Below are 72,089 nucleotides of genomic sequence, written 5' to 3'. Positions count from 1 at the left end.
CAAAATTTTAATTCATTGCCAGGCTCCTAATCATGGGAGAGAGGTTATTGCCCCTTCCGAAATATTTTTACTTAAATTGTTTTACATGCATATTTTTGTTGTTTTGTACCATAATCCATTAAACTAAAACTTTAACTTCGAAATATTTTTTACCAATTTTCACATAAAAAACCCGATTTAATCCACCTAGTGGTGAAAGGAACCTTTGTTATACGGTCTTACTTGCTATTTGAGATAGAAATCGACACGTCTTCGTCTATTGGTTAACGTTGCGTAATGCGTTAGTTTACATAAAATTTTTGAAAATTGAATAGGTTTACAAAATTTGCACAAAATAGTAACACTTTTAAATTTTGATAGATCCCTTTTTCATGAAATTGCTGAGTAAGGACAAGTAAGTTGTTATTAATCAGAGTAAGTGCAAATAAAAGTAAGTTGTGAGAGGAAATCTTATTCTTTAACATATACATTGCCTAGTAAAGGTCTAGTTTATAGGTTTTTGAACTATGCATAATTTCCTGTAATGCCATTCGATTTGATTCACATCAATAGAGGTTTCTTGAAAAATTTTCAGTAATTTTTATCAACCTTCGGTTACTCACGCTGTTGTATTTTGTACAACACATGTAGGTTTTCCTACGCCATATTGTTATAAAATTACAAATCGTTGTTTAACTAACGTATATTCTCCAATAAACTTATTATGAGCAAAATATCATAATTGTTTAATGCATTAATAATTTAAATTGTTGGGAAAATAGATCAGCATAAGCCGCCATCACAGAAACGAAGCAATCAGCATGTGAGGTGTACCAGAATTTGGCCCCAACTGGAATTTTCTCATATTTCTTCATATGGAAAAATGGTGTTTGTATGCAGCAAAACTATCTGCAAATGTAAAATGTTTAAAATGTATCCGCCTGCTGGTAGTCGAGTAATAAGGGTATTTTTTATAATCAAAGTTCCACAGTTCCTAAACAAGCAAACATAGAGGTATACTATTTTCAGCAAAGTTGTGTATTTTTACTATTTGTACAATTTTTTAGTACATGAAAAAGTCATACAACAATTACAAAAAGAGCAAAAATAGAAAAACTGATTTTACAAAATCATATACAATAAATAAGATTTTTCTATCTTTGCTGCAGAGATAGAAGGCTATTGTCTTTAGCAAAATTTCTTGAAATTATATGCTCTATAACTTTGCAGAACACATCAATGTGTTATATTGACATTGCAGAAAAATAATTGTTTTATTTCACTTTTAGGGGGATTAATCAAAATTTAAATTCCACCAGACAATATAGCTTTCAATTTCTGGAAACTCTTCCGCAGGTTCGATAAACCTAAAACCAAGTTTTCCTAGTCAAAACTCTAGTACGCACATTTTCTTTGGTTTTGGGGCTATTGTGCGCGCGAGTAACCGTGTTACAAAAGATGGCGCGAGTGTTCGAGGGTTAATATCTTTTGACCGGTAAAACCAATTCTTATAAAATTTTGCATATATATTCGTAGTGTCAAAACCTCTCGTTTGATATAAAAATAATTGAAATTAGGTAGATTATCTTGGTTAAAATCATTATAAATTATTGTTAATTTTGGTGTGGTGTATACGATTGCTCATAACTTTCAAATTAAACGTCCAATCAAAAAACCATTCAATAATGATCTATCAGGCTATATTATCTGCCAAATGAAACTAATAGCGCATAAATCGGTCAGGCCATCTCTGAGAAACAGGCGATCATTTGGACCTTGTCAAAACTGGTTTTTTAAGGCTAACTTTTAAACCACTTGTTTGTTTTCAATAAAACTTAGCATAATAGTTTAGCAATAGTAAGAGCTTTATTTGGTACTAAGATCGTTGAAATCGATGGTGTGGTTCCGGAGAAAATCGAGTCACGTAGTTTTCACATTTTTGCTTATAACTTTTAAACGAAAAGTCGGACCACGAAACAATTCAATAGTGGTATTCTCCACTATAATACCTTTCAAACAAAAGTAATAGCAGACAAATCGGTTCAGCCATCTCCGAGAAATAGGCGATAGAAAATAAGCAGCGCACACACACACATACACACACACACACACACACACAGACATTGCTCAATTCGTCGAACCCTATCGATTGGTATATGTGACTCGGCCCTCCGGGCCTTAGATCAACTTCGTGTTTTTCGACCAATTCCTAAACCTTTGTTATATAGTATAACAAAGGTAAAACAATTTTGTGGGCCATTTCGTGTCTGAGTTTAGGGAATCCTCATATCATTGTCGAAACACCGTTTAAAGCTAAAAATATCAACGTTTGGTGCACTTTATAAGCCGGTGCAAGCGCTTTTTAATACAATAAAAATGTGCTTGGGTTGGTCCAAAATGCTGCCAGCCATAACGTAACAGTTAATGATGACCGCTACAGTGCCACGATCACTGATTTTTTTTGTGCCACGGTTGTGTGCCATTAATGTGGATTAGCAATGGTTGCAACAAGATGGCGAAACATGCCACACCGTGCAATAACTGGTTTATTGAAGCGTTTGGCGAAGGAGAAAATTCGCGTAATGGCCCCGTGAGTTGGCCTCCAATCCCCCCTGCCACCACATTATCGGTATTACTTCAGGGAGGGGCTATTGTGCTTAACGCACTCTCTTAGATAACTGGCTAACTGGACTATGGTAGTTAGGCTGTTTATTCGCCGTTGATCGGCTCTCCAGTGGTTTTGTAGCTTAGGTACAATCTGGGTAGCAGCTGCATTGACCGCTTCCAAAACCTAGCTAGCTTTTGGTTCCTAACGCCGATAACCACACCAGCCCGCCATACCTAAGTATGGACTAGACCACATTGGCTAATAACCTTCGCTTGTTACCATATACCGCAAAGCTATTAGACATCATACGAGATAATGACGAAATAGCTGTGGAAGCCCTCTTGCAGGCATAGTCGATGTGGCTCCCGTACTTGAGGTTACCGTCGACCATGACTCCCAGGAGTTTTAGGGACCGCGTTGACCAAATAGTGCAGTCCCCGACGCTGATCTATGCTTGCTACACCGACTTGCGATTGTTCACCACGATAACCTCCGTTTTGTGATGCGCTAGCTGCAGCTTCCTGGAGCACATCCAATCTTCAACAATGCTTATAGAGCGGGGAACCGTCAACACAACCTCTCTGATAGTTTCACCGTAGACTTCCAAGGTGATGTCGTCCGCAAAGCCGACAATCACCACCCCTACCGGGAACTTTAGCTTTAACGCCTCGTCATACATGACGTTCCACAACACCAGGCCCAGTATGGAACCTTGCGGAACCCCTGCGGTGATAGGAACGCCCTTCTGACCTTCCTCCGTGTTGTAGCATAGCACACGATTCTGGAAATAATTTTCCAGAATCCTGTACAGCGACACCGGCACGTGGACGTTCCGAAGCGAGTTGGCTATGGAGTCCCAACTAGCGTGACAACTGCGCACTAGCGGATACCCGTCCTCTTACGCTGCCACCTCGGCTGTCTTAGTGACAGACAAGATGGCATCCACCGTTGATTTGCCTTTTCAGAAGCCGAATTGGCTCCTTCACAGACTGTTTGTACCCTCCGTGATACTGTACGAGTCTGTTAAGGATAACCCTCTCCAGCACCCTGCCGGCAGTAGCGAGCAGACAAATCGGCCTATATGACGAGGGGACACCCGGAGGTTTTCCCGGCTTCGGTAATAGGACCAGGTTCTGTCGGTTCCATCTATCCGGGAGGTGGCCATCTTCCAGGCATCTATTCATTACTGCCCCGAATAATTCGGGAGTCTCCAAAATAGCCGCTTTATTGGCCAAATTCGGGATTCCGTCTGGTCGCGGAGCCTTGCTCACCTTTAGGGATTTAACGATCTCACTGAGTTCCTCGTTCGTAACCGTCGCTTCCTCCCCGACCTCTAAACCGCCGTTGCCCACGTTGCTTTGGATGTTCGGCATGGAGGTCAACCATCTACACGCTATGGTCTGAGATACTGGAACGTTTACTAGCTTTTATCCCACTCTTAAGTGCTGCGCGTGCAGCAACCAGTGCTACTCGACGTTCAGCTCTGCTTTCGTCCGAACGAGCTATTTCCATAATTCTCGTCCAAAGCACGCTCCGTTGAGTTCTGCAATTTCATCTGTCTACCAGTAAGCCGGTGACCTCCCACACCGAGGTCGGCCTTTCCTAGGCATAGAAGCGTCACACGCTCGCGACAATACCTCAATCAAATGATCAGCGTTCGGATCGAGCATACCGCGATCACCGCACTCTCTTCGGATCGCTTCCACAAATACTTCGGGATCGAGGTATGATGTCTTCCATCCATGGGTGGTTGGAGTGTCGGCTCTACTAGTCGTCTGCCGCCTCGTTATCTGACCGACACCATAGCGGACCGCCTGATGGTCACTGTGAGTGTAACCATCTACCCTCCAGTCTCCTATCAGACCAGGACTGCCGAAAGTCACGTCGATGATAGACTCCGTACCGTTCCTACTGAAGGTACTTGTGTTGCCGACGTTGGCCAGATCTACGTTAAGCTTTGCCAGAGCTTCAAGCAGAATCCGACCCCTATGGTTCGTGCGACGACTTGCCCACTCTACCGCCCAAGCGTTAAAGTCGCCCGCCACAACCACCGGCCTTAAACCAGTCAGCACAACTGATACTCGGTCTACCATCCGCGTAAACTGCTCGATAGACCAACTCGGCGGAGCATAACAACTGCAGTAGAACACTCCACCCACTTTGGCAACCGCAAATCCCTCGTCTGCAGTTGACACAACCTCCTGAACCGGGAACCTGCCTGTCGTCCATATAGCCGCCGTCGCAGACCTATCCGAGACCCGGTTGCCGTTTCCGGCAGGGACGCGATATGGATCCGAGACTATGGCAATGTCCATTGCTGACTCAGAAACTGCTTGGTGTAACAGCTGCTGAGCCGTGCTGCAGTGGTTCAGGTTGAGTTGTGTCACTTGCACTATGAACGTGGCTTAGTCGCCGGCACACCGGCCGGGCAGCTTGGACCTCCCGTTACGTGCTTTGCGTCCCGTTTACCGGTACAGATCAGGCACTTGGGAGGCTCCGCGCAGTCCTTTGCTTTATGGCCAGCACTGCCACATCTCCTGCACAACTGGCTCCTATCTGGCCCCTTGCAGTTCCAGGCTTTATGTCCGTGCTCGAAGCACCGGAAGCAAGCTTCCGACTGCTTGGACACGCTCAGTGGGCATACCGACCCCCCCACTTTTAGCCTAGCAGCTTTCAGGGCTTTGTTTCCGTCAGTCAGCGGAAGTCGTGTGGTGGCTACCTGGGTCCCGGCCGGACCCTTGCGTAGGCGAACCGCCTAGGTTGCCACCACCACTCCACTTTGCTCTTTGAGAGCTTGTACGACCTCACGCACTTCGGTGATCTCGTCCAGGTTCTTAAGCTGGAGAGTCGCTTCTGGTGTGAGAGCACGTACCTGCACTCCGTCCCCGAGCACTCCTTCCGTTATGGACTTGTATGCGGAACTCTTCTTTGTGGCGTCCTTCTTTAACTCGAGGATCATATCGCCCGTGCGTGAGCGGCGGATGCTCCGTACGTCCGCGCCCAGATCCTTGAGTAGGACGTCTCCTCTCATGGCCTTCAGAACCTTCGAGTATTTCGACCCGTCGGTTTTCAGAATAAGAGCGTCGCCCTTCTTTGCTCGCTTTTTTGCCGGTTTAGGTGGAGCAGTTTTTTGACTGGAGCCTCCTCCGCCTTTTCTCTTGGCCCTAACCTCGGTCCACGGGCCACCTGTCTTGGAGCTTCCCGCTGGTTCATCGGTTAGCTCTGAAAACCCGCTAGCCTGAGGGCTTTTACCGATCAGGCGTTTTTTCGGTCCACCAGGGGTGCTATCCGCCGGGGACTGTCTCGGGCGCTTGGCGGATGCCTTACCGCTGCTGGTAGCGCTTTCCGTGGCCTCCTGGGCCGCGTTACGACACTCCGTCAACGGGCAAGCGTCCGTTTGGACTGCCTTCGACGCCTTCACGGTCACCTTCTTAGCCTCTCCTGCACGCGCCACGAGGTCGTTGTGCGTTTTGGTCGCTGCATTCAAGGTTCTTCGAAGCATGAGCAAGCTCTGCTTCAGGTCCTTGGAGAAATTGCCGCGACCTGACGTAAACTCGATTATTACATCGAGCTGCTGTGACGCTGCTACCACTTTAGGTACAGCGTCTCTATTCTTCTCCATCGCCCTGATTAGCGCTGGGCCGTTCATCGCTGTGTCCGGCGTGGTAGGCACACCGTTGCTTTTGCCACCCACACTAGCGCTCCTAGTTGCATCCTTCTCCACCCTTGGTGAAGAATGCTGGGTGCCTCCTCCAGCGAGCGTGTTTGCTGCTTTTATTAGCGACAGGTTGGTCATCACTGCGTCCGGCGTAGATGCAGTTGGAGCGACAGGTGTCCCGCTTCCTTCTCCGCTTAAGCTGGCGCTTCCACTTGTATCCATCGGCGGAGCTCTCTGGATTTCGCCTCTCGCGAACGGATTATCTAATCCGTCCACGCTCACTGAAGTAAAATTTATCATGTTTTTATCCATATAAAGTCCCTCGAGTTGAGGGAAAAGAAGAGTCGCGCCCTGGTACTCCACAAGCTCCGTTTGCTGCTGAGTATTTATAGAACCCCCCCCCCCCCCCCCCCCCACCATTCATCCCTCGGCACGGGTCGCATGACACCTTGGATTAGGGGTTTATCCATTCATGTTTTTACATTTAGCCATGGATAACAGCTGTTAAAACCATCCTCCTTTCCAGGGGCTTTGGACCCTCTGCTCTGGTTCTCAGTATTTTCAGGTTCATGAACATGCTTTTACTGAGATCCGTCATTTGCAGGCGGAGTTGGAAGACCACATTCGTGACGTTATTGGACTTCCTCCGAGCTAGTAGCTATGTTCTATGTTTCTGTAAGAAACACCTTTTAGCTGATGGTATGATGGAATTATGGTATGACGGTATTGGATACAAAGATTAGAACCGGAATTATCTAACTTGTCCTAAAGACGGAGAAATATTACCGTTCTATTCTACTAAATAGTTCAATAACCTTTTTAGTGCAGATTTTCAATAATTAAAAAATTGAATGACCATTACCGGTATAGCATGATAATCTAGATTAGCATTGATTTTATCCTATAGATTATTCCAGCTTACCTCTGATCCACTCGAAATGTATTATTATTTTAAACGTTGTAAAGCATACGATTGGAAGCACTACAAAACCTTTTTCAACGTATGATTCATGCAACACAATCAGCATGATGCCAAAGTTAAACCCCAAATATAGAAAACATTTCGATTCGTAATGCTTCGTTTTTGCATTACAGTGAATCGTGTTGAAATCATTGCAAGTCTGGCATGGGAGGCGGTCAGGATCAACGAATAAATCACAATTATTAATGGCAATAAGAAGCAGAATACCAACCGTAACAGGATGATTGGTAATGCCACTGTAAAACATTTCAATGTGCTGCATATTTTACGAACCTTCACATATAGTAGCATTTCACAACTTCACTGCCTTTCACGGTAGGGCTTGCAAGTGCTGCGGCCAAAAACAGCAAACAATGAAATGAAAACAAAATCAAAATACACATTAATTAGATTGTTTTCCATTTGCACAGGCAACAAACGGGAGGCAGAACGTTGGCACTCCACCCTACGGGTAAACAATTTTTCCATTTGAGCAGTTCTAACTTTTCATTAGAAGCAGGCCCTCCAAACCTAAGCTCTGCTGCTGCACGTTGAGTTGAGACGCAAACTGTGAGAGACACTGCAGGCGGGTGGTGGATGGCAGCCAGCAGTGTTACAAAGCTGTTCCAATAATGGCAAAATAATCGTATCGAGCCACGTGGCAGGGCCACTATTTGTGTAATGGATATTCACCACTCCGCGACGTTCGGAATGATGACGAGGGGTGGTGTAAGTTGATTTTAATCCAAAAAGTAACGTACTAATCTGAATACGGTTAGGAGAATTATTCATGTAGCAAAGGATGTGATTGCAAAGTGCTGAATGATTGAATAATTTCAGAAAGGTTTTAATTAAAACTCATCGCGATTATATGAGCATCTCTTGTACAGTCCAACATTCCTCCAGATAGATCGTCGCCGAACATACGTCGAATTTATGAACGGCATCAAATGGAAACGCCAAGAATACATATTTTAATTAAAAAAATAATAATTGAATTTAAATCACACCATCCGAGCAAACAGATTTCAATTTCGCCATCCGACGAAGGTTCCTCGAACCAATTGTCATCCTGTGACACGTGGGGCTCGGGTTTTCTTCGAATGCTGCGAGTCGTATTTTAAATGAAACGAACCGCCAAAAACAAAAAAATTGAAAAAAAAAGATTGTCCACGGCTGGCTTACCCGCAGCTTGTTTTTTTTTGCATTGGCTTCGATGGAAATCACAAACCACTGCCAATTGGCCAGACCGCTTTGAGCTCCGAGCAACGACACGGATGTCATTTCCTCCCGTATTTTTTTTCTTCTATTTTTCTTGACCTCATTCCTTTATTTTTTCTTACTCCTTCTTGCTTGTCGAATTAAACTTTTATTCGTACTGCTACGGTAGACACGCTCCGTGGGTATACTTGTACACCAAAAACAAAACCATGCAAGAATAATAGATTTTGTCTATACTATCAGAATTAGGATAATAGTTTTTTTTATCGCAGATAGATTGGTAGATGAATTTAATAAAATATATAAAATTTGTCTTTAAACACATATTTTGGTTAGAGGACGAATAAAAACCTCTTTAATTAGTATTACTCTTCAATTGTGGAACAAAAAATACCATTTACGTGAAATTTTTGACGTTAAAAGCCTATAAATTGACGAACTAAAAAAATATTGGGTGGTAAATGACCGAATAATACCATACAGTGGTTCACAACCTCTTATTCACCAACTCCTATCCCTAACTCCTTGTGGTACCAGCCGGGATACAAGCGACCTTGCCGGAGATCGGGTAATGAACGCCGGTGGAAGCCAATGTCGTAAGCTGACAGGGAAGGAGGGCTCTTTTCCAGCTTCCTTGATCCTCCGGCGAAACAGGGGGTTGGTGTTGCAGGCCTTGCAAGCAGCCACCACGAAAAACTATTGAGCAATGAACGAAGAACAAGGAAATTCGGACTGGAACAATCAGAATAGATGAAAAAGTACTGTGGATTGAAAGCTCGGGACGTGGAACTGCCAATCTCTCAACTTCCAAGAGAGCTCTTGAGTGCTCTCTGACGATTTAAAGAGCCGCAAGTTTGACGTCGTAGCGCTGAAGGAGGTGTGCAGGAAAAGCTCAACGATACGTACGTTCAGAGATGGACATACCATCTACCAGAACTGCGGCAACACACACGAGCTGGGTACAGTTTTCATAGTAATAGGCGAGATGCGAAAATGGGTGATTGGGTGGTGACCAACCAATCCTCGAATGTACAGGTTGAGAATCAAGGGCTGATTCTTCAATATAAGCATCATCAACATGCACAGCCCTCGCCTCAGAAGTATCGATGACAACAAGGATGAATTCTACGCGCAGTTAGAGAGTGAATATGACCGCTGACCATTGGCGTAGCTAGAGGGGGTGCCTGTGAGACCAGGTCCCCTCCAATAGTTTGCAGGCCCCCTCCAGAAATTTTCCCCATTGGAAGCATTCGTTTCCACTCAAATTAGGCCTCTCGTCGCCAATTTCCCAGTCGTCTCAGAAGTCGCAAGTCACTTTCGATCTGGTCAAGGCATCTTGCACATTGAGCACATTGTTCCTGGTGCCAGTGCAGTTCTTGAAGACTGTCGTCCGACATCCTTACGATGTGTCCGGCCCACCGTAGTGTACTGACTTTCGCCAAATGCACGATAGGAATCTCTCCAAACAGTGCCTGTAGCTGGTGATTCACCTGCCCACCACCCAGCGCTTTCGGTTTGTACTTCCCCAAATATCATCCGTAGCGCCTTCCGCTCGAACACGGCAAGGGCGCGTATGTCCTCCGTGAGCAGTGACCCGGCTTCAAGTTCATAAAGAACCAGTATTCTTCGTACGGCGGCGTATGCTTCGATATCGTAGCGTTCTGCGAAGGTCAAACTAGATCCGATTTCGCGCTTAAATATGCCGCAGGATCTTCCGTAAACAGTTACCGTCGTGAGAGGCATGCGTTTGTTTCCTTTGTGCCTCCTTCTTTCATGTATTTATTTGGTGTTCGACATATTTATTTTTGGCTCAATCCTTCTAGACTCCATTTTCCTTCTTAAGAGCGATGGCAAATAACATGCAAGATAGGCCGTCCCCTTGTCTCAACCTTCACCGCGGGACTTCAAAGGGAGTCGAATGCCTCCGAGATACGCACGAAACACATCACTCGATTTAATGTAGCTCCGATCAATCGCGTCAGTTTATCCGGAAAACCGTGTCCGTACATTATCTGCCATAGCTGGCCTCGATCGACTGTATCTTATGCTGCTTCGAAATCAATAAAGATTGTGATGCATGGGCACGTTGTACTCCCGACATTTCTGTGAGATCTGTCGGATGGTAAACATCTAGTCTGTAGTTGCATAGGGCCCCATGAAGCCCGCCTGGTAATTCCCTACAAAATCCTATGCTATCGGTGACAGCCGGCGTAACAGGATTATAATGAAATTTTTTTGGAAGGCTCCCCCTAGGCCTCCTCCAGGGAAATTTCCTAGCTACGACAATACCGCTGACCAAAAACTGATATCAAGATAGTCATCGGGGTTATCAATGCTCAGGTTGGCCAGGAGGAGGAATACAAACCAGTGATTGGAGGCTTCAGCGCACACCAGCTGACCAATAAAATGGGCTTATGACTTATGGACTATGCCGGGGGGGGGGGGGGCTCCGTAGCCGCAAGGTTACTGAGTCTGCTTTGACAAGCGAGTGCTCGTGGGTTCGAATCTTAGTAGAATCAGGCCATTCGATGTCAAGTGTATTTAGCATGAGCTTATTCTCAGACCCTTTATTTACCCTTCCTTCTTTCTGAATTCTATATATTTACCCACTGAAGCCTCTTGACAATGCAAAGGTCCCTCCTATAGCCGCTAGGGACGGCTATAATATGGGATAGTGCTGTCAACGAGGAACAAGTGAGTAAAATAGATCAAGCTTCGAAGGAAGGGTAAACCCCAATACACACAAGCACGCATAAAATTTAATAATCATATCGCTCACTCAATAGCGATTATAGCCAAAAGAAATGCAGTGCAGGTCATACAGCAAACACCCGAGTGATACCACAATAGATCAACTATACTGGTCGCAGTGACGAGTCCTTACATGGAAAAAATGGACTATGCCGCCTCCAAGAACATAACCATACGTAGTCTCCCTGCACAGACTTCTACACAAGTACATCTGGAGGTCACCAAATCTAACAGAATTACAGATCGGCCACGTTTTGGTGGACTGACGGCACGTCTCAGACATTATCGACGTCCGTTCCTATCGAAGCGCTAACGTTGACTCGGACCACTACCTAACGATGGTTAGGATGCGCCCAAAACTAGCCGTTGTGAACAACATTCGGTACTGACGCCAGTCTCGGATTTCTGGGAACTTATTAAGCTGGCTCGAAGGTCGAAGGTCGGTCTACAACGGATCAAATATTTGCACTGCGACAGATCCTCCAAAGAGCCGTAAATACAGAACTCCCGTGTGCCATTTGTTCGTTGACTTTGAAGCTACATATGATACCATCGACCGGAAAGAGCTATGGAAAATCATGGACAAAAACGGTTTCCCCAGGAGGCTGATAAAACTGATTCAAACCACGAAGGATGGTACACAGTGCCGTGTGCGGATTTCGGGTGGATTGTCGAGTTCATTCGAATCGTACAGAGGGCTTCGTCAAGATGATGGTCTCTCCTGCCAGCTGTTCAACATAGCGCTACAAGGTGTTATGAACCGAGCGGATATCAACACGCGGGGCACGATATTCAAAAAATCTAGTCAATTCATCTGCTTTGCCGATGACATGGATATTATCGGCAGAACATCTGTGGCGGTGGCTGAACAGTACACCAGACTAAAGCGCGAAGCTGAATAGATTGGGTTAAAGGTAAATACGTCTAAAACAAAGTACATGCTGGCCGTAGTATATTGATCGACGGCGATGAGTTTGAGGTAGTCGACGAATTTGTCTACCTTGGCTCACTGGTAACGGCATACAATGATACCAGCCGTGAGATTCGGAGGCGTATTTTCAGCGGAAGTCGTGGTTACTATGGGCTTCACAAGCAATTGCGGTCGAGCAGGCTAAGCCCCCGTACAAAGTGCACCCTGTACAAGACGCTTATTAGACCGGTTGTTCTCTACGGGCATGAAACATGGACAATGCTCGAGGAGGACCTGCGAGTGCTCGGAGTTTTCGAATGACGAGTGCTAAGAACGATCTTCGGCTGCGTACAAGAGAACGGAGTATGGAGGCGGAGGATGAACCATGAACTCGCGCAGCTCTATGACGAACCCAGTATCCAAAAGGTGGCTAAAGCTGGACGGATACAATGGGCAGGGCATGTTGCAAGAATACCTTACAACTACCCTGCAAAGTTGGTGTTCGCCTCAAATCCGTTAGGAACAAGACGACCAGAAGCGCAGCGAGCAAAATGGTTAGACCAGGCGGCGCGAGATCTGGCGGAGAGTACTCGGTGTCCGAGGAATTGGAGAGCGGTAGCCCTCAACCGTGTTACATGGAGAAACTTTGTTCAACAGCTTTGTCTGGGGACGGCAGGCCACCTAAGTCAGTGAATTGATCGCGAAAATAGACTTAAAAATGCACTTGAAATTGTACTGGAAATGGCAGTTGAAATTAGCCATGAAAATAGATACGAAATTAGATTTAAGTTGGACCCGCAATTGAAATTGAATTTAGACATGTTCGTAATTTTACTTTAATTTGTTGTTGTTGTTTTATATTGGTTTGATTTGCACTAGAAATTTTCCTTAAAACGGGATTTTAATTTGGAATTAAACTTGAAAGTGGATTAGAATATGGACTTGAAACAGGTAAAAAATTAAAGTTTATATCGACATGAATTAAGACTACTTCCATTGGACTTGAAGTGGCCTTAACAGTGGAGATGATATTGCTCTTGAAATTTACTTGAAATCAGACCCGAAATTGAATATGAAATTCAAACTGAAGTTGGATTTTATATTGGATTTGTATTAAGATTGATTTGAGCTTGAAGTTTTACTTCAAACAAAAATTTGAACTCGAAACCGGATTTGATTTAGTCTTGAAATTGGACTGGAAATTGAACTGGATGTGAGATTAGACTTACTTCATTAAATTAAATTAGACATGAATTCGGGCTTAAAATCAGATTTTAATTTTACGTGAACTGGACTGGAGTTTGAAATGGACTTACAATTAGAGTAAGAATTGACTTCCAAATCACGTTGGGCACGAAAATGGATTCTAATTTGAATTCAAAATCGGAACGTAAAATATGTTTAAAATTGATTTGAAAATAAAATTGAGACTTTAATTGAAACCGGACTTTAAATTGGACATAAATTTGGATATGCAATTAATTTACTTATCTCAAAAATCGCAGATGAAAATCTGTGGTAAAATATAAACCAAATTAAAATCACCAGATTCGCGGGTTTTAGAGTTTTAGAGAAGGTGGGGCAAGTGCTCCAGTGACTATATGTAAACTGAGTTGATGGGAGGCCAAGGGTAAAACTAATTAGAGTCGGTAGACCTAGAAAAATGAATAACCCTAGGCAGATGGCATTTTATTTTAGAGGAGGAGGGGTGGGGTGCCACTCCGCGATCGCAAATAGTCGTAATTCCGAATGTCTTTATGCCAAAATGGTCCCTAATGATTATACCAATATTTTTGTATTTTTTTGAAACGATGGTTCTACAATTGATGAAGGGACGGTAGGGGAAAGAAATGAAAATTTTTGGTGAAGGAGGGGGAAGAGCGGAAAGGAAGGGGGGGGTATTGGTAGCTATGCTTGACAAGTAGTCATTTTGACTCCTACCTTTTGTCCAATGCTGGAAGGTGCATGAGTCGAACCAAGCTGTAATCTGAGATTATAACCGGATTCGAACCCACAACACCCTCCAGGGCATGTGGTTCGCTGGTACTTGTACCTTTGAACCATAGAGGCGCTGGTCCAGAGATTAGTCTAATATTTTTGTGTTGAAGGTCGTTATGCCAAACAGCTTTATGTAAAATTAATTTACGCTTAATGGGCGGTGTCCGCTTTTATTGTATTGTGATGTAGCGATGATTGGCGCACGTTTCATAGGAAAAGAAATTTTATAAGCTACGCCTATCGTCCATTATACCTAACGTTCATTATGTCTAATATCCGCATACCTACCGTCAAGCATCTATTATAATGTCGTTAAACATTTATATTTTACAGCACAGAATAAATTTGAGGATAATTTTGTGCTAAATGTTTGGCTTGTTTTGCGAAAAGAAAATGTTTCATTAATGTAGTAATAAATAGAGCGCATTTGGGGTTATAACATACATTTTAAAGGTATCCTCGAAGCAAAAAAAAAACACAGACAGAAAAGTTAAACTCGGAGTTTAGCGGTAGTGGTAATGTTTATATTCGACGGCCCATTAAAATGACATGCAAAGGTAATATATTTATTTTCGTTGCCAGAAGAAGGAAGGCTGTCGGTCCTTTTAGCATAACTGATCCCCGTAAGCCATGGTGCAGAAAGGTGCACCATGCATCGCTGCAAGGAACAACAACACAGTGCGGTGCGCTTGTTTAACGCGGAGTGTCGAAAATCCAGAATGCAGAATGTACAGCCATATGGAGAGATATACCTATCTACTACCTACGTGGAAAGGATGACGGTGATGTTCGGATCCAATGCATGCAAATGCAGGCGATTTGTTCGAGAAGCTCGTATGATGTTCGTGTTCGCGCATATTTCGCTGATGGGGTGCTAATATGATTGAATACTACGGGTCGAAATACGAGCACCAGTCTTATGTCTTATTGTGTCAGTTCGATGACAAGATTTCTTCGGAATAGATGTGTATAACAATAGTTATAACGCACGGTGAGTTGATGGACCGGAAAATGCGTTAAAATTAAGTGACCAAAATAAATACAGCCTATTTTGACATTGTTATGACTGTGAAAAAAATTTACGTTAATAATTCGTTTAGTACGGTTTTGACCACTGTCCAATTTGTCAGTGAAAACAGACGCTTGAAATGGATCCCTTCGCGAAGAAGCTAAGTGTTGAAAGACAGCTCGACATACGAAACGTTCACACAATATTGGTTCAAAAACAAATAAACGTCGGGCTCGTCATCGTTGGCACCGCATCGCCGGCCGTGCCCGCTTGCGTAGTCTTCGGCCGCCCTCCGGGGCTCGACGAATTAGTAACACGCGAAACGACTTCACTCTGCCCTGGGCCTGGGCCTGTGTCTGAGCCATGATGCCGCTGCGCCGCCGAGAAGGCGTGCCTCCTAATTATCAAATTAAACACGATGTCGTTTCGATGATTTAATAATCGTGTTTGCAGCCGTCGTCGTTAGTGTCAAAGGCGTTCTCATCAACGCTGACAGATAAATTGTACGTTTGCCTACGATATACCTCCGTGTTGATGCTTTCCAAACTACGGTTTCATGATGATCAAAGAGTATGGAATCCGTGTCTAACCTATCGATGAGATTAGGCTAGGTGGACTCGAATGACAATGCGGTTAGACGTGATCTTACCCAAAGAACTGCAGCATGATTAGAAAGCTGCACCCGGTGAATTTCCGGTCTCAGTTTCTGGTTTCGATGTACAATCTTCATTACTAGTCATCGTAATCTTGAGTTCGGATTAATATGCATTCTTCGTGTCAGTAAGGTCCAACGCTTTGTTTGGCATAATTCGCATCATTTAATCATTTCCAGTTAGGTAATCAGCATTTAAGCTCTTAACATATCGAAGAGTCGTTTCCTACTCACCAACACCACTCTGGCTTTAAGGAACTTGCTTCGAAATGAAACGTTTGGTAATGCGCTTCAACTAAATGCTGTCAATACGACTGAAAGAGCGTTATCTAAAACACCCTTCGAGCGCTTTCCCAAACACATCAATCAAATCATTGTGATACATATTGAAATTGCACAACACTTCTCCCCTTTTGTTGGTATTGCCACAGCCAGCACGTGCACGACCGACCGACCGACGGCGGCGGCCGGCGTATCTGAAATCCCCTGCTTCCGAAGGACTATACTTCTGTTTGTTTATCTGTTTGCTTCTTTGACACGCACTCATCCTCCGGACGGAAGGACGGACGGACGGACGGACGGGCTACCAACAACCGGCTGCGGGACTAGTAAACGCAACAGCTTCCATCCTAGCAGACGAATGGACGTCTAGATGGCTTTTTGGCTGATCTGACAAGAAACAGTCAACGAATGGGGCCCCGTGACGAGCAAGCAAGCAAGCAAGCGTGCAGGACGCCATATCTGGAACGAAACCGTCTGTCGTGAGATCGATCTAATTCTAGTGAGCTTTTGACTGATAAACAATGCTAAATGCACGGCGATAGGGCAATACACTAGGTTCCACGTGTTTCTCTCGGAGCAGATATCATTAAAGTTCAGCAGGCTATAATTTCGTTCTGTGTATGCTCATTTTCGGTAACTTTTCAGATTTTGGGCTTTTGTTTTATGGGTTAGTCCACGCAAAGTGTCCGAGCTAAGTGTACCAAAATAGAGAGCGATAGAGAAGAAGGATACAAATAGGCCAGAGAGCTAAATTCCGGAAAGACATCTTTTTGGATAGTTAAGTTTTGGAACGGTCATTGCCATAGTCAACCAGCAGAACGTTTTGCAGAGATTCAAGTTCAGTTTTGCCTTATATTTCAGATTTTGGGTATGAAAATCATAGAAAATCCGGATTTTTTTTTTTACAAATTCAGGAAAAAAGAAGAGCTTATCAGTATATTAGGAGATTCGCTAGAAAGACTGGATAGCCCTGAAACTGAGGCATTTCTGTTTAACGATTAAACCTACATCAATTGGATGTCTGTGCTTGGAAAGTACACCAGGAAATGTAACAAAACCTCCTCAACCCAGCACCGATTTCAATTCTAATGTTAAGTCTAATTTCAAATACAATTTGAAGTGTAATTAAAACCCAATTTATATCTAATTTTAATCCTTACTTCAAGTTCTGTATCTAGTCTAATTTCATGTCCATTACCAAACATACGACCGCTGCCCAAAACATGATATCAAGATCGTCATCGGGGATTTCAATGCTCAGGTCGGCCAGGAGGAGGAATACAAACCGGTGATTGAAAGGTTCAGTGCACACCAGCGGACCAATGAAATGGGCCTAAGACTTATCGACTTTGCCGCCTCCAAGAATATGGCCGTACCTAGTACCTTTTTCCAGCACAAAATCCATCACAAGTACACCTGGAAGTCACCAAATCAGGCAGAATCACAGATCGACCACGGTTTGATCGACAGTCGGCACTTCTCAGACATTATCGACGTCAGATCCTATCGAAGCGCTAACGTTGACTCGGACCACTACCTAGTGATGGTTAAAATGCGCCCAAGATTCTCCGTTGTGAACAACATTCCGTATCGACGCCAGCCTCGGTTAGATCTCGCGCGGCTGAAGCAGCCAGACGTCGCCGCAAACTACGCGCATTCACTCGAAGCTGCGCTGCCGGAAGAGGACGAATTGGACGAAGCCCCTCTCGAGGACTGTTGGAACACTATCAAAACAGCCATCAGCAGTGTAGCGGAGAGCTCCATCGGGCATGTGGCCCGGAATCAGCGGAACGATTGGTTTGACGATGAATGTAGGAGGGTGATGGACGAGGAGAACGCTGCGCGGGCGGCCAAGATGCGCAGTGCCACACGTCAGAACGTGGAAAGGCACAAACAGAAGAAGGTGCAGCGAAACCAAATCTTTCGGGAGAAAAAGCACAACCTGGAAGAGCAGGAATATGCAGAGTTGGAGCGGCTGCATCGTTCTCAGGAAACGCGGAAGTTCTACCAGAAACTGAACGGATCCCGCAAAGGCTTTGTGCCGTGAGCCGAAATGTGTCGGGATAAGACTGGCAGTATTCTGACGGACGATCGTGAGGTGGCAAACGGGGAAGAGGTGCCAGCCCCAACGATAGGCGAAGTTAAGGAGGCCATCATGCAGCTAAAGAACAACAAGTCAGCTGGAAAAGATGGCATCAGAGCGGAGCTTATTAAAATGGGACCAGAAAAGCTAGCCGTTTGTCTGCACCGACCAATTGTTAGAATTTGGGATACGGAACAGCTACCGGAGGAGTGGAAAGATGGGGTTATCTGCCCGATCTACAAAAAGGGCGACAAGTTGGACTGTGAGAACTATCGAGCGATCACCGTTCTCAATGCCACTTATAAAGTGCTGTCCCAAATCATTTTCCGCCGTCTATCACCAATTGCGAATAGATTTGTGGGAACTTATCGAGCCGGCTTTGTCGAAGGTCGGTCTACAACAAATCAAATATTTACACTGCGGCAAATCCTCCAAAAGGGCCGTGAATACAGAGTTCCCACATACCATTTGTTCGTTGACTTGAAAGCCGCATATGATACCATCGACCGGAAAGAGCTATGGAAAATCATGGACGAGAACAGCTTTCCCAGGAAGCTCATCAAACTGATTAAATCTACGATGGATGGTACACAGTGCTGTGTTCGGATTTCGGGAGGATTGTCAAGTTCATTCGAATCACACAGAGGGCCTTCGTCAAGATGATGTTCTTTCATGCCTGCTGTCCAACATAGCGCTACAAGGTGTTATGAACCGAGCGGATATCAACACGCGGGGCACGATATTCAACAAATCTAGTCAATTCGTCTGCTTTGCCGATGACATGGATATTACCGGCAGAACTTCTGTGGTGATGGCTGAACAGTACACCAGACTAAAGCGCGAAGCAGAAAAGATTGGGTTAAAGGTAAATACGTCTAAAACAAAGTACATGTTGACCAGCGGAACCGAGGCCGAACGACACCGCTTGGGCAGTAGTATATTGATCGACGGCGATGAGTTTGAGGTAGTCGATGAATTTGTCTACCTTGGCTCACTGGTAACGGCGGACAATGATACCAGCCGTGAGATTCGGAGGCGCATTATCAACGGAAGTCGTGCTTACTATGGCCTCCACAAGCAATTGCGGTCGAGCAGACTAAGTCCCCGTACAAAGTGCACCCTGTACAAGACGCTTATTAGACCGGTCGTTCTCTACGGGCATGAAACATGGACAATGCTCGAGGAGGACCTGCAAGTGCTCGGAGTTTTCGAACGACGAGTGCTAAGAACGATCTTCGGCGGCGTACAGGAGAACGGAGTATGGAGGCGAAGGATGAACCATGAACTCGCACAGCTCTAAGGCGAATCCAGTATCCAGAAGGTGGCTAAAGCTGGACGGATACGATGGGCAGGGCATGTCGCAAGAATGCCGGACAACTACCCTGCAAAGTTGGTGTTCACCTCAAATCCGGTAGGAACAAGACGACCAGGAGCGCAGCGAGCAAGATGGTTAGACCAGGTGGAGCGAGATCTGGCGGAGAGTACCCGGTGTCCACGGAATTGGAGAGCGGTAGCCCTCAACCGAGTTACATGGAGAAACTTTGTTCAACAGGCTTTGTCTTAGGACGGCAAGCCACCTAAGTTAAGTTAAGTTACCAAACATAATTTCAAGTCTAGTTTTAACTTTCTTTGCCTTTAAGTCCAACTTCACGTATAATTTCAAGTCCGATTTCTAATCCAATTTCAAGTCTAGTTTCAAGTCCAATTGTAAATCACACTGTTTTCATTTTAAGTCCAATTTAGAGTTGAGTGATGGTGGAAATCTTTAAATAAAACCTGGAAAATTATGTTCTGTCACATGACAAACTCTTGAATTATTTTTTTTGTCAATTTCTAACCATTAAATTGTTCTAGTTGTCTTTGTTCAAGAGTTATGAATAAAAAACTCGATTTTCCTGAATATTTATCAAATTTAGAAAAAGAGAAGAAGATAAAAACTTACATAAAAACCCGATTTAATCCACCTAGTGGTGGAAAGGAACCTTTGTTATACCATCTTGTATGTCATTTGATATGGGCATTTCCAGCTCAAATATTATTTTTGATTTGTATTTGAATTTGTAATTTTCATAAAACTGACAGAGTCAAATTCTATACGCTTCTATACTATATATATTTGAACTAAATTCTTATATAAACTTTTTCTTAGACCCAGCCATTCTCAAGTTATTCAGATGTAAAATCTAAAAATTATCTATTAGAGTCAACACATGCAAAGTGTACCGATAACCGTGTAATCGACCTTCACGGATTTGAACCAAATTTTGTCAGATTGTTCATTTTAGGTCAGAAAGCAAAAATTCTAAATTTGGTACCGATTGATACCCCCTACGATTAGTGGTAGTACCTCTTTTTTAAAAGAAAAGACCCGTTTTGCCAAACCTTTTTATTTTTTACTTACAGATAACCATGAAAATCTCGACCAAGATGTCAAAAGGTCCAATGTTCAAATGAGAGATTCTCTTTGCGTTTCCTCTCTTATGCTTATTACGGCGGCATAAATGCATTTCAAGCCAAGTTTTCTAAAGAATAAGCTTTCCAATACTACCAGCAACCGTTTCATGCAAAATAGACGCATTCAAGTGCATTTATGCGGTCATAATAAGCGTAAGAGAGGAGACGCAAAGAGAATCTCTCATTTGCACATTTGACCTTTTGAAATGTTGCTCGTCAAATATTAGATTTAGAAAGAAACTATTTTCACATTCAAATTCCAATTCCAATCGAAACTAGTCGAGTAAAAAATGGCTTTTTTAGCGTTTTGCGCTAGAAATGATCATATAGAAATCGACACGTTTTCGGAACTTAATTTCACTGTTTGTTAACGCTGTGCTAGTAATCATCCAAATGCATCCTAGCGATAAACAATCTTCAGAGTGTTTTTTAAACTACCGCCATCCGGGGTGAGATTGTGCCACGGGGGTGAGATTGTGCCAAAAACCAAAAATGTTTATTTGTGAAAATTTATTATATCTATAGAAACTGGTGAGCTAAATTCAAAATGATGATGAACATAATATATTTATTCACAACTTAGAATGGAACACAGATAATATTAGCAAACTACACGGAAATAACGCTTGTAAAAAATGTCCCGCATAAACCAACCCAAACTAGAAATCGCATTAACTTGCTATCTTGAAGGTATATAAACTAATCATTTACAATGTATTGAAAGGTTATTATGCGTAGGATAAGTTTTGATTACGAAAATAATATTTTTCGAAACTTTGTACTTTTCGAGCTTCACGGGGGTGAGATTGTGCCAAGCCATAGTAAACGATCCAATTTGTGGATTTCACATACACAACAAAAACACGTCAGTATACACCAGTACACTCACATCCTTTACTATTGAGCACAATATTTTGACAGATTAGATTGCATCATCCATTTTGGAGCAAACAGCATCAGAGGTCTGGTCAATAATTTAAACTAATTTTTACTTCTTCTCAGGAAATTTCAGATGCTTTGAATAAACACTCTAATATAAGACGAATATATTATACCGTGTATAAACTGCCAGTTTTAAGGAGGGGGAGGGGGTGGAATATACCACATGTTCTGCGGCCGCGAGTTCTCGAACGAAGTAATGGTTACTTTTGTTAAATGATCAAATGAGTATGCCCACTTAGGATACACCCCTTCATATATCTCCCCCTTGTTAACCCTAGAACGCTACTGGCTATACAAAGGCTGTCCATTGACTACGAACTCATTTTTAGTTATTTCAGACCTCTCCGGAGTATTTTCGTTCATACTTTTTATATGATGCGTTGTTTTTGACCGACCTCCTGCCCCTAATATAGTTTATAGACGGCCCCATGTGAACTACTTTATACTGATATTTATGTGTATTGTTTATAAACATGCTAATGTTCACTGTTTAGGTTTTTAGCCTAACTTTATGTTTTTGGCACAATGTCACCCTCTAGAAGGGGTGAGATTGTGCCAAAGTTCATGCACTTCCAGTAAAATTAGCTTTCATTGTAACTAAACCAACTCTACGGTAGTTGTTAATTGAACAATTTAGTATATATTGACAGGTTTGAAATCAACTTAGTTCCTTAATTGTGTGTATACTGAGCTAAAGAACAAAAACATATGCTTTTTTGGCACAATCTCGCCCCGGATGACGGTACTAAATAACTTTATAGAACATATGAAAGCAATGAAAACAGCGTGTACAGAATTTTTGAGCAGAACTGATTTTAAAGTGGCTGTTAGCTTCGGGGTACAATGCTAGCCTAACAAGCCAGTCGTCGTATGTTCGAATCTCGACTGATCGGTGCCACTACAGAGTTAATAGGATCTTTGCCCTAGCCCCGTAATTTTCCTGTACTGTAATAACCGGCTGCGAAGTCTGTCGATAAAGAAGGGTCAAGTTCTCAAGGACGTTTACACCCATGGCTTTGCTTTGCCTGATTTTAAAGTGGTTTCTTTAAACAACTCATTAAATTTCGCAACCAGTAAGGGATAGATAGTTACTATATGCAGCAAAATTGCTTATTTTAGTGTAATATTTTTTTGAAACGATGGTTCTACAATTGATGAAGGGACGGTAGGGGAAAGAAATGAAAATTTTTTTGGTGAAGGAGGGGAAAGAGCGGAAAGGAAGGGGGGGGGGGGGGTATTGGTAGCTATGCTTGACAAGTAGTCATTTTGACTCCTACCTTTTGTCCAATGCTGGAAGGTGCATGAGTCGAACCAAGCTGTAATCTGAGATTATAACCGGATTCGAACCCACAACACCCTCCAGGGCATGTGGTTCGCTGGTACTTGTACCTTTGAACCATAGAGGCGCTGGACAAAAGGAGACCGCAAAATCCACTTCTCAAGGATAGCTACGCATGTTGGTTGTGTTATCGACACATATTGTGCCGCTTCCTGCATCAATTGCAGATTACCACCGAGCGAGAAGTTTTAATCTAACTACTATTTACTTTGTGGGTTCGAATCCGGTTATAATCTCAGATTACAGCTTGGTTCGACTCATGCACCTTCCAGCATTGGACAAAAGGTAGGAGTCAAAATGACTACTTGTCAAGCATAGCTACCAATACACCCCCCCCCCCCTTCCTTTCCGCTCTTTCCCCTCCTTCACCAAAAAAATTTTCATTTCTTTCCCCTACCGTCCCTTCATCAATTGTAGAACCATCGTTTCAAAAAAATATTAAAATATATGTATGACCTCATTCCAAGGTCAAGACTAAAATCTTGAGATTAGTCTATTACATAGGAACGGGGCCTTCCCTCGAAAACCCGCGCCGAGAAACGCGGCTAACATACGCTGACGGACGAACAGCGTCACGTGCAGTACCTTGCAAGTCGTAAGGGCCGGCACAGTGTCGTCGTCCTGAAAGTAAATAGTAGTTAGATTAAAACTTCTCGCTCGGTGGTAATCTGCAATTGATGCAGGAAGCGGCACAATATGTGTCGATAACACAACCAACATGCGTAGCTATCCTTGAGAAGTGGATTTTGCGGTCTCCTTTTGTCCAGCGCCTCTATGGTTCAAAGGTACAAGTACCAGCGAACCACATGCCCTGGAGGGTGTTGTGGGTTCGAATCCGGTTATAATCTCAGATTACAGCTTGGTTCGACTCATGCACCTTCCAGCATTGGACAAAAGGTAGGAGTCAAAATGACTACTTGTCAAGCATAGCTACCAATACCCCCCCCCCCCCCCCTTCCTTTCCGCTCTTTCCCCTCCTTCACCAAAAAAATTTTCATTTCTTTCCCCTACCGTCCCTTCATCAATTGTAGAACCATCGTTTCAAAAAAATATTAAAATATATGTATGACCTCATTCCAAGGTCAAGACTAAAATCTTGAGATTAGTCTATTTTAGTGTGTTCCACAATTTTTGTAAAGACGCTATTTTTTGGACGCGTTTTAAAAACAAAAATTTGTGTCACCATATTAGGCGGATTCACGGTCACCCTAAAAGTGTAAGAAAATGTGCTATATTATATTAATTAACTGCTCCAAAGAAACACCTGTTGAAAAATTACACATTTTTACTATATTATTCTGGTTTTGAGGTTTGGTCCCATTAAAGGTTTGGTCATTAAAGTTATTTTAAAGTTTTAAATTTCTCAGTCATTTTTAAATATCTTTTGACCAGTAGAGCCAATCCTTATGAATAAGGCTATATAATTGTTGACACCGCTGAGCAGTGCGACGGTGTAATCGAAAACGGTGTTGTGGACTGATCGCGGCTAGTTCAATTGACAGTCAAAATCAAAACAAACGAAGGAAAAAACATAGCGCAATAACTCGAGGAAGGTGGATAAATGATATTAAAAGATTAATTTAGAGTGAAGCTGTAGTGGAAGAAAAGTTTATGAGATTGCAGAGGATAAAAGGCATTTTTACTAAAGAAAATCGTTTAAATAGCCCGCAAATCTTTGGTGAAATAAACCAGCAATTAATCGTTTCCAATACAGTGTCTGATCCAGATTGATTGTGAGAGTGCGTATGAATACCGTCGTTGCTGTCGCTTTAATCTGAAAAGAGAACAGGAATTAGTACCGAAAAGCAGTCGTAAGTAAATAGCCAAAAAGAAATGATTAAGTGAGTTAATATTTGTTGATTTGAATTTATCAGGGAAATGAAAAGGCAAGCAAGAGAGATAGAGAGAAGGAAGGATAGTAGGCAAAGGAAAATTGTAGTGTACGAAGGGAAATAAGGAAACTACTTGTTGTAAGTTTACTTTATGCAAATGTAGTTTATGAAACTAATCAAATAAAAAAAAACAGTTTGAGCTGCATAAAACCAATTGCTGCTACAGAAAATAGTTACCAGTTCTATCCGAACAATAACCTTTCAAATGAGATTAATAGCGCATAAATCGGTTTGACCATCTCTGAGAAACAGGTGATAATTATTACTTTGTCAAAACACGTTTTAAGCATAACTTTTAAACTACTTCTTTGTTTTTAGTAAAACTTCCTGAAAATTTTTATGATAGCAAGATTTGGTACTAAGATCATTAAAATCGGTTGTGTGGTTCCAGAGAAAATCGTGTCACGTGGTTTTCACATTTTTGCTTATAAATTTTAAACGAAATATCGGACCACGAAACAATTCAATAGTGATAGACTAGTAATAGCTTTCAAATGAGACTAATAGCGCATAAATCGGTTCAGCCATTTCCGAGAAACAGGCGATTGAAAATGAGTTGCACACACACACACATACATACACACACACACACTCACACACACATACACACACACACACACACACACACACACACACACACACACGCACACACACACACACACACACACACACACACACACACACACACACACACACACACACACACACACACACACACACACACACACACACAGAGAGACATTGCTCAGTTCGTCGATCTCTATCGTTTGGTATATGTGACTCGGCCCTCGGGGCCTCGGATCAACCACGTGCTTTTCGACCAATTTCTAAACCTTTGTTAAATACTATAACAAAGGTAAAAAGACAAACTATGACAGGATAGGAAGAAAAGTGAAAAATCGAAGACAAAAAAAGAAAAATCGTAGAAAAAAAGGAGGAACCCCTAAAAACGTAGAAAACGAGATCAAACATGAGGATAAATTGAACAGAAAAAGAGAAAAACCGGGATAAAAAAGAAGATAAAAACAATGTAGAAAAGGGGAAAAATAAGAGGAGAAATTACGGGAGTAGGAGAATCGAGGACAGAAAAAGAGGAAAAAAGGGACAGCAAAAAATTAAAACAGAAGATAAATGGGATGAAACGGAAAAGAACAACAACGTGACAGAAAAGGAGAACATATTAAGAGAAAGAACGAAAAACGAGATATAAAAGGAGGTAAAAAACAAAAAAAGACGAAAACCGGGACCGAAACAGAGACAAACGGGGTAGAAAATGACATAAAAGAAACAGGAAAAGAGTAGGAACTGTCCTTAAAATAGAGAAACCGTAAGGAGAAAGAGGAAAAATGGAATAAAGGAAATTTAGGACTCAAGAAAGGGGAAAAAATTGGAACAGGAAAAGAAGAAAAAATGGAAAGGAAAAATGAGAAAAATAAACAAGAAAAAGAAGACAAGAAAGAAAATACGGAACAGAAAACAAAAGAAGGAAGGGGAAAGAAAAATAATAAGAGAAAAATTAGAAAACCAATAGCAAACGAGAAAAACTAGAGAAAGAGGCCAAATTGGATGCAAAAGGAAAAACATAGCACAAACTAAGGAAAAGGGACAGAAAAAGAAGAAAATAGCAAAGAAAAGAACAAATGGGCTTAAGAACAAGTAAAACGGAACAGAAAAAAACGGGAGATAAAACAGGAGAACCCGAGAAGCAAGGGAGCCAACAACAGAATATAAATATAGAAAAAACGAAAAACGGGGCAAACGGCACATGCAAAAAAGAAAAATCGAGAAGGACAGAAGATAGAGTTGAACAAATACGAAAACTATGAACGAGAAAAAGTGAAAACCGCTGAAAATAGGAAAAACTGGAGCAAAAAACGCGGAAAAATGGAACAATAAAACAGGATGTTTCCTGGAACAGTAAAAAAATTAAATACAATGAGGAAAAACGGAAGGAAGGTGAAAGCAAAAATGAAGAAAACCAAGAAAAGGAGAAAAAGCGGAACAAAAAATGGAAAGTGGAGAAATGGGACTGGAAAAGAGAAAAAGCAGAGCAAAAAAGAGATAAAACGTGTAAAAGAATAAGTTATAAAATGTCAATTTTAATTTCAAGTAAAAATTCGTTTCCATACCCGGATTCAAGTGAAATTCCAACTTCAAATTAGTCCACATTCAAGTCTGTCGTAATGACATTAGACGTCCAATTTCAAGTTCCATTGCATGTCCTGTGTTTAAACTCAATTTCAATTTATAATTCCGTTTTGAACCCCAAGTTTTAGCCAAATTTAAACTCTGATTGCAAGTTCAATTTCAAATACAATTTGAATTCCAATCTAAGTATTATTTCAAATGTAATTCCAAGTCTAATCTCAAGTCCAATTTAAATGCAATTTGTGTCTGATTTGACTTTCGATTTTGATTTGAAATCTAATTTCAAGTCAAACTCAACTTTAATTTCAAATCCAATTCCAATTTCAAATAAAATATCAAGTCCAATTTGACTTAGAAGGTTCAAATTCTGTTTTAAGTCCGATACCATGTCTAATTCCAAGTAAAACTTCCAAATTGCTTCAAAAAAGCAAAGCCATGGGTTTATACCGTCTTTAGACATTACCCTTCTTTATCGACAGACTTCGCCGCCGGCTGTTAGAGTACAGGAAAATTACGGGGCCAGTGCAACAAACCTACTGACTCTAGCTAGCAAGCACCGCCTAGCCGAGTTTCGAACATACGACGACTGGCTTGTTAGACCAGCATCGTACCTCGAAGCTAGCTGGGCGGTGTTTTGCTTCAAATTTAAGTTTAATTTCCTGCCATTTTATGTCCAATTTGTAGTTCAATTTGAAGTAAAGATTTAAACACGAATTAGTCCAAACTGAAGTGCAATTAAATGCCCTCTGTCAAACCCGATTTCAAGTCCAATTTGAACTCTAATTTCCAGCCCAATTTCAACTTTGATGAATTGAACTTTGACTACCTGGAAAATTTGAGCTTTCAATCTAGTCGGTTGGCATTTTTGTGGCAAGCAAATAATAAAAGATTTGCCATCCTACGATAGCGTCGTTTTTCCAGACCAAAACATTCTTCTGAAAAGTCGGTTGTCCCACCTTTTGTTTATGTCTAGAAAGGCTAGTGGGTTTTGGTATCGATTGAGCCACCTCTCGGTTAATGGGATCACCCCATTTCTTTTGAAAATACTATTTTTTTATTTTGTTTTGTATCAAAAATCAAATCACATCAGATCAAATCAGAATTAAAATTTTTTTCACATTTTTAAAATTAAACAAAAATACTACTTTCAGCGAATTTTCACTTTAGACTTATGAAATGTCGATATGAAACCCCTTGGTGGTAGCTCTCGAAAACTATCGTGAACATGACAAATTACGGTAAACATCTACTCTTTCAACAACAACAGAATAACCCATAAAGCATTAGACCGATTTTCGAAACTACCGAGGCAACCGATTATGGCAGGTTGTTAGCTTCCGCTTCCCAATAGAGAGAGCGGATTTTCAGGGAAAAATTACTGTTGCGCCAGTTGCCGCGTAAAAATAATTACACTGCAATTTTTTCGACCAGCTTAGCGTGAGCCATCTAATTTACAGCTATAAGAGGTTGGTACAACTTTTTTTCTGTCACAAACACAACGGAACAATAAGTCGTCTGTATAATAATCGTGTCATGTCACGTTAAAGTTTTCGTCACGACAGTCTGACCCAAACGCAGGCGCTGCACTGTCCTCCGTCCTCAATCAAATTGCATTGCGAAACCAGCAATTAGTGCCATTGGAGCAAGATTTTGCATGCCGCATTTGGCACGAATACAAAATGCATTTACGGATCTTCGTTATCCCTTCACCTCGCTCCGTACGGATGCTTAGAAATGTGGCAGAGAGTTTTCCGAGAAAATCATGTACCGCGCATCATTGGTGATATTCTATCGTCAATTACATATTCAAAACCCTCATTCATGAGCTAGGTTTGCCACATTTACATATTGAATTCATCATACCGTATTGCCAGACGATGACGATCAGCTTTCATTGCCATCCGGGACAGATGATGAATGGATGATAATCCGTGCATACGGTTCATCGATGGGTTCTCATGTGCATTTATGAATATCATTGGGCTCCTGAACCATCAACCCAATCCGTTACACGGATCAATGCACTCGGGGGGTTGGATTGCATCGATCCGACGACGAGCCAAAGCTGCCGGTTTCAGCAGCATTCAGCAGGCAGATTGGCATGAGACACACATTTGGGATATGTCATTGGATTGCAAATAATGACCGTGTAATCTTGTTACTATGTATTGTAAACTATAACGGTTACTCTCGCAAGAGGTCCCTGTCAGGTTACCTGTAACGCTGAAAAAATGTTAAACGGTAAAAAAAATTAAGATTTATTTATTGTAAGTGCGACTCTCTTGTTTGCATTGAATAGCTTAGGGAGGAGAGGCAGTGGTGTCAGTCTGAAAATAAACTTTTCAAGTTAAACTTGCAAAAAAATGTCATAAATATCTGTGTCTGTCTGTTGACCTACATTAATCTCATTCTGAAACTGCTGAAGGTCCTATTCCAATGCAATAACAAAAAGCAATAAGTTTTTACTAAATCGTTTATTGCTGCATTTATTGTTTGATTCAATATGTTGAAATAGCTCCGACATTTTGTGAAGCGAATAAATTGTATTTTGATAAAAATAATCAAATGATTACAAATCATATTGTGCTGATTTAATGTCCAAACGAAAATGACTTTTTGTAGTACTCTGACTTTTAGGGTAAGAGCAATCCCGTCGAGAATTGGCAAAAACAGCCCCGACCACCTCCAATTTTAGTAAATAATTGTACAACTTTCGTGGTAATTGGTACCAAGAATTTTTCACTGAACCTTTTTTAGATTAATTAAAAAATTAGACACCTGTTATATAAAAACTTAGAACTTCGAAATTATTTGCACAATTGAAACGCAATGCTTATCGAAATTAGAGGTGGGCAAAACGGCTTTTTTGTGTGAGTGGCTCTGAACCATTCATTTGTTGCCACGAACCGATTCGAATGAGCGGCTCATGATTCACGGTTCGTTTTACAGAGACTATATAGATTACAGTGGCGGCAAGGCACTCAAAAACCGCTAAATTTTGAATCAAACGCCACATCATCACCGAAGCCGACAATCTCCACACCCCTGGGGAGGTTAAGCTTCAATACTCCATCGTACATCGCGTTCCATAGCGTCGGCCCAAGGATGGAGCCCTGAGGAACTCCTGCCGTGATTGTAATCCTTCTCTCCCTTCTATCTGTCTCGTATATCAGTGTACGATTATGAAAGTAACTTTTCAAAATCCTGCAGAGATACACAGGAACCGTCATGCTAACCAGCGAACGGGCGATTGCTTCCCAGCTTGCACTATTGAAAGCATTCCTCACGTCTAAGCTGACCACCGCACAGTAGCGATTTCCTCTTCTCTGTTGTTTTCGGGCCTTTTCCGCAGCATCCACTACCATTCGTATGGCATCTATTGTAGACCTGTCTTTCCGGAAGTCGAACAGCTTGTTTGACAGGCCGTTTTCACTCTCCATGTACTTGATGAGTCTATTCAGGATTACTCTCTCTAGCAGCTTGCCTACCGTATCCAATAGGCATATAGGCCTATACGCTGAGGGATCATCGGGGGGTTTTCCCGGCTTCGGCAGCAACACCAGCTTCTGGCGTTTCCAGGTATCGGGAAAGTTACCTTCGTCAACGCATTTGTGGAGTGTGGTCCTAAACATATCTGTATTCTCCATGATTTCGGACTTTCGTTCCCTTCATAGCCTTCGCCAGCTGGATTAGCTCCTCGTTGGTGATTCGAGCTTCCTCTACGTGCTCCGCCTCCTTGCCATACGGTGGGCTTGGCCAGGGTGTTATTTCATGTTGCGGAAACAACCCGTCGATAATGGCTTTCATCTTCTCAGGACACCTTTCGGCTGGTACGGAAGGACCTTTAATTTTTGACATGGCAACTCTGTAAGCATCTCCCCAAGGAGCGTAGCGTTGACGCTACGACAAAGTTCCTCAACGCAAGATTTCTTGCTGAGCTTAATTGCTTTGTTAAGTACGGTTCTTGCTGTCTTGTGTGCTAGTATTCTTTCTTCTCTATCGGCATCATTGCGAGCCCGCTGTCTTCTCCGTCTGGCACGAAGGCAATTTGGCCGTAAATCAGCGATCATCGTGTTCCACGCGAGACGACCATTCTTCGGTCTCTTTATCCTCGGTATAGTGGCATCGCACGCTCGTGTTAATGCTGCTGTCATCCCTTCCGTACTTAGATTCGAAGGAATGCTTTGAAACCTGAGCGCTTCAACAAATATACCCTTGTTATCTGTCCCCCATATGATTCCATCTTCGTCCCGTTCCCAATGCGGTACCGAATCGCTTGGTGGTCACTGCGGGTATATTCCTCGCACACTCTCCAGTTCGTAATCCTTGCCGCACCAGGGCTGCAGAAGGTGACATCGATGATGGACTCCCGGTCTTCCCTACGGTATGTGCTAGTAGTGCCTTCGTTCGCTATAACTACAATTAGCTTTGCTAGGGCCTCTAGCAGACTGCGACTCGTTGCATTGGTGAGGCGGCTTCACCACTCAACTGCCCAGGCGTTAAAGTCACCGGCGATAACAACTGGTTTCCGATCGACCAGCGCATCCCTCAGCTGATTTAACATCTGGTTAAACCACTCTATCGTCCATCGTGGAGACGCGTAGCAACTGCAGATGAAAACACCGTTAATTCTAACGATCACGAAGCCTTCTTCTGCAGAATAGACTATTTCTTGTAGAGGATATCTTTCCACCGACCAAATTGCCATCGTCTTCGCCTTGTCCGCTGCCCAATTCACATCACCAGATGGGATTCGATATGACTCCGAGATAATAGTTATATCACTCAGTGCTTCCGCCATGGACTGCAAGAGCAGTTGTTGTGCTGTATCGCAGTGATTCAGGTTTATTTGCGTTACCTGCACTGTGATCTAGCAGCCGCCTCCTGTTTAGAGGCCAGACATCTCGGGCCTCCTGTCACGTGGTTACTGCCATCTTCATTTGCACAGATCGGGCATTTCTGTGGCTTCCTACAGTCATGAGCTTTATGACCAACTTCACCGCACCTTCTGCATAATTTGCTCCTATCAGGTCCCTTGCAATTTCTTGCAATGTGGCCGAACTCTTGGCACCTAAAGCATACTCCCGGTTGCTTTGAGATACTCAACGGACATACCGACCAGCCCACTTTGATTTTTCCAGTCTTCAGTGCCTTGTTGGCTGCTTCAATAGCAAGTTTTATTGAAGCTAGTTGCGTTCCATGAGGTCCCTTTCTCTCATGCGGTCGTTCATTCGCACATCCCCGAACTCGCATTGCTCCTTCAAGGCTAGTCTGGTTTCTTCCTCCGAAGTAACCTCGTCCAAATCCTTGCACTGGAGTGTCGCTTCCGGGCACAAAGCTTTCACTTCCACCGGCTCTCTCAGTTAGGGGGACCCGGGGCATAAAGGACACCTTAACAGTTTTCAAACAATTACTGGTAAAAAAACCCGAATTAATCCACCTAGCGGCGTGACCTAGCCTTTCTACTGCCACAATAATCATTATTTAATTTCTCAGGAACATCTATAATTAACTTGACTATATTTTTAAATATCCGTTCCGTATTCCTCAAAATCCTTATTTGCCAGTAAAATACACAACGTATTGCGTAGAATAATTATATTTTCTTTCCTTGGGTGCGTAAATACTTGTAAGCGTCATTTATGTTATTTGATGAACACCTTATTTAGTTTTATAATCGGTCGGCCTTAACTTTTGGGTTTCAGAGCCACATACGAAACTTGTTTTGAACTGACAATATGAAATATGCGTTCATAGCATATTTTTTGATATTTTTTTTTTGAGTGGTTTTAGCCCAAAGGGGATTTTTTTTTTATATTTTGATATTAATACCATGCGTTCAAAAGTTAGCATCTTTGAAAAACAAGAGTTCAGAAAAATTATTATTATACTTCGTTTTTGAAGAAAAAGGATATCTACAACAAAATGATTAATCTCAAAATTTTACTATTAGTTTGCTTGGCTTCAATTTTGCAATATATCTGAATTAGAAAAAATAACTGAATAGAGCATTAGATATGAAAAGAGAAATTGAACTTTTTCTTAGCTGGCGCTCCTTCAGATAATTATTTTTGCATGAAAATCAAAACTTGAGCTTCTTTTGAATGTACTTTCATGAAAAGATAGTCATTAGCTTGAGCGCATCGTTTTTACAATGTTAGAGGGTTAGGAAAACAAGATGAGGTCGAAAAATAGTGCAAAAACTGCACCATAAACATGCTTGAGAATGAGAAATATGATCGATATGATTTCCAGTGCTGGTCATTTTTGATTTATTTATTAAAACATGATACATGACATAAGACATCTGTCCTTTAAAATGTCACTAACGAAAACAAATCGTACAAAGTTACTACCGTGCAACGTTTACTTCCTATTTTTCATATAACATTTCTAAGCTCTAGTATCTATGGAGCATTTATTAATGCGCAAAATTTGTATGAAATTTGTATAAATTTATTTGGAAAAATCAACTCACTAGTATTTTGATCCTATACAACACTATACTTATATACTTAAATTAACTGCTTTTCTCCGCTTTTTGCTTTGCGTGCAATTGTGAGTAACAGCAAGTGAAGAAAATGACAATTGAAATCTAAAATCAAAGAAAAGAAAAAACTTTGCAATTGAATCCCGCTATTTAATATTTATTTGCGACAGATACGTAGTTCGCCTACAACATGCAGGCTTCATCAGTGTCTTTTTTCAAAGCGTACACTTATCTGTCGCGAATAATTATTAAATAGTGGAATTTAGTCGGTAAAAGTTTTTTTCTTTTCTTTTATTTTAGAGTTCGTATTCCACTAAGATGCTTCAAAAACTTCTGACTTTTGACATGTTTCTCACTTTTCTTGAATTTCATTGCAAATTGTCATCACATACACATACATACATACATACATACATACATACATACATACATACATACATACATACATACATACATACATACATACATACATACATACATACATACATACATACATACATACATACATACATACATACATACATACATACATACATACATACATCGCACACATTGAATACAATCAACATTTGATTGATATGTTTTGATTTTACACGTTTTAACGGTCTAATATACGGGGCTTAAATGTTAAAGTTTCAATAACTATTGAATGAAGCGTCCGATTTTAAATAACTCGGTTTCGTTTGATAGATCTCAGCAGTAATTTTCAAATAATAACAAAATGTGTGATGTTTTTTATTGAATTAATTCTTAAATGTTACAAAAATATGTTTTAAATACTATTGTTTCACATTTCTTTATGTAACTTTCAAACTACAAGTCCAATCATCATGAAATTTGGAAGTTAAGGGTTTGTAAGGCTCCTCTTTCATATGCAATCAATTTTGTTCAAATCGGTTAAGGGATCTATGAGATAATGAAGTCCCATATTTTTCGTATTTTTATACATAACTTTTGAACTAAAAGTCCGATCAAAATGAAATTCAATAGCGACCAATGGGACACCTAGACCTTTCATTTGACACTAAGAACATTAAAATCGGTCCAGCCATCTCTGAGAAAAGTGAGTGAGATTAAAAGCGTTACATACACACACACACACACACACACACACACACACACACACACACACACACACACACACACACACACACACATACATACACACACACAGAAAATGCTCAGTTTTCGAAACTGAGTCGAATGGTATATAACATTCGGCCCGCAGGACCTTCTTTCCATTTCCGGTTTTCCAAGTGATTTCTATACCTTTATACTATATATTTATATAGTAGAAAGGCAAAACCGTTTAAATTAAGCTTAAAAAAGCCTAAAACTTGTATAAGGGTATAATCTAAATAGTTTAAGTGAGTTCAATATCAAAAAATATAAAGAAAGAAAAAAATAACATTTTCATTTTAGATGTTTTTTCGTTTGATATTAATAGGTACGGGGCAAAAGTGCCACTATGACGGGGCAAAACGACCGCATGTAGAGAAGTTATATTTATCATTTGGATTGACTATTTATTTTAAGTTTTGAATTATAATAAACAAGAAATGTGTTTAGTGATAACAAGGCTTACAAAAAGATTATTGCCTGGCATGATCAAAATCATGTTTTGCACAATTGTGGAACCACAAATCGCATTGGTTGCACTTGCGCCAACCTGTACCGTCTTCCGATTCGCTAAAAATTGCACCGCAACAAGCACACAAAACATCCTGCAACATGGTACCTGAATGATTGTTGTTTTGCTTTTTTGAATATTTCGGGATCATTTTGGACTTCCGTTTCTGCTTTCTGATCTGATTGATTTCTGTCGAAGCCTGAATTTGATGGAGAGATGCGATGTATGTACTTGAACTAATTTCCGCTGCTTTTTCGCGTTTTGTGCGCTTAGAGATTCGCATACATTTCGCCTGTGGAAGAGGTAAAATAGCTTCTGGAGTAATGTCAAAGGCACTTCCGGCTGGCGAGAGATTAGCTGGCTGCTTACTGCAACTCGGCATAAACGTGCTAAGAATAGCATCAAGGTCAGGGAGATTTGGTTTCAATCGTAACGTTGCATCGTCAAAGCCATAAAAAACGTCATCGTCATCAGATAGATTGCAGGAAGCATTGGTATCATCCGATCTGATTTGAGTTGCTACAGGGACATCTGTCACGTTAGACGGTGTGAAATCAGCTTCAGTAAATATAAATCTATTGAAGGGTGCGATGCCTGTTTTCCTGAAACCATTGATGGCAATGGAGACGACTGATGTCTCCATGTATGCTTTCCCGAAAAGGCCTGCAATATCGTTAATAGTAACCACTTTGCCAGGATTATTTCTCAGATATACATCTATAACTCTGGAGAAATTAGCTTTAAGAGGTGCCATGAAGCTTACATCCAAGGGTTGCAAACGGTGGCTAAAATGCGGTGGCAAGCTAACAACAGTAGTATGATTTTTCTTGGCTTGTTCCAAGAATGTTATATTTTTGGTATGGGTCGAATGTCCGTCAAGAACAAGCATTATCGGGTTCGTCTCAGATGGCCTAGTATGTTTGAGAAAATGTTCAAACCACAGGCTGAAATCTGAGGTGGTCATCCACCCAGTACCATTGCAGCTAAACAAGCTTTCCGGCGGTGCTCCCAATTTAAGATTCTCCGTCATACGTACTCGCGGGAAAATCAACAGTGGGGGGACGTAGTGTCCAGTGGCTGACACACACAAGCAAGCAGTCGTCAATACTCCTCTCTCGGCGGAGGTCAGACAACCAATTTGACGCCTGCCCTTCAGCGAAAGAATTTTTGATTTCTTCGTTTGCACCTGGCAATGTATTATGTAAGAAAGGCTGCAGTTAATTAATGTAAATAATTATTTGCATGTCCTACTTACTGTAAGTATGGAGGTTTCATCAACGTTATAGACACGACTGGCGGGAAATTGACCCGACGTATAGCAAGACTCAAGTATATCGTAGAACCGTGAAACTGCCACACGATTGAATCCAGCAGCACGAGCAGCTGATGTTGCTTCAGGAGTCCGAAGGGAAAGTTCTGGATGACGACGGCGAAATCCTTCCACCCAGTCTACACCCGCAAGTTTCGTTTGAACGTTAAAAGGATGTTTAATTCCATTTTTAACCGCCAACTGGAAAGCCAAGCTTCTTACATCCCGGATGGTTAGTCCGTAGTATCTTTGTTCCATATTTAGAATGTGCTGCAGTAGCTCATCCTCCTGCTGTGCCGTAAAAACTGTGGCGTAATGTCCCAAGCGGCGAGAGGAAACGTTAATGTTCGGTTGCTTCACGTAATTCAGCAATGTCCTGCGGGGCACACCATATTCGATGGCTGCTCGCTTCACTGGTATTCCGGAATCTGTAACCGCCTGCAATGCCGCTGTCATATTTGCTGTTGACCATTGTTTTCGCGTTGAAACTCGCTTGTATTTACGCACCATGTTTGATTCAAATCACAACTACGATTTTTGACAAGTCAAATTTTGAGGTTATGTTAACCAAAACAGGAGGCGGTTTTGCCCCTTATAAGCGGTGTCCTTTTTGCCCCAATCATATACGCAGCGATTAAAACCACGAATTATTATTGCTAATAATAAAATGCTAAAAATAAAATGCGCATTCATAATTTTACCAAATAGTTTCCGCGTTTTTAAGCAATTAATAGCATGGGCCATTCTACCCCCCGGTGCGTTCTGGACAGTCTTACCCTGAATACTTAAGATAAAGCAATACTTACTTCAGCAATCGTATGGATAATAATCGACTCTATAAATGCCCCATTCTTAACATTTTCGAATTTTGTTTGACTGAGGTGTCACAGCTAAAAAAGTAAAATAGGCGCACTGAGTGCAGGACAGCCCTGCATAGCATCAATGACGATTCATTTTATTTTAATGCAGCCTGTTAAAAGGTGAAAACATGATTCGTTTTCAGAAAAAAAAAAGATTTCAACCATTTGCATTTATTGAAACTTCCCGGCAAACCAGTGTTTATTGAGAGCACATAATCCACTCCCCTTCGCTAGAACACTAAAAAGTCTAGAGAAATCGATTTCGATTTTGAAGATATGATGCAAAATGCAGCAAACTTCGGTTACCGAACATAATAGCAATTGCACTTTCTCGCTCTCTTGAATGGCGAACAGCGAAAACAGCAGCCAGCGGTCGGTGACCTGGGAAAAAGGGGACACGGGGAAAGCAATTTAATTGCATCCTGATTAGGAAAGCTGAAACTGCACTATGTATGTATGTGTGTGTGTATACTCTCGGATTCGGAACTCTCGTTGCTTTCTGATGCACTGCATAAAATTTAGACACTGCTGTGGTTTTCCGCTCGAAGCGAAGGAGATAAGTGTATCAAGCATTTTTCTCTTTGGACCTTTTAATGGATTGGATTTTCGGAATGGATTTTCCTGAAGAGGTTATTTCTTGTCAGCCGATCATCACATTTTCGGCATTACGGCCCATCGGGACGCACGCGTTTGAAGTGCTATCGTCTTTCAGCAAATCTCATAACTGCCTATTATATGTATCTCGAGCTCGACATGTGCGTATTACCAGCCTGGTCCTGGAAATTCATGAGGGGCGATAAGAATCAGCTGCAAATGACTAGTTTCCTAGTGTTTACTCTGCCTTTCGTTCTAGCCGACCAGCCATCCCGTCAGGCAATCGTAGAAATGTGCACAATGGACTATGAACAAAAATCAAGATTATTTCACCCCATAAATGCTACATTAGTTTGTGACATGTAGAATGCCACTGATATCACAACTCAAGTAAACGGCTAGTAATTGAGGTCTTTATAACGAATCGACCGCGCTATGTATTCCAACCGAGTTACTGTAATTATTTTACGCAGCTTACGTAAATAATTCGATATCGAAAGGAATATCATAACATGCAGTTCTCTACACGTGCTGTTCAAACCACCTAAATAATATGAAAACCTTGACATTGACAGTGATTCAGTAGATTAATAGTACCCAATTGTGATAATAGTGCTAATGTTACCGTTTTTACCCGGATCTATTGAGTACACCTTTTCCACGGTAATGATAATTACGACGATTGGTTGGTTAAATGGTTATCTATAGTGGTATGCTAAGTAGCAACAAAAAATGTACCCATTAGAATGGATTGATTTTGGAATAAATTATTCAGCTAGTCGATGATTTCCAACCAAGAATTTTTTCCCTGCATTTAGTCGATAGCATGTTCCTCGTTGACTGAAGTTTATATTTATAGTCACTGGCGAATATAAAAGCACAAAGTAGGTGGAGTTTTTTGTCGATGAAACAAAAAAAAAGCTCAGCACAACATGCCTTCAGTCAAAGCAATCGTTGTTTGATGCGATTGGCATTAGTTACACAGTTATGAATTTTTACTGCACCGTACACCTGATGATATTGAAAATTTCCCCAACGGAAAGGGCTAGAAAAATCAGGATTTGCGATACCTACGCTCGGCTCATAGGAGTAGGAGCAGCAGCAGCAGCAGAATGTGAGGATGTGAAACCCCGTGTAAAGCGACACGCTAAATAATTCCGTAGGACCCCGGCGCGTATCATGCTCTCGAAATGGCAATCATTTATGAGCCCGGGCCCACCCACAATGGACTAGTTTTTCGCGTACAGCAGCGTATAGTTGATGTGGGTTGGCAGGCAGAAAATAAAAGCACCTGATGAAACTATTATTGCTTTGTGGCTGAACAAAACTGTAATTTTCTGGTTGTTGTCCTGTTTTGTTATTCATACTTTGGTGTTTAGAGGAATTTTCATGACCAACTTTCCCGAAACGGTTCATTTAGCGTCATAAATTATGAGTTTTATATTATGATTTTGTTTAACGATCCACTTGAATGGGCAGTATATTGAGTTGGGTTTAATTTGCTTTTCAGAAACGCGTGTCAAATAGTCAGCGTGACGTGAGAGGAAAACGTCAAATGTTCCAACGGTTGTACGGGAATCAATCGATTAGTTCAACAAAAGCTGATTGTGAGCTAGACTTGGTCGAAACGGTTGAACTGATAAGTATGTGTGTGTACATGTATTTCACCATTGCAGATCAATTATGCCGTAGAGTAAATGCATCAATGAACAAGTTCCGGATATAGAATTATGCACCTAACACAATCGATAGTCCACTAACGTATGCGATGTAGTTGTAACACTTCGTATTAAGTGCGAATAATTCAAATTAATTTATTTGTATGAATCTTCGACACAAAAACATCGCACAGACACATTACTAATACTAACTTTTAATCTCAATTTATGTGTTTGCAAGAGTATTAGACAAGTACTAAACTATTTGAACACCCCCAGCACGACTCACACGATCGATACATGATGATGATAGGATATAGTCTATATAGTTTGATCTCCCTGGCTCGCCGGACCAACTATATAACAGTACAGCCAGCGCCGTAACGTGCGGTTGGCCAGGCTGGCTCCCGCCAAGGGTGGCAAAAAAGGCCTGCATTTCAGTAAAGCAAACAGATACGCTCGATGCTTTGTTCGTACTGCCAGCTCCACCCCATAGCGAAGAAGTTGGACACGATGAAGCACTTCGTATCCTCCGAATAGTGCCAATCCGGCAATTACAACATCCTCCCCCGCGATGAAGACGAAAGCGTTGAACGGAAAGCTGATTCCGGTCACCTGGCAGTGCTGCGTGTTCGTAACGTGCCGCAGAAGCTGAAGATGAAGACCGAGAGCAAGGTGATCTCATTATTCCGCGCCTTGGGCCAGGAGGACGGAGGAACCGGCTAAACGGTGAAGAAGTACCGAATCAAAATAGACATTTTTATGCGGAAGCGTCAGTCGATGCTGGTTGTGTCTGAGTTGCATGCAATCCCCTACCGAACGGTTGAAGGTGCGGGTGAATACATATTTCCGGCGAAGCACGATGTCGCGGTCATAATGGGGGACGAAAACTACTTGGGCGACAACGACTGGCAGGAGGACCAAGTACTTTTCGTGCCCCCTCAAGAAGATAAGCGATGACGTCAAGTATATCTTCCCAAAGAAGATCCTTCTGTGGCTGTTGATGAGCGAGAAGAAAACGTTCAAACGCTGTTGTTTCGTTCGGGGTTTTCGGTGAACGAGGAGATACGAAGAAACAGTACGAAGTACCTACTGGAAGTTGCCGCCTTTATCAAGAACTATCGCGCAAAGAACGCTCAAGCGTTTGGCTGTGCCTGGTCTTGGCCCATTTTACCAAGAGGACAATAGAGGAGATGAACCAGTTAAAGATAAACATTGTTCCGACGATCACTAACTCTCCCAACGTTCCCCAACTGCTACCAATAACAATTTACTCCAATAATTTTGTGGCCAAAACGGAGAAGGCGCTGATCGCCAAGCCCACGAAAGAGTTGAATAATATGCCAACGTCTGTCTTTTGACCGGCGATAGCGAAGGTTCCGGTGAACCGCTATAAAGTCACCTGGCAAAGCGTCAAAGCATTTTTATAGAAGGCTTCAACGCCATCCAAAATTAGTTAATTTTTTTAATACATAAGTTAAATACTGCGAAGAATTGGATGAAGGGTGAATACGAAAAAATGATAAATCTTGAACACTGGTTTGGGAAACAAGGGGGTGCTAAATTGGGTTTCCACCAAGGGCGTCACAATGTCACACTCCGGCTCGGAGTACATCACACAACAGTTGAAATCAACTCGTCTCGTCGTGAAAGATACACTCGTTGTCCGCATCTGCGAATAAACTTTTAGTTCACCGAAGTGTAGTTTTCTATCACAAAAACTAAAGTGTTCTCTTATGATACCGAATGAATCCGAATGAATCTGATCTCTCGCGTCATCATTTTTCTGGTCCTTCGAACCAGATGGTCTGGCACCGGTCAGGATCGATTTGCGGACACTTATACAATAAGATTCTGTGTCCTGTGTGGTGGTTATGCTACTCGCCTTAAATGCGTCGGACGGACACGGACACGGATGAACTGTGACAAAGTGAAAAGCCTCGGGTACTTTTTCATTTCGACGTATCTGCAAATGAGAGATTCTCTTCGTGTCTCCTCTCTTCCGCTGTTTACGGCGATACCTGTGAAGTGTGAAGATCGCTCCTGGAGCATTCCAGCAGCTCATCGACACGATGCTCGCCCCTAGTAGCACAGTTGTTACAAACCGGTTGTGGCAACCGATTTGTGACTAATTTTGGTCATAAATGAGTTGCTGCGACTAAAAGTACCAAATATGTGCTGCTTGGGGCCGGTCTCAAAGAAACATCCGGCAAAGAGGAGCATGACGGTAAACTGAAAGCATATGTTGCGCTATCCTCGACAGTTTCAAACAAATTCACTCGTCAAATCTGCTCCTCATCCACTGTAGTCCGAAATTGGGCATCATTCTGGTAGCCGATGTTTTATCTGTTGGTATCGGAGCATCTAAAGTGGTCCAGCACACTTTAAAAGTACTCACCAAGGCTGAATACAATCAGCCGGATCGTTAAGATCTGTCCATCCACAGGATGAAGACACTCTCCAAAACCTATGTGTACTGGCTCTAGCTCGACGAAGAAGTACAGGCCTGCGCCAAGACTTGCTCGCATTATGCGTCCGTCGCGCGTTCTCCTCCACACTTGAATTCTGTCCTATGTATGACCCAAAGAATCTGGTCCGGGGCAACGAGTGCATGTCGGTCCAGTCAAAGGCGAATATTAGCCGTCGACAGCTTCTCCAAGTGGCTTGAAGTGGTACAAAATCGACGTGTCACTGCTCGAGCTACCATCAGAATTCTACGTGGATTGTTCGTTCGTCTGGGGATGCCCGAAATCTTGGTATCAGGCTATGAAACACAGTTCACCAGAAAAAGTTTTGAACATATTCCTTCTGACGTCATGTGCAATGTGTGGATTGAGGACCACCGAATGTAACGTTCACACGGTAACGCCGAACCGTTACCAATTCAGTACCTAGCCATTTAGCGAGTCCAGTCAACGGTTGCAAACAGAGGCTACCCTTGTAGCTTCTTGCTTGAAGCCTGGAGCTTGTCAGAACCTGTCCTGGCCTCGCTAGCTCTTCGTGGTCCAACTACACCACCATCCTGGCCAGCTTCTTCACAATCGTCTGGAACATTGCAAACTTCTACACCATAGCTCTGTGTTTACTCTGCGGCCTGGTCAGCCGCAAAATCCGGTGCTGAGTCCGTTGTCGTCTATCCAGTCTCCATCAACGTCAACACCATCAGCTTCTATCGAATTTGAGTCAGCAATTGAGGCAAATCCGGTGAAAACAGTTCCTCGGCGATCTTCCAGGACCAGGAATCGAAGGTCGCTAAAGGTGTTCGACCCGTACCATGTCTATTAAAAGAGTGGATGTTGGAAACAACTGTATTCTTCGCACGCAGCTATTTTTTGTCACTAGGATGATACTGATAGGCGCATATAGTAGAGAATTACATGCGACATTTTAGTCAGTACCTAATAAAGGTATTTTTAGTTTGTAAAAAACCGCGTCTGAAAAACCTAATTAGCTTTATTTCTACTTCCGAACAACTCGTCAAATACAAAAATAATGATACGTTCTAAACTAAATGCATACAAAGTTCTCAGCTGGCCCCGAACCGGAAGGACAAACAAATCACGGTGACCAAAACTCGCGTAAGGAAGCTGTACAGGAAGTAGCTCAGAAAATCGTTCTGCTTAGTGATGGATGTTGAAACCAACATCAAGGCTGGCACAGGTAAATAGCGAAACAGAAATATAATGCTGCCATCTCTAATGTTGCAGTTCCCGAGAATGCACTAAGCGTTCTGGCTGACATCTCATCTAATTGACCCGTAGTCAGTTAAGTAGTGCGATCATCCTCGGAGAGAGAGAGAAATAAAGAAAAAAGAATAGATGTAGATGAAGCTGGTGCGTCGGAACACTATTAAGAATCAAATTATGCGCAAAATACAAAAAAAATTAATTATAAGACTGTAGCCGCAGATCAAGTCTTTCGGATTATTGGGAACAGTATTCGCGATGAGTAGTTTGAAGGTAAGTATATTTGACCGAAAGAAGTAGCGAAAAGATACACCGGTGTGATCTGCTATGCAATATATTTGTTACTAAGCTGCCGACTGCTGAGTGCAGTGGGCTTTTATCGATCGATATGCAAGGAGAAAAGCTACCTGAGTAATTAATCGATTCGGTTCTGATAATAATTAATTGAGACGGGAAAGCTGATTTTATGCATTCGTGCAGTTGGTCGTCCCTAAATTACGATATGCTTTAACATACCGGCCTCCGTTAAAAAGGCGTCTTTTTAACCAATTTTATCTCTTCATTAACCCTTCTGTTGCTACTAGCTACTAATCCATGTCTCCTTCACTTAATTAAACTGTAACTTATTCTAATATAATTTCTTATGGTTTCTTCTTGGTTTATATATATGTTAATATTTTCTTCGTTCACTATTTTCAGCCTTGCGGGTTTCATAAGTTGCGTTTGACGATGTCTACGAATATGTTCCACGGTTAATTGCTCCTCGGTCTGCTTCGATTTTCTGGTTTCATAGGGTCGTTCCTGTCCGCTATGCGTGCGTCGGTTTTCTCAGTGAGGTACCACACACTCTTGGTTGCTTTCTGGATGTGATGCATGCGTTCGGATATTTCTGCCAAGTTCACAAGGGAAAAGCCTGTCGTTCCTTCGATTATCCTTGTTGGCCGCTCCGAAGACTGCCGTAACATGCTGGAACAAACATAGGCGGCTTTTTAATCAATAAATGAGAATAGAAACAACACTTAACTGGAATGGAGGCTACCGGCCTCCACGGGTCCATTCCGGACGATGATCGTTGGCATCTAGCTACTGAGCGTACTAGTGCTTAGGCGATTTGGAAGTCATCCTTCAGGGTTCCGGTGCGTAGAATCAGTCAACAGGTAACAGTGGGTGCTCTTCATCCGCTCGGCGAAGGTTCCACAGGATGACATCGTCGCAGCGCATTATGGAGGAAAAAAAATCATTGAGTTTTTTGCGAGTTCATTAACATATATAGACTTACAAGGATGGGAGGCCAGATGGCCTCCCATGTTGCGCAGTGGAATACACTGCGATCGTTGGAAGGATGGATCCTTCTTACTGGTCAGTGGCTTCCCCACCAGTTTGCTGAATCGGTAGTACGCAAATCTTGGAGATGCTTCGTCGAAATTCACCGTCCTTCGTTCGGACCGTGACTACGCGGATATGATCGTCGTCGCCCTTGAAAACGTTGACCACTCTACCTACTCTCCACTTGAGGGGTGGTAGATTGTCCTCTTTTACCAGCACCATGGTTCCTATCGACACGTTGTTCCGACGTTGCGTCCATCGGGTACGCGGTTGCAGTCCCGAAAGATATTCTGACTGCCACTGCTTCCATATTCGACGAACATATTCTTGAGCTTGTTGCCATCTATCTAAGTGATTCAGTGGGATGTTTTCGAGATTTGGCTCTGGGATGGCTGTCAGAGCGCGGTTGGCAAGAAAATGCCCTGGAGTGAGTACCTCTAAATCGTTAGGATCGGAGCTGAGTTGCGTAAGTGGGCGAGAGTTTAAGCAGCTTTCTATCTGAGTTATCAGTGTCAAAAATTCATCGTGGTAGAGGATTACGTTGCCAATAGTACAGCGCAGGTGTTTCTTTAAAGATTTGACGGCAGCCTCCCAGAGTCCTCCAAAATTCGGCGATCTTGGTGGGATGAATTTGAAAGTAATCCCATCTTCACTGCAGTGGCGAGTGACCATCTCCTGATGCAACTGCGATTGAAACAAATGGGCAAGTTCGGTGAGCTCTCGTTTGGCTCCCTTGAAGTTAGTGGCGTTATCACACTGGATGAGTTCAGGCTTCCCTCTGCGAGCTACAAATCTTTTAAGTGCAGCTATGAACGAGCTAGTCGAAAGATCAGCGACGCATTCTATATGGACCGCTTTTGTTACTAGGCAAACAAATATAGCAATGAAGCCTCTGACGAGAGCTGCCTTCCGGGCAATTCGGTACTGGAATGGTCCACAATAATCCACCCCAGTGCGAAGAAAAGTAAAGGCAGGCGTAACGCGTTCGGGGGGTAACTCGCCCATTAATTGCTGCAACACCGTAGGCTTGCATCGAAAACAGTTGACACATGAATGGACTATTTGTCGCGTAAGATCTCTAATTCGAAGTGGCCAATATTTTTCACGAATTACTGCTGTCATGAGCTGTGGACCAGCATGTAGCAGTTTTGTATGATAGTGTTTTGCTATAAGTTCGGTAAGTGGATGTTTGTCTGGCAATATCAAGGGATGCCGCTGATCGTAAGCTACATGGGCATGACGTAACCGGCCTCCAACACGCAATATTCCATCCGTTATCACTGGAATAAGGTTTTTAATCCGAGAGCTGGGCTTAACTTGACCGCTGGAGGATATTTGTGCTAGTTCTGGGGCAAATCTTTCTGCTTGGGCGAGTTTGACAAGAGTTAGAGTGGCATAATTTATTTCTGCGGTTGAAAGAAATCCTGTTGTTCGACTCGAACGATTTTTTACTTTGCAATTATTGGTGAAACGCAAGATCCATGTGACTACATGGACTAATTTTCCAAACGATGAATAACTCAAAAATAATTCATTTGGAGGTGCAATGTTGATCGAAAGTGCCACTACCTTTTGTTCCAATAATTCTGATGGAACATCTTCTAGCTTGGGACGTACTAGTGGTGGCCAGAATCTAGATGACTGAGACAACCAGGGAGGGCCATTCCACCACAAAGTTAGGTTAGCGAGTTGAGTAGCATGCATTCCTCTTGATATGACGTCTGCCGGATTTTCGGCACCTGGTACATGAGCCCATACTCCTCGGGCTGTAATTCGTTGGATTTCCGAAATGCGATTAGCCACAAAGGTCTTCCATCGTGACGGACAGGCAGCCAGCCAGTGAAGAACGATGGTCGAATCCGTCCAGAAAAAGCATTTATAGGTTAGATTTAGACTTGAGGCCACTTTTTCAAAGAGGTGACTCAACAACAATGCACCCGATAGTTCCAAACGAGGCAAACAAGTGACTTTTTTAACTGGAGCCACTTTGGATTTGGCGGTAAGCAGGTTTACATGTACGCTGCCTGTCGATGATACGGCCCTTATATAGATGCACGCTCCGTATGCCTTCTCGGAGGCATCACAGAATCCATGTAGTTCCAAACCAATTACCGCTGACGTGGATACCACCCAGCGTGGTATTTTTATAAACGATAAATCTCGGAGACCTTCACTAAACTCGTTCCATTGTTGATTTTGTGACTCGTTCAATTGATCATCCCAATCCTTTCCATCTCGCCAAAGATCTTGCATGAACTGCTTAGCTAAAACAGTAACCGGTCCCACGAGACCCAGTGGATCGAAAAGTCGTGCTATATTAGACAGCACCACGCGCTTGGTGATTGGAAATTGTTGATTTTGTTTAGGAGGCTCAAACAAAAACATATCTGCTGCCGTATCCCACTGAAGTCCAAGAGTTTTGATTGGCGAATGTGAAGAATCCAATTCCAACACTGTACGTTGATCTCTAAATGGGACCGGGATTGGCTCAAGTACAGCAGAATTATTAGAGGCCCACTTGCGAAGCTCGAAACCTGCAGAACGGGTTATGCTCATCAATTGCTGGCAAAGTTTTTGCCCTTTCTCGATACTATCGGTTCCAGTAAGTAAATCGTCCATGTAAAAATGCTTTCCTATAGCTTCTGCTGCTAGTGGAGACACTTCCAAGCTGTCACGAGAAAGCCTTTGAAGGCATTTTGTGGCGAGATAGGGGGCTGACGAAGTACCGTAAGTTACTGTTGATAGTTGATACTCTCGAATGGTTTGCGATGGAGAATCTCTCCATAGTATCCGTTGAAGAGGCTGGTCAGACTCGCAGACTAATATTTGTCTGTACATCTTTTCGATGTCCGACACGATAGCAAACTGTGGCACCCGGAATCTTAAAATCATAGTCAGAAGATCATCCTGTACGAGCGGTCCCACCATCAACGCATCGTTCAGAGATACACCGGAATCTGTTGAGCACGATGCGTCAAACACGACTCGTAATTTTGTCGTGACACTCTCGGGACGCACGACACAATGATGAGGCAAATAATACGAAGGCCAATCGTTCGCCGAATTCTCGATTTCCCTCATATGGCCGAGACGTATGTATTCATGAATGAAGTCGGAGTAAGCATCTTTCAGTGCTGGATTAGCTGACAAACGACGTTCGAGCGAAAGAAATCTGCGAGTAGCAATCTCTCTCGAATTTCCTAGTTTAGCAATTACCGAGTCTCTTTTCGGTAAGGCGACAACAAAACGACCGGTGGAATCCCGAGTCGTATCCCTGTAAGAATGGTTGGTCCGATATTGATTCCACATCGATTCCACAACTCTGCTTGTCAATTCAACATCGATCCGACATGTCGGTCCGTTTCGAATCCGTTGTCGGACGATTTTGCAACAAAAATGTCGGAAATGCCGGATTGAAAATTCATCCGATGAATCCGGCTCGAGCACCTCTAGTTGGATCGATGCCGGTCCCACGAGTGGGTCGGTTGTTGGCCCCGAATACGGGACCAGGAAAACGGGAGTGCGTTTTGGTTGTATTTGTTTTGAAGCAAAGCCGCTGCTGCTGGCTGGCGTTCGAAGCGGACTTGATCAAAACAAATACAACTGAAACCCTTTTTCACCTAGCAGCGATGGCGGACCGGCACCGGTCGCTGGAGATGTTTGTTTATGACGCGCATTACTAGGGCGCATCACTTTCATTAGTGCGGTTCAAAATTAAAATTATATTTAAATATAATTTTAATTTAAAATTGATATTTTTTGTTTCACTTTTTATTATTAATAACATAAAGCGAAATTCAATATAGAAAAGATTAGTATTAAGCTATTTTTTGTAAAGCTTTATCTTGGTAATTTCAAAGGTTAAATTATTGTTCTGTGCTCTAGAGTAGATTATAATGGTTTATTAATTAAAACCGAAGTGTACTACCGATATAGGATGTTTATTTAATTATTTATAAGCTAGTAATTAATATAACTGGGTCGTGGTTAAAAGCCAATAAGTAATTAAATTAATGACTAATTAATAAATCAACAAATCAAAAATTTAAAAAATCAAAAAATCAAGAAATTATAAAATTAATAAATCAATATAAATCAAAAATTCAATACATTATTGTATCAAAAAATAAATAAATCAATCAGTCAACAAATAAATAAATCAGTAAATCAATAAAACAATAAATCAGTAAATCAATCGATTAATAAATCAACTAAGTAACATCCCAATAACGATGATCAGTAAATTACCATTCTAAAGCAAATCAACAAAGCAATATATTAATAAACTAATAAATTAAAATACCAATAAGTCTATAAATCATAAAATTAATAAATCAATAAACCAAACATTCAAAAATTCAATAAATTATTGAGTCAAAAAATTAATCTAAATATATAAGAGCCTTGTATGTAGCCAAAACGAGGGACCTCATATATTTGTGGTAACAATCGCCCACATTAGGCAAAGACTCAAACTAATCATATCAGATTGCATTCAAGACGAGCAAAAGTAACGTAGTAACATAGCATTAGAGTTACATAGCGTACCTTCGATTTGCTCTCAATTAGACGCGAGGCGACGTATGCGGGTTACAGCTAGTAAATCAATAAATCAGTAAATCAATAAATCTTTAAATCAATAAATCTGTAAATCAATAAATCAATAAAATCAGTAAATCAATCGATTAATAAATCAACTAACTAATATTATTAGCACGTGTTGATTCTTTCTTTTTCTTAGATGATCTAAATAAGCAAATAAATCAAATAACTAATATTCTAATAACAATGAGCAGTAAACTAAAATTCTAAATCAAGTCAATTTATTGATTTCATGTATGAATTTGTCAGTCGATATGTTTTTTAACAAGCCACTTAAGTGAATCTAAAAAAAATCAGTAAATCAATTAATCAAAATAGAGTAATAAGGCTTATACAAATTTGAGAAAAAGTTTATGTCACCCCCCCCCCCCCTTTGAAAATTTTCGAAATGTGAAGGGGCAAAAAAATAAAGTGTCATATTAGTCTGTTGCATTTTTTAGTGACAAGCGGATTTCTTCATAGTTCAATGAGTTTACATCTCTAAATTATCCAATATGTGCAAAGTTTTAGTTATCTCGTTAGTCTCGATCAACTTTCTTTCACCAACTAAGCCTTCTGATACTGCTGCAAGTCACAGGCAACTATTGTGCTTAATGTTTAAGTTCCCGACGTCGAAAATTGGGGTGCTTGCAATCAGACTTTCGGCTTGATGCCATTTTAATTAACCTTGTTTTACAAGAATTGGATGGAGGCAACAGTCAATTAAACAATATATTAGTGAAATTTGGTACCGCTTTTGACGGAGATATTCAGATTTTTGAATTGCAGTGGGATTATTTTTTTCCCTCAAAGGTACTAGATAAGATAAAAATAGAAACACATTTTTTCGGGGTTTCGGGGCTCAAAATTGGTCGTTTTACTCCGTAATGTCCAAGTAACTACCCTAATTTTGGAGGTAGGGGACGTAAAACTCAACGATACAGTTTTTACCATTCATTGGATGCATGCAGCATGCAAGATGTCACTGAACTGTTCGAAACTTGAAATTTTCGAAACGGTGTGCATCCTTAATATACAAAGGAGAGGCCTGATATTCACTAAAAGGTTGACCAAGAAACGTGAATAGCTTCAGAGATTTGTTTTCTTAAAACATGTCGATAGCACAGCATAAGTGTTCCAAGTAATAAAGTGGCAGGGACCTAAACTGCCATTTTCACACTATGGTTAGATTACGATACTATGTCGTGGTTACCGAGTTCTGAACTAGTAAGTGACACGGATTTCGATTATTAAAAAAGCAAGGTATCTAACGGAGTGACACGGAGGTTCAAAACAAAATGAAGGTCAAGTTATACGTTTGTGGCTCTCTAAGGTGATCCTGTGGCACTCCACTATTATCAAACTGCTTCATTTCTACCAGGATGCTTACTTTATGTGCTTGGGTCGAAAAATTTTGAAGTTTGAAAGGGTTGAACTAAAATTTAAGTACTGTACAAAATATTTGTATTAAAATTTTAATAATATGGAAAAAGAAACGCTGGTTTCTTCTCTTTTGTTTGGTTATTGAAGGTTTAATGTTATTATTTTTTTCTTGCACCCCCCCCCCCTCCTTCAACAATATTTTGAGACCAGGACATAAACTTTTTTTCAAATTTGTATAAGCCTAAGTCAGGGATGATAAAAATGGGATAGTGACAAAATTGGGACTTTTTTTTATTTTAATTATTTTATTGATAATGTTTAATGAACTGCTTACATTCCACGTTGACCATTTTTATGGCATTTACAACCGCCTACTCCATGTTGGCTATTAGATAACAGGGTAATTACGGGGCTGGTGCAACAATCCTACTGATTCTATCTAGCAGCACCGCCTAGCCGAGTTTCGAACCTACTACGACTGGCTTGTTAGACCAGCGTTGTAGCTCGAAGCTAATTGATATGGACGGGCTCAAGAACAAAAAACTGCAATTTTTACCACTAAAAGATTAGGAATTTATAAATAAGAATAAAGTATTTTGATAATTTTCCGTTTCCGTATGTCCTAAACATTGTTTTCCGATTTTTCTCCACCACTATGACAAACTTTTTTGATAATATTTTCTTTAAACTGCTAAGAATTTGGATCTTCATCCAAAAATTTTAATTATATGATTCTTAGGTCACGAGTTATAAACATTTAAACAAGCGATGTCCGAGAAAAACCCGGAATATTTCCTTTGGAGTTTTTTCAGAAAATAGAAGACATCGAATATATTTATAGTGTTTTCGTTCAAAGTCCATTGACTGCATGTGTACAAAACATAGAATAAGTAATATGTAGCGATTGTCTACGAATTAATCGAAGACTTGTAAAATAAAATTAAATCAAATTAAAAGATAACCCCTTCTTCCCTGCCCCTGTCTACGAATCCAATTAACGCTGCGTCACTGCACAAAACACAAATCCAAGTAGAAAAACAGTTCGATTTGACAAATATAAATCGGGTGAAAAACATGACAAAATCAGGAAAAAGTGATAAATCGGAGGTAGACAAAACCAAGGGCAGACAACATCTGGAAGTGACAAAATCAGAATCCCACTGTAAATAACAATTATTGTCTTATAGTGTTAGTAGAGTTCCTTATTTAATTATACTAAAGTAACACAATTGAATTCCACGGCTTCTCCTTAAACAGAATAAATATTCAAACAAACTTGATTTCAATATCGACGGCTGGTTAATAAGTGTGGAATTATTCATCAGAAAAATTACGCGCTCATAAATTCAAAAGCTATTGAAAGGGCACTACAATTGTTTAAATGACAGGTACGAAAATTTACTGGCAAAATAGTGGATCAGGGAATTTCGGAGATCAAGAAAAACAACGTATTACATAATTCTTGAAAACTTTATTTTCATGACAAAAATTTTAATTAAAAGTTCGTTATAATGGGACCTGAATACAGCAAATACAACTATAAATACAACAAATACAACTATAAATACAACGATATGCCATATGATATTCAAAGTTGTTTACATATTGCCTCAATCAATTTGAATTCAGTACAAAAATATAAAATTATAGTTTTTTACATTATTTGTTTTTATTGGTACACAGATATTTATACTTGATTCAGTAATTGTAACATATAAGTTCCATCATTGTTATTATTATATTAATCATAATTCTGCGTTGAAACTGATTTGAAGAGCGGCTGTGTTTAAATATATAAATTTTTATCAATTTATTACAATTTTTCAATATGGTCATGAATTTGTATGGCAATGCTGTATCGCATTGTCTATTGCGTTTTAGAATTAAATATAAATTTAATTCATGTATGTCTCTTTTCTCATTTCGATACTTTTAATTACACGTTCTACAAGTTTGAGCACATGTTGACATTATGTTTAGAGTTTTTCAATGTTTAATAACTTAAATTTTCTACTTTTTGGTATTATTTTAATACAACTTTGAAAATCTTATTTCGATGCTTCTTAAGCTTTGTCTTTTTATTAAAATTAGTTTCTGTCTCAAACTAATCCTGTATAATTATTATTTTAGTGTTCAACCTAATTTTTAAGTTATTGTGTAATAGTTTTTCAGTCTAGCATTATTGGTGATGAATTAGAAAATAAAAAAAATATATGAGAATAATTTATAAACATAACCAAACAATCTTGCGGCGAAATGTAAAACTTTAAACCGAAACGAAAGTGGAACAAAACAGAATAAATAAAAGACAAAATACAATAGATGTAGATGTATACGTCTGTGAATACTGACATGAAAACCGACATAGTTTAAATTGAATGAAGGAAAATTTTCGACTTTTCTTTTATTCTATTTTTGTATTTTACTAATACACCTATAAATTTTAGTATAGTTTAGATGCAATTTTGATGTAGTGACACGAAACGTAAACAACAAAATTTTGGACAAAATCACGTCAACTTCCAAACCTAATAAAATAACTATAAAATCAACACAAGTTTTTTCATTACAAGAAAAACAATCAAAATTTGTGCATGAAAAATTTATATGAAATTGAAAATTAAAGATTTCCAGTCCATTTAGTTTAAGCCTTGATCAAGACAAAATACAAATTAAAAATAATAACACCCAACAGACAATAGTCTACCTGTGCAAACAAAAACCTTCAATGTATCCATCTATGTGGGATGTATAATGGTGACGTTTAGATTAATTTTTTTTTGCAATGTGTTGTTCGCCAAGAGTTAAATCGTTCAGTTGCAATCACACGTAATTCGTTACGCATGGTAGGGGAGAGACGTCGATAGTGAGACACTTTTTTCCAAAAATTTGAAAAAAAAATTGATGATAGCTACCAACGAGCGCTTTAATCCATTTGAAGGGTATATCCTTCTAATTATCTGAAAGAAAGTTTCAGTCGTTTTGGTCATAAGCTAAATTAGTTACAGCCACAGGTGTCTTTTTGTCTCACTGTTCCCTATTAGGTGGAAAGAGTGAGACAACGAATATTGATTGCTGAGATACACATTTGAATTCAGTTCAAACAACATTTTTTTGGATATAAAGAGTAGTTTAGAGGCCGTGCTGTTTATTGTGTGTATAAAGGATACATCATTGTTGGGTATGATTGAAAATTCCGAATATTTTCACATCTACATATAGATTCATATAAAGAACTAATCATAGTCAATTTAACTTTTGACTAATACTTCAGAATAATTCAAAGTCAATCCATATGGATAGATTAACAATTTAATAGAAAAAAATTTGAAAAAAAAAAATTCGCATGGTGTGAGCATTGTCTGTGTGCCTCACTGTGTCCAAAAGAAATGTTTTATAAAAAATAGTGAAATAATAGTGTTAGAAAACAATTCAATTGTCATATTTTTTTGTATTTTTATCGCTCATTACTATGTGATGTCATGTAGCACGGGCGTACCCAGAAAAGTTCCTTGGGGGGGTTTACAAGAACAAATCTGGCATAGCCTAACCGTAAGCAGCTTATTCAGGAAATGGAGAATTATTTTCAGTTAAAAACTTTTTTGGTTCAAATTGAGTGTTCTTCTTCAGACAAATGCCGCTTATTTGGTTTCGAGGTACGATGCTGGTCTAACAAGCCAGTCGTCGCATGTTCGAATCTCGGCTAGACGATGCTGCAAGATAGAGTCAGTAGGATTTTTACACTAGCCCCGTCGTAACTGTCCTGTACTCTAGTAGCCGACTGCGAAGTCTGTCGATGAAGAAGGGTCAAGTCTTAGAAAGGACGTTTAATCCCACGGCTTTGCTTTGCTCATCAAACAAAAAATCAAATTGAAATAACAGAGTTAAAGTTATGGCTTCCCAGCAGGCATTAAGGTACGTTGTATGTTCGAATCTCGGCTGGAAGAGGCTGTTAAAGTCCATAGAACTGAGTCTCTTCGAAACGCAGTGAGGGTGCTTAAGAACAACTTATCCTGTATGATTCTCAACATCGCTCTTAAGGTGATCCGACGATCAAATTTCGAAAAGAGAGGTTTGATTCTCAGTAAATGTAGCAAACTTCTTGGCTAAGCAGATGACTTTACCAGGTGGCTAATCCGGTGACAGAAACTTTGCCGCGACGAAGGCCATCTGTGCTAGACTGAAGGCGGAGCCTAGCAGGATTGGGCAAATCAACGCGTCGAATACCAATTACATGACTGATAATAACTCAATAATTGGTCGTTTTAAGTCAGACCGAGCCAAGTAACAAAAATCTTATTTCGAGAAAAATGCGTTCAAAATTTACTGCTCTGTATGGTTTGTAGCTATTAATTGTTCGAAATCATCTCATAACACTGGCTGTTTGCAACATTTATGTAGTCTTATTAGAGTAAAATGTAGCTTAGAAAATTCTTGATCGTTTGCTGTCATTAACTCATTCTTTTAAATTTTGCGATTCGGTCTGGTCTGATTTAACGCGGACCAAATGACGAACATGCTTTTTTCGCGGACGGTAATCGTTGACGGCAACGAATCAGAAGTGGTAGATGAGCTCGTGTATGTGGGATAGCTGGTAGCCGCGGACAACAACACAAATAAGGACATCCAGCGGCATATTCAAGCGTAACGGGCCTTTTTTTTGAAGGGGATTTCACTACTTTGTCCATTAATTTGAACTTTTGTAGTATATCCCTGTTTACCGTACGTGCCATGCAAGCCAATTGCCATTTATAGACAACTAGCCATTTGCTCCTGCACATTCCCAGTCAGGTATACTATGGTTTATGAAACCGGTAACCTTCCCGGGATTAGCAGACCAAATTTCACTAGGAGATAAGCATCTCTTGTCAAGAAATTTAGCTCTGCTCATGTAAAGCGCACTACTACTGCAAAGCAGGTGGAACGGGCCTACTTTGAGCTTCGCCAAAAGCTGCGATAAGGAGGCATAAGCCACCTTAGGAACCTGACAATGTACAAGCCCCCTATTAGACCGATAGGCCATGCTCACGGAGGACTTACGCGCCTTTGCGGACGACATTTGACGAAGTACAAGCTGAACGCGAAGAGTAGCGGAGGTACATGAATCAAGGGCAACATCCCCTGCTTGGGAAGATTGCCAACGTACATTTGGCGAAAGTCGGTAAACTACAGTGAACCAGTCACGTCGTAAGGAAAACGGTTCTATACAACAACCCCACCGACACAGAGAGCCTCAACGTGCGAGATGGCTCGTCCAGGTCTATAGCGACATTTTTTATTTTTTAAGTTAAAAACTGCGACTTCAGAGATGCCTGAAAAATGGGCGACGAGTAGCCCAAGATCGAATTAAATGGGGCTTAAAACAGCACGAACCACCGAGTTCCCAGTTCACAACGCCGACGGGGATCGTACAATCAGCTCCGTACATTTTCCTGTGCTTTAAATAACAGCTGGCTGTGAAATTTCAAGCTTGAAAGTATATAACAAATTTTCTCCTGGGGGGGGGGGGGGGGGTTTGAACCCCCAAACCCCCCCCCCCCCCCGTCGCTACGCCCATGCCATGTAGTAAATTCAATTTGGAATTAATATGCGGTTCGCTGTTGCAAATCAGCTGAAAATGATTGCATTAAAATTTACTTTGAAGGTTCATGGAAACTTTAATAGTAGTGGCGAACAAGTTGATTTTTTTGCTTATAAACATGAATTGTTGGTTTGTATGTATTTTACCCTAATGTTATGTCTGCATGTCTATATCAACGTGCTAATATGTACATAATAACACACAGAGGAAAAAGGTTTACAATAAAAAATCCGAACCGCCAAACAACCTGAGTCATTCGTGACTTCTGCGGGGTTAGAATTTGAGCCCAAAATTTTAAAAATTTTCGTATTTTTGGAGACTGCAAAATGGCTGGTAAGAGGAATCGTTGCTACAAACATATATCATAAAGGATCTCCCGAGGCTCTTTGTGCTCATGGATTGTTTCCTGAACTGCGTAGATACCTCGTTCGACAGTATCCTTCGTCTGTTCTAAAATTAGAACGCAGGTTTACAAGCATGACGAGTACACCATCGCAAAGTAACAGGAAAAACTGAACTATATGTTTGGCAAGACTCGTATGGGACGGGTTGGCACATATACGGCCAACTACCATTTAGGGGATTTTGCGTCAATATCTCATATATCATATCTCAGACTTCAACGCCATCGAAATCCATCAAAGCTATATCGTGATGCGGATTCAAACCCGTGGGATGGTGCTTACGAGGTGAGGATGAAAAAGATGACGGGTACATCTACTCCGTCGAAAACCTGCTTACACAAGCAGAAAGTCATCGTGGAAGGATTATTTCCGCAATACGATCATAGAGGTGACCTGCGGACCCGTACGGTCAAGCGAATGACACCCTCATTCTGGTCACGAATGAAGAGCTCATTGCGGTTACCACGGATCTAAAAACAAAGAAAGTGCCCGGTCCTGACGGAATTCCGAACGAGGCACTGAAAGCGACGATCTGCGCATATCGTAATAGATTTAGAGAGACGCTTCAGAACTGCCTAGAAGTATGCCAATTTCCAGACAAATGGAAAATCCAAAGACTGGTACTGCTCCAAAGCCAGGGAAACCACCAAGGGATCCCTCATCGTACAGGCCTACTTGATACGTTAGGAACGTTACTGGAGCGGGTAATCATAAACAGGCTAACGCCCGTTGTGGAAAATGTTACCGGACTGACAAGGATGCACTTTGGATTCCGAAAGGGGAAGTCCACTGTCGATGTCATCAAATCTGTCATAGAGAGGGCCGAGAAGCCTATGAGACAGACGAGGCGGGGTGACAGGTATTGTGTCATAGTCATGATCGATGTCAAAAACGCCTTTAACAGCGCTGATTGGACTGCGATTGCGCTAACGCTGTATAGGATGAAGGTATCAGATCATCTACATATGCAGGTTACTTAGAAGCTACTATGAGATCCGGACGCTAACACAGCTGATGGTGCAAAGAAGTAGTGACCGCGGGGGTTTCAAGGCGCTCGATTCTCGGTCCGACGCTGTGGAATGCCATGTAGCATGTTGAAATTCAAACTGCACAATGGAGTCGAGATCACCAGCTTCTCCGACGATATCATTCTAACAGTTCCTCGAGAAAGTGGAAATGATGACATTAGAGGTCATAAGCATAATCTGCGGTTGGCACGCCATAAGACGGTGGCTGTAATGATCAGCAACCGTAAGACGGCCCCAGAGGCAAAGATTACGGTAGGGGGACAAGTGATTGACTCTCAACGTAATATGAAGTACCTGGGTGTCATAGCAGACAATAGGCTGAACTTCACCAGCCATGTGGATTATGCTTGTGGTAAGGCGTCAATGGCGGCTACTGCGCTGTCTAAGATTATGCCGACTGGCTATGGACCTAGCAGTAGTAAAAGTGCCATATTGCTGCTAAGGCAGGGTGTACCGGTATGGGCTTCAGCGCCGCGCAGTAAACGTAATCAGGCATGTTTGATGGCGCTGTACGTTGCATTCGGGTATCGCACCATGTCGATACAAGCGATAGGTGATATTACGGGTATACTCTCTATACGCATACTTATAGGCGAGTGTCATTGGCAGAATTATTCAGGATAAAGCTTGGCCGAACCCTATAAGTAGGTGGCAGAGGGAAAGGAGCATTGCCGAGCACGGCAGATGAACCCATGATAGGCTAATCCAAAATATCTCATCTTGGATCGGCAGAAAACATGGCGAGGTACGATTTACCTCATGCAATTTTTGACAGGTCATAGGTGTTCTAAGAAGTACGTAAACAGATGTGGGAGGTTAGGGTCACCCTTTTACCCCGTGTGTATGGTAGCCGAGGAAACGCCGGAACTCGTGATATTTCACTTTTCGCGTTTCGATGCCGCTCGACGTGAAATGCTTGCAATCGTTGGAGTCGACACCATCGCCGAGAACATCGTGCAGAGGATGTGTGCGGAACAGAGTGTGTGGAACGCTGTCGATAGGGCGACGAGGGACGTTATGGCCGAGTTGCAACGGCTAGAGCGGGAACAACTATAGCGTTGACATAGTATAGCTAGGGTCAACTAAAGGGCGGAGTAGGCAGCTAGGTGGTACAGGGTCTAGGTGTCGGGTGCAGTAGTTAGGGCACAACAAGTGGTGTTGCTTGATCCTACACGTGTAACGACGACGAAGCGTTTGGACACGTCCTCCCTCTCGAAGTAATACCTAACGGTGATCCCGGGAGGAATTGAGGAAAAGTAGTTTTAGTAGGTAGGCGCAAATTGGCACCTTGCGAATCCCACATCGTGGAGGTGTTATCTTTACAAGATTTTCTCAAACCTGCGTTATAAAAAAGGCTACACTACTGGTGCCGTTAATGCCCTAAACCAGTGGTTTGTGGGTCGGTCAAGACCGGGTGACACCCAGGTCTAGGGTCGACCAAATACCAATCTTTGGTCTTACTCTCCGTTGTGCGCTAACAGGGTATTATAGGATACTTTACGTTACGCTTGGTTCCAAGAAGGTCCTAATTATGGTCTACTGAATGAGCAGAATGGATTTGGTTCAGACGCTATAGGGCAGTCAGTCGTGTTATTTTACTACTTTACTACTACCTTACACAAAAACGATTACATAATACGAGTGGAGACAGCGGCCCAGAATTGGGACCTAATTGCATGGATAAGTTTACTAAACTTACCGAGCGGTCCAAATCGACCGACGAAGCTACTGTTGGTAAAGACGACGTTTTTATCAAAAGCAACAATAAGCGCGCTCGACGTCACGGCTACGGGCCAAGAAGGAAACACCCAAGAAGTGAATTCCACCAAAATCTAACACTCCTGTTAGATTGCAGGTGCTTGTCGCTGCCCAACAAACATTTTATTTGAAGAGCAGTTTATTCAACCATTATACAGCTCATTTCCAGTAAACAAGCGCTTGATCAGCTATTACACAACCAAAATGTTTGTTGGGTGGTAGCTCCGCCAAAAAAGCGGGCGACAGCGGTTGTGTCACTTCCAGCTAGTAATAAACTGGAAAAGGCACAAAGGTTGCCGGGGAGCTGTACTCGTTCTTCAGTTCGCGGTCTAATGTCCATGCACATGAAGAAGCTATCGGTGAGCGTCTGCTTTATCGTCATAGCTGCCGAGGTGGAAAGGCTTGAGCTGCTAAAACCAAGGTCGCAAGTAGTGACACAACTGCGGCCACGTCAAGTCAGGTGAGTAAACCGCTTAACGCTAAGCAGAAAGCAGTAACGCCTGACAAGACGCTTAAGCTGGCTGCAAAGAGGTAGCGGACCGACCGCATCTCAACCAGCAAGACGGCGGAAGAGGTATGAGAGGGACCGATAAGAACTAGCAGGTGGTCAAGCGGGGGCGATGAAGGCCCTAACCCAGCGAGGTTATAGTGCCGATCAACGTCAGTTTGGCTTTGTACGACCCTATATTGCCATTAAAATGGGACCGGGAGCTTTTTTCCCAACCTCCATGCGATGCCAGCTGGGACTCAACCGGGTCCTGGGTCGACCAACTACCAGTCTTTAGTTGCACCCTCGGTTGTGTACTAACAGGGAGAGGGGGCACGTAGTGCCTGCATGTGTGGTAGAGCATGGTAGAGCAGTGGTGAATAAGGGGCGAGCGCAGCTCAAGCCCCATAAGCCAGCTGCAGACGTCGTAGTGTCCTGTTAGGGCCCAGGACTTTAAACCACAAAGCCAGGTCGGGAGTGCCGTGGACACATTAGGATCAATCCCAGGAAAATCCAAATTATGGTATACTGGAAAGGCGGGAAAACGGTCGGATTAGACGCTATAGGGCACACGGCGGGCCTACTCTACTACCTTAGGTAGTAGATGGTGGTGACACCTTCCCAAAACGGCGAGTAGGCTAATGGTACAGCTGCCATCCGTCCCACTAAAACCGTGGCTGGTCTCTAGGCACGACTGAGGGCGCTACTGGACGTAAAGATGATGTCTTTGCCAAAAGTAGCAAGTTGGCGAGAACACCGCCAACAAAGGAACGTATCCCCTTGGAATGGGCGTGGAGAGCAACCCAAGAAGACAAGCTCCCCGAAAACGGGGGCGATGCCGACGAAGTCGACTCCACCGAAGGCTAACATCCCAGTTAGACCGCAGGTGGCTCCCGGTGCTAGCTCAGCCAAAAAGGTGGGCGACAGCGGTAGAAAAAAAGTCTCGTATATCCTCGTTCCGGTCACGAATGAGGAGCTTATTGCTATTGCGAGGGGTTTAAAAACGAAGAAGGCGCCAGGTCCTGACGGGGTTCTGAATATGGCACTCAAAACGGCGAACCAAGCATAGCCTGATATGTTTAGAGAAGCGCTTCAGAACTGGCTAGAAGTATGCGAATTTCCTGACAAATGGAAAATCCAAAGATTGGCCCTCATCGTACAGGTCAATTTGCCTACTGGACACGCAAGGCAAGTTACAAGAGCGGGTAATCCTAAACAGGCTGACGCCTGTTGTGAAGGGTAATGTCGGACTGGGAAGCATGCAGTTTGGCTTCCGTAAGGTGAAGTCCACTGTCAACGCCATTAAATCCGTCATAGAGAAGGTCGAGGAGCGACCTGTGACAGCGGGTGTTCCACAGGGCGCGATTCTCGGTTTTACGCTCTAGAATGCCATGTACGAGGGGGTGTTGAGGCTCGAGGTGCCCGCTGGAGTTGCCGACAAAATTGTCTTTACAGTGGTAGGCGAGTTTTTAGAACAGGTGGAAATGCTGGTATCAGACGCCATAAGCGAAAAAGAAACAAAGTGAATTTTTTAATCGAGCAAAAAAAAAACTTGGGTTTAAGCATTTTTATTTAAAGTTTGAACGTGAAAACCGAATCTATTCTTGCTTATAATATATACGTTATTATTTTCTATGCAAAAATCTACGAAAAAATACAAAAACGAAGGAAAATTTTTTTGGACGATTTCGGAAATTCCATTGTTTGAATTTCCATTTTTGTTTCGTGCTAGAAGCGTTAACTCAACTTGTACACTCATTTTTCGAGATTTTCAGACTGTAGAGCCCACAGACAATTGAGTTTATAAAAAAAAATTTGACTCATATCCTACAAATTATTTTTCTGCCCCCCGATTTTTCAAGGGGGGGTGACAAAAACTTTGAAAATGATTTGCAATGGCCTAATTATTATTAAATAATAATTTTCTAAAAGTAATATAAGTTTAAAAAGTATCTATAATAGTACAGTGCGCTCTGGGAAACCTTAATCGAAATAAGATTAGATAGATTACCTTTTTCATATTAACTTTTTGGAGTGGTCATTAAAAAAGAGAAAAATCACTAAAAAATGATAAATCCTAAAGGAAAAATAGATTTGCGGATATACGATGCAGTTTTAAGGTATGTGGAAACTGCAAAGAAACAAAATATGTAGCGAGAATTTTCTAAAGTTCCTTTCAGTAAGTTTAAATAGTTTGTTATACTAGTTCGCTTTCACTCTTTCATATCTACGTTATGATAATGTTTGCACGCAATATTCTATTTCCTGTGTTGCTCTATCCTTTGCATTTAAATTCAACCAGAGCTTGCGCTTTTTCAGCATGTTTTCCAAAAATTTTAAGTAAATATGTGCCCGTATCAAACTATAGTCGCAACTATCTGGTACAAAAGTGTAGTTTAACCCTTTATAAGGCCGTGGCAACTACCCGTGGAATTAACACAAACTTGAGCGAAACATAATGTTAATATTCGGTAGAACCCATTTATATTCTTTTTGTTGAGAAAATTGCTGAAAAACTTGAAAAAATTGATGGCAATATAGCCACTGCCCGTCTAGCGCAAGACGTTGGTGGCAATATATTTGCCACTGCCCGTCTGGTGCAAAACGTTGGTGGCAACATAGTTGCCGCTGCCTGTCTGGCGTAAAACGTTGGTGGCAATATTTTTGCCACCCTCTCGCAGGATCACTTTTAAGAAACTGATCTAGTTCTACCATTTAAATTTACAACTATACGAAGTATTCGTTAACATTTAGCTTTTTTTGCTGGAAAAATAGCTGGAAAACTTGAAAAAATTGGTGGCAATATGGTTGCCACTGCCCGTCTAGCGCAAGACGTTGGTGGCAATATATTTGCCGCAGCCCGTTAAGCCCAAAAAACATGTTCTCGAATATTGGTTCTTAGTTTTTGGATAAATCCGCATAATCTATCACAAAACGCCGTAAACTGAATATTACCATCCAAAAAGTTTCCAATTTAATGATTTTTCTACGAATTTAAACCAAATTTACTGTTGACACTCAGAAACCAGAATTTGTTTTCATAAAAGTGGTTCGTAAATTACCATTTTTACAAATTCAGCGATTTAAAAACATTGAGAATGTTGCCAAAGGCTATCAGAACATATTGAGTACATAATATGCTAAAACGATATTGTTAGAAAAGCAAAAACAATATTTTTCGTTGGTGGCAATATAGTTGCCACTGCCTTATAAAGGGTTAAACCCTGCAATGTTGTGACTTTTTTTTAGAATGTTGCAAAATAACTCTTTTGCTTATATGCCTTATAATTTTTAATTTTTTGAGCCCTATGAATTTTTCAGTCTAACCATGTGCAACTTTTGGTAGTCTAAAGCATTTAAATTTAAATTTTCGTGATTACAGGCTTACGATTTTCATTTATTTGTAGAAGATCCCTTCGTACCACCAGGAATGGCTTGTTGCTGTTTTATATGATTTGATTCTTTATTTCAGAGACTTTCAGCCAATGGCTGGTTCGCCTCTTTTTTATATGTTTATGGCAATTTATATAAAAGAATGGAACGTTCTTACCACAATTTGCAGTGCTTCGTGTACGCCAGATTACGCACCAAACATGAATTGTGCGTCATGCTTGAACCTATACAGGAAATTTACAGTATTGCACAACACGATTTTCCGAAAATGACACTTTTTAAAACTTGTTTCCATCAATGGCAAGCTCGGAACAAAAAACTTCGTACGCTTTATAGCGTACCACATTAGCTAGCTGGAAAAAAACATATGGATCCGAACACTGGTCATGGTCACAATGTTTTCTTTTGATTTTGGATCACTTTTTCACGCGTAAAACTTTTAACACTTTTGTGAAAAAAACAAAGAAATACGATAACATTCAAATAAAGATGACACGAAAATATTCGCAATTATAAACATCAGCTTGATCAGCTTAACACTAGCCTTTGAATGTCCAGGCTTTGAATAACTTAATTTATAATTTTTTTTCTTCTGTAGGACACTTGAAATCACAACTATCACGTTTTTCTAACAACCGATTTAACCGAAACAAACGAACGCAACGAGAAACACTAAATATTTTGTCAAACGATTTCAATCAACAAAAATTTGTCGCGCCGGTACCGTAAAAACTCTAGACGAATGAAAATTTGACACAAAACAAACTTCGAATGCAAACTTGACGGCGAGTTTTGCAAGTAATCCAAGCTGCCAAGTTGTTTAAAAAAATTCTGATATAAAAATTCAATTTCCATAGAGCTGCGTGGAATCATTTGCTTATCTGGCAGCTGTACTATTTCGAGTTTTCATTTCTCTTTGCTTCGCATCGCACACACGCGCGATAGCTCGAGCGCGGCCATGTGTTAGTTCGTGTAAACATTCGTTCGAGTTGCGTTTCGGGCACGAGCCAGATGAATCTTCAAGAATTCGAACACGACATAGAAAATATGAGAGAGAACGTCGGACGATTTTCGGTCTGGGATGTTTGGCGAAATGACTCTCACAAGCCGATTCCTCTTCCGACAACGTGCTCTCCATTCGACAGCTCTCGAGTTCCCAGAACCGAGACAATTGTTCTTCTATAGACGGTGCAGCGCAAAAATGAGCCACACTGGTTGCTGGCCTTGAATTGCATTTCATACGGCCCGAAATCACCCATCCTAACGCAGTATTTTGCAGACAAGGTTTATCAGTACTGCCCTTGAACTGACCTTCTCTCAACAAATCGTAGAAACTCTCAACGCCGAAAATTAAGTCGATAGAACCGGGTTTAAAGAACGACGGGTCAGCCAGTGTGATGTCTGATGGCCAATCAAATTCGGACACGTCAACAGTTTGAGTAGGTAATTCCATCGTTATTCTTGGAAGGATGTGAAAGTTCCAACTAGCACTGAAGCTAGTGCCATGCGATTGCAGCTTGATAATAGTTGAGTATTTGGATATTGTAGACGACAAGCCAACGCCGCTGATTGGAATAAAATCTTTTTTGCGCTTCGAGTTTAGCTTTTGAACGAGTTGCTCCGATGCAAAATTTAGTTGGGATCCAGAGTCGAGCAAAGCACGAGCCCACAAGAATGATCCACTGGAATCGAACACTTTCACTAACGCAGTTGAAAGTAATACGGTTGTAGGTACCGTACATCGGTGGCTGGTTGATGGCATTGAATTGTGGCTGGTTGAAAAGGCTGATACTGTGGGGGTTGGGTTCTCAAGCGATTGTGAATGACTAGATGATCGTGAGGGTTGTAAGAGCTTGCTTGCTACGGACGACGAAAGAGGAGGCTGCACTTCGGGCAATGCAAGGTTGGCATTTTGTGGTTGATTTGGTGGATTCGAATTAGTCCGCTGATGTAGCATCGTATGGTGCCTTTTATTACATACGCGACAAGCTCCACTAGAGCAGTTTTTAACTAAATGTGATCGTGATAGGCAGTTTATGCAAAGCATATTTTTCTTTGCAGCTTCGAAACGTTGGGAAACTGTCATGGATCGAAACTTTTCGCAATGATAAGGTGAGTGTGCTATTTGTTTGCAGAATGGGCAAGAATTTTGCGGAGGCGAGACGGCTGGGTGAGCAGTTTTCATTTTATTTATTGAATGTTGAAGAGAGGGAGTGAAGCGTGTAGGTTCCGAAGATCGATTTTTGGAAGCAACGACAGATTGCAATATCAGACTATGACTGCGTAGAAAATCGATAAGTTCCTCGTAACTGGGTACATTGCTGGACTTTCGATGCGTTTCCCATTGACGCATAGTAGATGGATCGAGGCGAGAGCTAAGCATAAAAACTAGTAAGGTACTCCAGTTATCAGTTCGTTCCCCCATTTTCTCTAACATTAAAAGATTCCGTTCATACTCATCGATTAACCGGTTAAGCGAATCGTGACACTCTTTTTTCATTGGCTCGACGCTGAACAATGATTCTACGTACGATTTAACGATCAAGTACTTATTTTCGTATCGTTTTTCCAGCAATTCCCACGCTACTAAATAATTTTCGGAGGTTACGTCAATCACTTCTATCACACGTTTGGCTTCACTAGTTAAGGACGAATTCAGGTAGGAAAATTTATCCACATTACTAAGTTGCGGAGCAGAATCGATAAGCGATTTAAACGAATCGCGAAAGGTTGGCCAGTCTTTCGTACATCCACCAAACTGTGGGAGTTTGAGTTCCGGTAATCTTACTCGCAACTGGTTAGTAGGTGCCATTGGGGTCGATGGGACGGGATGAGCGTTAGTCTGAGTTGCGAATTGGTGACGCTTGCGAATTTCTGATTGGAGAAAACCCTTCAATGTAAGGTAAGTAATTTCGACTTCAGCACGTGTTTTTCCAGAAGCTGCTATTGTTCTATCATGACCATCACCATCGCCATGTTCTAAAATTTCTCCCTCATCTTCTAATAAATCTAATTCAACGCGAAGTTCCTCATATTGAGCAAAAATCGATTCCAATCTCTCTACCCATGAATCCAAATTATCTCTATCCTTCTCCTCTGAATAATTTTTTATCAAATCCGAAATTATCTGCAGAGAATCGATACAAAATCGTTCTTTCTTGGTCAGCTTTTTGATTTTACTCGCCATTTTGAATTATCCTTATCAGGACAAAGGGATCGATCAGAATACAACCACGTGCCTTAGTCTGCCAGCAATTTTAGTAAAATCCTGAATTTCGTTAGTTTCAACCAGTTAATTATGCCCGAATTGCGAATAAACTATTGCCGACACACTAATGAGCACCGTACCACTTCAGAGATGCATGCAATAAGCAAAGCGTACTTACAGACCTTATCCGTAGAAACCAGAACCCAAGCCACGCCACGAGACGGTAACCAAGCCAAGCCAAGCAACCCAGCGTCGATGGATCCAGCAATGGCCAGCGCTGATGAATGGAACAAAAGAGCGGCAAGTTCGATAGCACGATATCACTGATGCGGTAGAATTATCACTTATTGCCCGATATCACAAGCAGAGTATATTTGCAATTTTGGTTCACGAGAGTACTTTTTTATATCACCGTTATATCACAATTTGTTCGTTTGAGTTTACGAAAGGTTTTTTTTGCACAAATGTCTCACAGTTCTTTTAGGCTTCACTATGGCCCTCAGGCCACTTATCACCTTTGCGAATATCACACCCGACGCGAAAATCGCGAATACTTTTCCCAATAGTCCTTTGATCCGGCTCGAAGGACCAGATTTTATGTAGCCGCAGATCAAGTCTTTCGGATTATTGGGAACAGTATTCGCGATGAGTAGTTTGAAGGTAAGTATATTTGACCGAAAGAAGTAGCGAAAAGATACACCGGTGTGATCTGCTATGCAATATATTTGTTACTAAGCTGCCGACTGCTGAGTGCAGTGGGCTTTTATCGATCGATATGCAAGGAGAAAAGCTACCTGAGTAATTAATCGATTCGGTTCTGATAATAATTAATTGAGACGGGAAAGCTGATTTTATGCATTCGTGCAGTTGGTCGTCCCTAAATTACGATATGCTTTAACAAAGACAATATCTACAGAGTGTTCAATAAGTTCGAATACAACTTTTCATCGTTGTGTAAGTGCGCATCATGTGCATTCTGTGCATCGGTATTGGTGACAGCTTTAGCCTTATATATAGGCTAACCGACGCTCAAGGTGTCGACTTGATGTCATTTGTTATTTGTTTACCGCGCGCGACGAAGGTGTACCGCTACATTGTAATGTTGTTTGCGAGAGGTGAGCGACATATTTCGGCGGTTGAAATCCCTATAACACCATCCGTCGGTACCGGGAGACGGGCTCGGCCAAGGAACGTGCTGGATCCGGGCGCCCGCGTTCGGCGAGGACGCCAGCAGCCATCAAGGTGGTGAGGAAGCGGGTTCGTCGAAAAATGAACCGCTCGATCTGGACGACCGCTGTTGACCTGGATGTGTCGATCGGGACTGCCCACACCATCATGGCAAAGGACCTGGGATGGAAGCCGCATTAGAAACGCAAGGCTCACGGGGTAACGGAGGCTACAACGAAGAAGAGGCTGGACAGAGCAAAACTGATAATTTCGCGGCACGCCACGTTAGCTGTGGGCACCAACGTTAGCTAGCATTCCCCCGTCCCACATAAACATCCTGCGGTTCCAGAGCACCGCGTCGGTGATGGTTTGGGGGCCGTATCCAAGCGTAGGAAGCTTTCACTGGTGTTTATCGAGCAAAACGTGAAAATCAACGCCGCGTACTATAAGACCAAGGTTCTGGAGAAGCTTGCGGCCCGGCACTTTGTGACCTCTACGGCAAAGTTCATTACGTCTTTCAACAGGGCGGCGCACCGGCCCACACGGCGAATATCGTCCAAGCGTGGTGTCAGGAGAATTTGACTAATTTTCTCGATAAGACTTTGTGGCTCCCCGGATCTTAATCCCCTGGACTTTTATGTATGGCCATTCATGCTGGCCAAGCAGAGCGAACATAAAGTGAGCACTATGGACCAATTTAAGAAGCTCATTTCCAAGATCTGGGACGAGATGCCCATGGACCAGGTGCGTGCCGCGTGTGATTCTTTTGAGAAACGTCTCAAGCTCGTCATGAAACACAAAGGGGGATGCTTCCACCAAATATGTCGTAAAGGTTCTCAATAAATACTGCTTCAATAAAAATTGATTCAGAAGAAAATATCTTGTATTTTCATTTATAAACACATTTTTAAAGTGTATTCGAACTTATTGAACACCCTGTATGCACGTGCAACCATGAATCATGATGTTTCATCAGAATCATTGTATTGGTTTAATGTTCCACGACCATCAAATGCAATAATACGGTATTGGTCTTTAATAGCCTATAGCTTTAATTATCGCTTGTTCCCAGAATGAACAATTTCATTTGTGCTTTCGCAATTACGGTTTAATTTTGTAAAGTTTAGCGTAATTATCGTTCATTGAACTATAGTTCACGAGCAATTAACTCCTCAAGTAGAACGTTGAATCGTGGGGCCATTAATCCCGGCTGTTCAAGTCTCCCTCTAGTAGTTATAGATTATGAAAAAATAGCCAAATCGCGTGTCCGAATCAATGAAGTGCACTGCACATAGCAGAACCTGTTGGTCATTCTATGTGTATGTGTGTGTATGTGTAAGTGTGCGTGTGTGTGAGAGAGTTTATTTTTCAGCAGGCTGTCTCCAAATGAAAGCTGCAAATTACTAAGATTGACATGTTTAGAACCATTTCTCATAAGTGTGGAACCCATTACTCTCAGCGGTGCATGGTGGGGTGCCGATGGTGGTGGCAACAACTCGTAAGTCGACACCAGTAAGGACTAGCACGGTATTCATTATTCAAATTTAGTCAAGTGTTACGGTTTTGCAATGTTTCCCTGATGGTTGATTGAATACTCAGCTGAACATGAGACCGGTATTTCTGAGGTATGTTTTAATATATCCTGACAACTATTTAGCACGGATTTCAACCTGAAATGTAACGGAATGGAGAATTTAATATCAATAGCTGTAAACCGTGGAAACATGTAATAACTATAATTGCTGTAATTAATTCAGAATTTCAAAGCTTATGTTAATGAAACCTTTCGGATTAGCTTGTGTTCAAACATCGACTTATATTTATGCTTAGTATTGATATGCTCACAAATTTTCACATACCATGTGCCGCGACTCTGGAAATTATCTGCAATAATCTCCATCAACAACATCAGCACTAATGAACTCATTTCTAGTTAAATTGCCATCACAGATCTGTGACTGCTGTTCGAGTACAGTATGAAACCCATTCATCATCAAATCCTTTTGCACGTTTTTCATCCTTCCCGTACGGGCGGATGGCGAGTTTGCTGCTGAATCAATTCATTTCATTTCATCAATCTTGTGCGCTGGATTTTGCCGTAATCCGCTAATGCTTTCTTCGTCGTCATCCTTTCGAAAGGACATGGCGCGGTGCGGCACGGCGCGGCCTAGCAGCGAGCGGCGACATTGGCGAACGGAGGACGAATAAAACTTTGGTGTTCCGTTCCAGTCAGTGCCAGCGGCGGCGTCCCACGATGCCGTCCCCTCAAGCGATTCGCCTTCGAGTGAGCTTCAACCGCTCCAACAAGTGTGCAAGTGTACTGATTAAGGTTCAATTTAAGTGGGATTGAACAATTTAATTAAAATCGCGTTTTATCATCTTTAGAATCGGATTTCAGGCGTACTGCATCATTGGACTTCTTATTCTTTCGGTGAGTAAACTGGCAATCTTATTTTGAAAATCGGTTTTGTATCCAAGTTCCAGGAATTTTTCCAATGATAACTTTTATTAACCTCGTATTAGTGATAGATTTGCTAGCCTACAGGATATACAGGATATACAAAAGCAAAAGACTTATCTCTCGTTTCAATATGCTTCACGGCAAGGAATTAGGGCAGTTGAGATTTGAAAATGACGACCAACAAGTTAGAACAGCGTCGTACCGTCAAACCAAACAGGAGTCTGGAGTCATTATGTTTAATATTGCCACATTACTATCGACGGGCACGTACCCCTTCCCTTATGATACTTAAGCAGAAAATTAATTATTGATTTTCATCATAAACTTCGAGCGTGTGTGCTCTAAACAACAGACCAGAAATTGCGGTGCTGATTGAAACATTTTCCACTACGCGGCAGGAAAATACAGTCAACCCCCTGTTTCGAGTCGGAACCTGTGATTGAGGAAATTCTTCGCTATCTTTTTTGATTAAACTGCATTTTGATTGCTCAATAAGACAAATTTTGCGGGAAAAATATGATTTATTTTGATTATGATTTATTTCGTTTAAAGAAAGAGTGACATCAGTCCTTTTCTTTTGGAAGACTCACAAACGCGGGTTTACTGTTGACAATTTCATGAAACATTTCATTCAGAAGCATAATTTAGATTAGTATGAGTGAAAAAATTAGCATCGAACACCATTTCAATAATTGGCTAGAAACCGGTGTACCCTGATTAATCCGGTGCCGCCGCCGCCGCCCTGCTCTGTCCGAGGTCTGTGTGGCAGATGATTTGGCGTCAGATGATAATATTGGTACAAATACAGGATTAGTATTTATTGAAATGTTTTACGCTCTGTTTCAATTACCGCTAATAGCGTCGAATCGGTGTGTTTAACCTGCTAGCGGATGCAAATGCATGGGAACCAACTAAAATTGGTGTTCATTGCTATATGATTTTTATGAATAAATTACGTATTCAAATACATCGGATTCGTGCATTTAACGACAAGGTCGTCAGAGTAATTTTAACACGCCATCGAATATTTCGGGTTCCTCTTTGCCGAAAATATCTATTTTGTTGCAGTTAAAAACAAAACGCCAGGCGTATCCATCGCACGCTCGCAACTATAATTTCTTTGAAAAATTGAATCTATGTTTAACTAGAAGACCCGGCAAACTTCGTACTGCCACAAATTGGGCTAAATATACGATATGTAAACTTCAGATGAAATCCTGCTGCGTTTTAGAAAAAGGAATATTTTCTAGGTATAAGTCAAGTTTTGCCGTTGTCTAAGGAGTTCTGCGTTTGGTTTATTAAACGCTGGGATTTCAGAGAATGTCTAAATTTAACAACTGTATTAAGTCATTAGTAAGAAATGCATATCGGTGTAAAAGTTGGTTTGCCAATCCCCGCAATATCAACAGTCGTGTTTGTGGTAGTTGCATTGAGTCTAGTTTTATAAACTCTGCTGGTTAACAATAGTAATACTGGATGTTAATATATTTGTTGTAAAATTTGGTACGACGGCTAATATCGTCTGCTGCAACTTTGGAATTTCTCGATAATTTAAGGGCCAATTTTATATTCTGATATATATTCAATATCAATAGTCATCAGATTTTTATTTTTTTTTATCCATAAATCTATTGATAAGAATTACCCAAAGGAATTGTATTGCTGAATCTCGATAACTGTTATTCTCAATTCTCAAAACAAACTAAATTTTATTATTCCACAAAATCAATTGATCGCTGTATTGTTCCTTTGGTAATTCACGCACTAAAACAATTTAACATAAAAGCGTCATTTTATAAACCTTTTTACACTTCTAAAGAGTATTAGACGAAATGAAATCGACTGAAAGTTAAATACGATTGTTTTTTGTTTTGATTATAGTCACTTTAACCAGCTTGGGTCATTCATGACTTCTGCGGGGTTGGGATTTGAACCCGGGTCCTCGGCGTGAAAGGCGTGAATGTTAACCACTACGCCGGGACTGATCCCTTGAATGCGATGTATAATAATTGCTTCGTTCAGTATTTTTTTTTAAAATTCTAAATCATATGCTCTTACTGTTGATTTATTAGCTTGACATTCAGTTAAACCGAATATGCTCATAATCCGTTAACATATGCAAAATGTATTCTTCATTTGACGATTGGGAAGTGGCAATTTAGTGAATTTAGTGCTTAAACCTTTTGTTAACCTGTACC

At 41.4% G+C, this 72,089-nt stretch overlaps 2 protein-coding genes across 2 annotated transcripts; both read right to left on the bottom strand.

Annotated features, from left to right (window-relative positions):
• Positions 1-44,467: 44,467 nt before the first annotated feature.
• Positions 44,468-45,445, bottom strand: LOC128740488 (uncharacterized). Its single transcript, XM_053836031.1, has one exon. It carries the CDS (start codon positions 45,443-45,445, stop codon positions 44,468-44,470), a length of 978 nt encoding a protein of 325 aa, XP_053692006.1.
• Positions 45,446-46,116: 671 nt separating this feature from the next.
• LOC128740487 (uncharacterized) lies at positions 46,117-47,521 on the bottom strand. Its single transcript, XM_053836030.1, has 2 exons — positions 46,454-47,521; positions 46,117-46,206 (listed from the first exon to the last, which is right to left on the bottom strand). Exons 1-2 carry the CDS (start codon positions 47,519-47,521, stop codon positions 46,117-46,119), a joined length of 1,158 nt encoding a protein of 385 aa, XP_053692005.1.
• Positions 47,522-72,089: the final 24,568 nt, after the last annotated feature.

Source organism: Sabethes cyaneus, chromosome 3 (genome assembly GCF_943734655.1).
Source record: "Sabethes cyaneus chromosome 3, idSabCyanKW18_F2, whole genome shotgun sequence".
Lineage (NCBI taxonomy): Eukaryota > Metazoa > Arthropoda > Insecta > Diptera > Culicidae > Sabethes > Sabethes cyaneus.
This window is presented reverse-complemented; position numbering and strand designations above follow the sequence as displayed.

Coding starts and splice junctions, on each gene's coding strand:
- LOC128740488 (XM_053836031.1), bottom strand. CDS start 45,445: ATGGGCGAGTTACCCCCCGAACGCGTTACGCCTGCCTTTACTTTTCTT.
- LOC128740487 (XM_053836030.1), bottom strand. CDS start 47,521: ATGAGGGAAATCGAGAATTCGGCGAACGATTGGCCTTCGTATTATTTG. Junction 46,207..46,453: donor CATCGACAGGCAGCGTACAT/GTAAACCTGCTT, acceptor AACGAATTACAG/CCCGAGGAGTATGGGCTCAT.